The following is a 72,089-nucleotide window of genomic DNA, read 5'->3' as shown; positions in this document are numbered from 1 at the left end:
CCACAACGATTTTGCCAACCTTTGTGTGTTTAGAGTTTTTATTATTTTTATTATTTTTACTTATTCACTTTATATCCTGTTCACTCTGCCTCTCCCAATCACCCCTTCCTACAACCCTTTCCCTTCCCCGCTTCTCCTCTGAGTGGGTGGGGCCCCTTAAGGACTTCCCCACCCTGATATATCAAATCTCTTGAAATAAGAGTGGCACAGAGATGAAAATCATGTTTAGAATTGTGAAAGAGCAATCTAGGCAAGTTTGTCAGTTTTCACTATTCCATATCACTTAGAATGTTTTTAATTAATTATTTTTTATTTATATTCCAAATGTTGTCCCCTCCAGGTCTCCCCTCCTAGAGCTTCCCACCACTTCCCCCTGCCCTCTGAGACGGTGCCCCCCCTCCAGAACACCAAGTCTCTACAGGACTAGGCTCACCCACTGGGGCCAGACAGGGCAGTCAGTCCTCTGCAACCTCTGCTCTCCCTTGGTATAGAGTCCTCAAGTACACTCTGAGTTCTCAAAAGACAGAGGCTTGAGATTTACAGTGATATGCTAAGAGTTCCTCACATTGGGAATGAAGCACATTGGGTGTTCAACAAATATCTTTAGCAGTGTTGGTTTTTATATGAAAGTACTATTGCCATATAGCCAGTGTAATATATGATTAAGGTGAAAAGGTCTTTAAAAATTCAATGACCAATGAAGGGGAAATCAGTTGAACAGAGAGAAATGCAACAGTGAGCCCCCCCGAAGCATATCTCTGTGTGTCTCTGAGTAGCCAGGATGTAGACTCAACAATAGTCGTCGGTTCCTTTAAATAATTGGATTATTTTGGTTGATAATGAATCAATTTTTTCTCTCAATAGCAAAATGCTATGTCTCAAATATCAGCTGATTTGCCTGTTTCCCACAATCACTTAGGCTCAAGTTAACAGTAAAACTTCATTTACTCACTTCTTGCTGGTCTGAAGTAAGAGGTAAGGAACAGGAAGCAAATGAGACAATGGGTCGAGTGCAGGAGGACCTAGTCCATGCTAACCATGGTACCAGCTCTTTTATGTGAAGTGCCTTATATACAAATGAAACATCCCATCATTCATAAAAAACAAAAACTAGACACTAAATGATAAAGCAGACTCACTCTGAAGGGCAAAGAGAAAGGGATCCAACGTGTTGTTCAAATCCCAAATATGAATCATGAATTAAATTTTCTTTAAGTTTTTACATGTTCATTTAATGCCGTTATTAAAAGCCACAACAGCCAACACTTGCTTAGTGCTTATGAATGTGTGCTTGTGTGCCCAATTCCATTGTACGGCAAAACTGAATCACCCTTCAGAAAAATACAATGAATGAATCCAGAAAGTTTGTTCACCAAAACCTCCTGTAAACGATCCCAGCTCTGCTTTTCTCGGGGAAAGCTGCTCTCTGAGGATAAACAAAGTACTATTCTGTTTCCACACTCTGTCTTCTGTACTGTTCATGATTAAACTGGACTAACTGGTGCCTGTAGGAAGTGATAGTTTTTTGGTATATCATATATATATATATATATATACATGTATATATATACATGTAAATATATATGTATACACACACACACATTACCGTTCCAAAGTTAATGATTGCTAAATTTGCCATCTTTAGCAAAAAAAAACAAAAACAAAAACAAAACAAAAAACAAAAAAAACAAAAAAAACTGAAAATACGTGCAAATTCAGTCTTCTAAATTTTCAGCCCCATATGGATGTGCAACAGGTACTTCTAGTTATCCACTCTGCAGACCTGAACTACTAAAGGAGCTTCAAATGCCACATAGCATTTCCATATTGGATCTGTATTTGAAGCATATCGGTTTCTCCATGCGAGTGCCTAGCACATCATGCATCACGATGTCATCTTGGTTCTGAGGAACAACGGCTTCCAATTTAAAGAAGAAAACACTGTACAGCTGAAGAAAATTCTCACATTACAATATGTTTAAAAGAATCTATTCCAGTTGTGGTTGGTTGTCTATGAGAAATTTTTTTTCATAGTGGGGAGAAAAACTGAACATTCCCATGTGAAAGTCTTGCAAGAGGAAAAAAAAAAAGAAAAAAAAACCAATGCGTTGCAATTTATACAAACTAGGTGAATTCAAAATGATGGATCATTTCAGAAATATTCATTATACTATTTACTTACATAAATGCGGTTGTATAAAAAGCAAAAAAAAAAAAAAAGGAATGCATTCACAATTGGTTTAAGTAATTTTCTCTTGGCAAACCACCATATAAAACAGGGGCGTCATGGCGCCACAGAACTCTGAATTGTGGTGGGAGCATCATTGGTACACATGGCATTAATCTCTGTCTCGTTGCAGGAGACACCCTTGCTTGCATTAGCAGGCTGCCTCTTAAATATAAGATGGTGTAATGTAACTCAGGTTTAAATAACACAATAAATAAGACCTGGTCCTCTTCTGCCTTTCTCATATATCTCATCAAAACCCTCCATCCTAAAACTTCTTCATTTATACATTTTTAAAGTAAATAACAACAATTTATTGGGTGGGGGGGATTTTCAAAAGAGAATGTAAAGGAAGTGACATTCTGGGGACAAATACAAAATTTTTAGTTTGTAAATTAAACAATTGAAAGGCATTTATAAAAAAAAAATCCACCCTGTGAACACGGACCTAGAATAATGGCATATTCTACATTCCTTAATTGACTTTTACCAGTCTGACAGCCCGTAATCTACTGTTTTATATCACTTCATGCTACTCATGACAAGGAGGATACTTAGCTGCCTTTAATGTCTTCTAATTAAATACTCAAAGCATTTTAAAATTTTTTCTTTTTCCAAATATAGATATATTTTAAAATAACAGACTTTTTCAGATGCATTTTTTTTCTATTGAACTGAAAAGCTTTCAGAAGCTGTCCCCACAGAACATAATGACTATTTAAGGAAACAAGCTATTTATGTGGAAATATTAAGAGGGGTGATTTTGATAACCCACACTCAAGGCCAAAATAAGGATCATTGGGACTTCTACTGAAGAAGTTAATGGAGGCCAGGCCATTGGCAAATGACCTTGAAATCCCTCGATGTAGCCTCAAATTGGCTTCTGCACAAGCTTATTATTAATGCAGACAGCTAGTTTATGCCATAAAAAGCACATGGTATCTCTCTCTCTGAAACCAGAGCTGTCATTCAGACACCCCTAGAAACAAACAAAAGCATCAGTGGGACAGTGTTTTATACTCTTGCTTTAATAAACATCACGAGCTTGGTAATTAGTATTTTAGGTTGTCTGTGACAACAAGAATATGTCTGCTTAATGAAAGCTTTGTGTATATAAATATATACCAAATAATTATCATATAATTACTATATGTTATTAAAACAGCATATACAGTCTCCTGACACAGATGATTCAGATTTTAAATTCTATTTTCCTCTAGGATTAGTAATGCCCTTGTGACACACATCAATTTTTTTTTTTTTTTTTTGCTTTTAGGTGACTCAACGTGATAAACCACTCTCTCTGATATTTTTGAAGATTGTTATACTTTAGAACTTACACATTGGCATCTATAAATACCCACGCTAGCCGGACAGAGATATATTTCTGCTCACCTTGCACACACAAAATCATTAGGGACTTGGCTGCATTGGGGTTACACTTGAGTGCTTTGCGCTGTTTAAAGCAGGCTCAGGAAATCAAGCCTATGAAGTTAAAAGTTTTGTGTTTTGTTCTGATGGGTTTGGGGTTTTTTTTATTTATTTTTTTATTTTTATTTTTTAGAAATCGCATGCTTTCAAAATGAAAAAGAAAAAGAGAGAAAAAAATATTCCTAATGGTAAAGCATTAGCATACTTTTTCATATGAATGAAATCTGTAATCAGTTAGATAAGAGCGATGTGCCTTTTTTTGGCATTTAATCAAACAATGAAATCATACACATATTTCCTGACACAAAAGACAAATGGTGCAATAATCTGAAGGAGTTTCTCTATCTCTTTGGAACTTTGCATACTTGACTTGTTTTCCATATTTTGTGACTTTAAATGGTGGGAAAATTATATTAAAATGCTTGTAGCAGTTCCTCTAAAGTAGCATCCTCTTTGTTTTATTGTATTTAATATAAAAGCAGCAATTATTTGATTTCAAAGTTATGAAAATATGTACCTTATGAGAAAACAAGCAATTTAAGCTTTAATTGGTGTCATTTTTCACAGAACTGGCAAGATTCTCGCATCCCTGGCACGTTGTTTTTCTATAAAACTGCAGAGCTGCCTTCAATGAATGTTTTACGAACGCAAAAGTTGTTATATGAAGGTATATGCGTAGAGGCCCGGAATATAAGATTTCTGGTGGGAGTTATTTACCAAAGATGTATTTCATTTGTTACTGTGCATACAACAACTCCTATTATTCTAAATGTTTCTCTCTTCTCAATAAGATTGCTCTTAGCTCCAGTCTCGGAAACATGAGGGCTGGCGTCGAACGTGGAATGAGAAGCAATGCCTCGATGAAGTAAAAACAGAACTTGAGGAAAAAAAAATTAAAAGGAAATCTCAATCCTAACCGAAAGGAAGTTTTGGGGTGTAACATACTGAAAGGCTGATTCTGGTTTTAATTAAAAGGTAGTATAGAATACACAACGGGCAGCTTGCCGTATAGATGTTTATAAACCACCCAACTTTTCGTTTTATAAAACATTAACTTATGAAGGATACCTTCATTCATTCTGCTTAGACTGTGTACCAAAAAGAGGCTTTCTTTGGAGCACAGGAGTCTCATGTGTTTGTTAGAATAAATTTATAATTCTAAGGAGTTTGATGGCTTCCATACCTGGGTGTGGGGTAGGGTCTGTTGTTATTTCTCATGAGGTTGTGCATAGCTCTTCTCAATGCTTCTTACTCATAGGGGAGTGTGAGAGTAGAAGGTCTGCATCCTAAGACACTTAGAGGTGATTTTTATGACCAGTCAGATTTAGTGGACTTTGTGCTGAAAGTTCTTATTGGGGATAAATGGGGCTTCTGATAGGTAATATATAATGATCATGTATGTGATATTTCGTTCTTGCCCCTTCTAAGGACAAGGTTTGTTAATATCAATGACTGAGAGACACTAAGTGTGGCCACAGCCTTGCAAGCTCACCTCCCAAGAGTCCCATAAAATGGAGATCATTTGTTCTCTTCTCCTTAGAGAGAAAAGGAGCATTTAAAAATGATCACTTACTATGGACACGCAAGCAATGTGTCTGTAGGATATAAAAATCCAAGTCTCAGTGATTCAAAGGCCACTTTAGCCACACTACTCCACTAGGAAATTAAATAATAACAGTAGCCAGGAGTGTTTTTGAAAGTATGTTCATATTGGCTATCCAAATTAATATTAACAACTCCAACCCTGGAGTTGTGGCTGAACTGTGGATAGCCTTATCACTCGTTAGCACTATTAGTTTTACTCAGTTTCTCCCCAAAAGAAGCTCAGAAAGAAGCACATCTAAGCAATCTGCCCAGTGCTGTCATTTTCTATGAATGTCAATATTAAAGGTTTGTTTGTTTGTTTGTTTGTTTGTTTGTTTGTTAGTAGCCTAGTGGGAACAAAAGGATCTACAGGTATATGTGGACCACTCGCTAATTCACAGGTATGTTTAAAAAATAAAATTTAAAAGCCCTCTGCAAAACATGAGAAACATATGAGAGAGAAAGTTGTTTTTTTTTCCTGAGAATCCGTAAGTGTACTGTGATTTTTCAGAAATGTCTTTAGAGCCCAGATGTGTGGTAGGTTATTCCAGTTTGAGTTGTAACTCTCCTTTGTTTCGCTTTTTCTAACTTTTTAGAAATTATTTTTAACTGTGTGTCTGCGTGTGTGTGTGTGTGTGTGTGTGTGTGTGTGTGTGTGTGTGTGTGTGGTTTTTGAACATGAGGACAATGTCCACAGAGGTCAGAAAAGGACATCAGAACACCTATAATTGGAGAAACAGGTCATCGAAGACCTGCCCGTGCTAATACTAGGAATCAAACTCCGATGCTCTCTGAGAGCACTGTGTGCTGTGAATGACGGAGCCGTCTCTTCCGCCCTCTTTGTTTTCTTCTTGCACTTTTGTCCTTCCAGGGCAAGGTATCTGCCAGTGTCCTCTCTCTACCCAGCTACAAGAATACACTTCTCCTCATACTCAGGCCACAGAGCACACCTAGATAGTTTTCATCTATTAAGTGCAGATACTCAATACCTTAGATTTCTACAAGCCAAACGATTTCGTTGGCAACTAATAATTCTACTTTTTCCATGCAAATCAGTCACAGATGCCATTAAGAAAACTGGGTGTGACTGGTTTCAATACAGTTGTATTTAGTTACACTAGAACCTGTGTGTCAAACGATGGTGTGGTGAGAAGTCAGTCTGCGTTTAGATTAAACCCGCGATGATCCTACACATCTGATAAACGAAAGCCTGTGTCATGACATTCAATCTCCAATTTAGAAAGAGTTAGAAATGGCAGTAAAAGTCCTTCAGAGGCAGGAATTAGTAGACAACATCAAAATGACACGGGACCACATAATTAATATCAAACCAAAGTGCCTAGACTCAGAAAACATAAAAATATAGTATTTCATCCTTATCAACAGAAAGACTGCTGCGGCCTTTCAACTGATTCTGTAACACCTTATACTCCATCCTGTTTGATCTGTCTCTGGGTACCAGGGTGTACCAATTCCTGTACCTGGACCTCTCTATGCTCCCCAGTCGCACTCTAATTCATTAATTATTTAAACACAGTGGCTCCTGGGCTATCAAAACTACCACAGGGTGGCTCTGAACAAAATCCAGTGACTTTCTCACATAAATGGATTGCCCTGCGCTGGCAATTTTTATGTTGCGGTAAGAATTAAAGGTCACTTTTAGCTGGAGAGGAAGCATACCTTGCCCAACAAAGCTTCCCTTCAGGTAGAGCTTCTAATGCAAGGTGAGGCTGAGGGATGAAGGAACAGGGCAGTGAGAAAAGTGTCTCTTGCCCCTTAGCTTGCTTTTAAAGCTCAAACTTCAGAATAACAATTTATCTCTGGGCTCTGCCCAGCCACTGTAATAAACTAAGCAGTGAGATTTTTAACACCCTACACCACTTTCTCAATCAAATTTCTTCAAGTGGCTAATGCTGCCTGAGAAACACAGGATCATCATCCCTCCCACATCCACATGATGCATCAACTCCCACAGGGCAGACAAGTCCCGGGCCCTCCCCTGTCTCCAGAACAGACCACTACGACACCAGTTACACCACTCATCCTTCCAGGCAGTGTCACTCAAAACCAAGAGAACACAGAAGATTCACTTACTTTACATTTTAAGGAAAGAAGGTTTGGCTTATCTTGCTTTGTTTTGCTTTCGAGTTTTATGAACTTTATAAACCCGACTCTGTTCACAATCATTTTCTTTTCTTTCTGGCCCGAAACTTCTTAAGTCTGCATGAGAATGGTGAATGGCACTGAGGAAGAGGAGCACACAACAATACCATTGAACTTATATATGTTCACCTCACTGGGTCTGCCATTTCTGGCTACCTAGACTACCCGACAAGACTAGGGGGTATATCTATGTTTACAATAGTATGTTTACATGTCCTGGTATGCAGCAGGTAATCAAAATGAATTAAACAGACAAATGACAAACAAAAGTTCAAAAGCCAAATGGCAAATGATCATAGTTACTTGATTAGAACAGAAAATAATGAGACACCAACAAATAAGGCACTGCATGACACTATCTCATGTCAAGATCTTTTCGGTTCAAGCACTAGATGTTAACCTTGGCTCTAGATGTATTTTTGACCTTCTGCTCTGTCAGTCTCAGATCCAGCCTTTCTCACCAGAGTCTGCATCACCCCACTGGGTTACTTTCCCTTATCTCAGTTTTCAGATTTTACTTAAACTCCGCTGGAGCTAACAAGAACTACAACTTTATGCAATGTGACAGTCATAAGATGTTACTAATTGCCCTGTTATTTCCTTTGAGAAGTTAAAGACATCACAAAGTGTTACGGGATGAATCATTAGACGTCTAGTGATTGTGTTAGAAAAGCAGAATTAATAGAACACAAGTACAAGAAGGGGATTTGTTTGATTGGCCTACATGATAGGTGTTGGGTAGGTCAGCAGTAGTCATCTGTACTTAGAGGCAGAGAACATAGCAATTGACCAATGCAAGAAACTAGGTGTCTCAACAGTCCCTATTAAGGGACTAAAGTCATGGATATTGCCTGAGTGATCATGGGTGTTGAATCCACATTGAAAGGTTAAGGAAAGCATAGTCTGATATGATGACCAAACCCAGCGTCTGCGGCCTGCACACACTCACTCAGAAAGACAGAATTCAGGGTCGCACTCACTCTGCCTTCCTCTACCTTCCTTCCATTTAACTATCACCAGGCACCTACACAGAAGAGCTATCTACAACCATAAAGGGTTTTTCTCCTAAGGGCAGAGTTCCATGTATAAATCCTCTCGAGAAGTGCACACAAAAGAATGTTTTGCCATTCCTAAAATCTCTTAATCTAGTTAAATTGACAACAAATACCAGTCATTACACATGACATTCCCTATTCAGTTGTGAGTGGATATAAAATGTGATAAGAGATATTGGTTGGAGCTAAAAGAATTAAACAAATCTGGACATTTTTATCAAACCACAAGTTCAAACTAGACAACCCACATATATGATTTATTGGTTTCATATTTATGCAACAAAGTTCAGGTCCAAGCAAATATTACAAAACCCTATTGACTGCTATAAAAAAATTCTGTACAATACATTAAGGATTTCAAATGGAGGATAAGTTAATTTAGCTGGAATGTTGAGGCAGCATCATAAAAGAAGACTTAGTATATGAGTAGAAACTCATCAAGGACAAGAGTAGAGAAGACATATTCTAGCCAGATAATGCATCACAATTAGTAGTTCATGCTTTCCTAATTTGTCACTCTGGGAACCAGAAAAATGTCCAATTAAAGCCAGATATTGATTCACAAGTGTTGCTTCTTTATAAAAATAAAAAGATCATAGATAAATATGACTGACATGGCTACATGAAATCAGAGTGGAATATAGAATTCTTTGAGTCTTAATTCTATCCAGAAAGATGTGACAGTATAATCATCCTGTATTAATGCCCAAAGATTAATTCCTACCACAGGTTTGATATCTTTTCATCCATGTGTTCAGGGACTGAGGATCCTTAATCATGACTCTCTCCTATTTATACATACTATAGGAAGATATGCATAAATATAGACCTAAATGTATCTAGATATTGAATACAGGACCTCGAATGTAGGGCTTTTCATATGCCAAGCAAGTAAGTACTCTACTCCTGAGTCCTTCTTTGACTTGTTATTTTGAGATAGTCATTCACCAATGTCTTAAACTCAATGTAAGTAGACCTTAAATTTGTAATCTTACTGATCTAATCACTTAAGAAACTGTCCTGTGCCACCCTTCTGCTTCTCCACTATTCTTTTGTGTTGGCTTTTGTGTTGGCATCATGTTTTATTACATCTCAGAGAATTCCATACAATGTACTTACCCCCATTCTTCACCCTATCTCTTCCCACATCCACCTCCACCTCCTTAGTACCTTTTAACATTCCCCCCAAAAACAAAACAAAATAATAACAAAAAAACTAAATCCAATTTGGGCTGTCCATATACTCATGAGAGTGTGGCCATTCTCTGGATAGTGATCAATCTAACAGGGGCCACCTTATAGAAAGTCAACTCTCCTCCTAGAAGCTATCAAGTTTCAGTACCTTCTCAGCTAGTGGTAGTCTCCAGAGTCCAACTGCCTCTGTACAAGAATATTAACTGGCTTGATCTGGTACAGATCTTGTGCAGGTAACCACAGCTACTACTGTGAGTTCATAGGTGTAATAGTATATCATGTTGAGAAGACACTATTCCACTATGGTTCTCACCAATCTTTGGCTTTTACCATCTTCCTGGGTTTTCTTCCACAATGGTCACTAAGCCTTGGGAAGAGTAATGAGCCCTTTGTGTCTGAACGCTGTGGTGACACTTATTCTCTGTATATTGATCAACTGTGAGATTGTGCATCAACCACTGTCTTGCTACACAAAGCAACTTCTATGGAGAGAAATGAGAGAAGCATTAATTTTATATAAAGATATGGATTTGCAGGATTGATGCTATATCCACTTAGCAGAATAATAGTTGTAGGTTCAGCCCTAGAGACTGTAAGCTCAACAATGGGTTCTTGTTGAGATTTACAATTCCAGCCATTCCTTTCCCCCATAGAACAAGTCTTAGATGCCATCAGAATACAGTCGGTTGTTCCTCTAATACTAGTATCACTATTGCATCTATGGCATATGTTTGCATACCAGACATTATTGTAGGTCACAGAGTTCAAAGCTGGGTAAGATTGCTAATGATTATTTTCATTCACAGACTCTGTAGCACTGCCCAGTACTATAAATGCTTGCCAACAAGGAGGAAACTTCCTAATAACTCCATTGATTTCTCCACATCCTGTGGCAAAAGTATGGAGAATCTTCAACAATGGAGTCTTACCATCAAGTTTTAGTAGATAACCAAATTCAATGGCAACAGGCTGTATGGGCTCCTTAGGGCACAACTGAACAAAACCTTAAGGGAAGACATCCTATTCTTTGCACTGGGCTTTATATTTGACAACTTGTGGTTTTTGGCAAGAGCAATATCTTCTGTGTAGGATAACTCCAATTCTCTCTCTCTCTCTCTCTCTCTCTCTCTCTCTCTCTCTCTCTCTCTGTGTGTGTGTGTGTGTGTGTTTGTGTGTGTGTGTGTGTGTGCGCGCGCACTCGAGCACTCACATGCACACACTTATGTGGTCATAATTGTCCCAGGCATGTGTGCAGCAGTCATAGAAAAATTATTGGGAGTCATTTCTCTCGCAATTTTAGAATCACCATGGACGGAATCAAAGCATCAGGGCTATGTGCAAGCACCTCTGATGGTGAAGCCATGTTATTAGTCTCCTGCTTTGTCCTTGATCCTTACTGAACTAGTCTCGAGTATCATTTGTGGGTACACACAGGGAGTTTTTCTTTGTGGTAATGATATTTCAACAAATACAAAATCTGCCATGAAGGTCAGGCTTCTCAAACATACTCTAAAAATGATCTGAGCTGAAGAACAGTATACTTCCTTTCAGAGAGACCATCTGGAGTCCCAACTTACTCAGGTAAGAATAATCTGTATCCCGCTCTGAAAAGGAATATTTATTTCCTAATAAGTACTTCCCGTCCAACTCATGCTCCCATTAAACAGTAAAGAAGCTGTCACTACATTTCTGTAAATACTGTTTAAAATCCTTCCTGGATAAAACATTTCAGTTCATAAGCATATGCTGCCATCATATTATGTGCTGTCTTAAAATTATGTGTTCTACCTAAAGACAAGGGAATGTTCCCATAAACAACACACACACACACACACACACACACACACACACACACACACACACACACACACACTTGCATTTTGTGGCAAGTGAGCAATTATAACAGATACCTCAGCATCTGTGATAGGCAGTGTAAGGGAGAAGCTACCGCAGTAGCAATGGAGAAAAGGCTATAAATGATATGTGAAAATACCTGTCAGAGGTATGCTGATGTGCATCTTCAAACCAGCTTCAAACAGCTTAATACACGGACAACCAGAGTTAACTGAAGCTAAAAGGAGTCAAGAAAATATTGAGATAGCATAATGGCTATGTGAATTTGTCAAGGAAATTAAAAAAAAAAATCTCGGAGACTTTTCAAATGGATTTGGGAAAGGAACATCCTCATATCTCATCAGATTATCATCACAGTAGAGAGAAAAGTTTTAATTTTTCTTGTTTTGTTTATTTGTTTGTGTATGAGAATGAGGTATGTGCACGTGAGTGCATTTACCCAAGGAAGCAAGGGGCGTCCTATACCCTGGAGCTGGTATTACGGAGAAAGTAAAAACTGCTCAACTTGAATGCTAAAAATCAAAGTCGAGCCTCGGGAAGAACAGTGTGCACTCTTGACCACCGAGACATCTCTCCAGAGCTTACATTTTACATTGACACTGTAAAATAATTTGATGGGAAATAAAAAAAACTGGGGGTGGGTGGGGAATGATGCACTGCAATGTGAAAGAATAGGAAAGATTTAGGCTTGGTTCTCTTCAGTCTTGTTTTTCTTGGTGTTCCTTTTCGGTGATTATCATCACTGTGAGTCTTCAGCTTCTAGCCACGAAACACTGTAAAGTCAAACTCTGAAATATCTCAGATAGGCTCCAGCGGTGGAAACGATGCAATATTGTAAAAATATACACCTATAGGCACTCTGGGTCTATCACGTGATGAATACACACTATCAGCTATCTGTGCATTCCCATGTATAGGTAGAGTGGAGCAAGGCAAAGGCAGACTTATTTCTGCTAATGCCTAAAACTAGTTGGCAAATAGACCTCCTACAATATGAATACACTGCACAGGGCTTCTGGGAATCTGCCTTTCTGTATTGAATACACACACATAAACATAGAACTTGGAATGATCACATGTACACATGCATATATATTTTAAATAACATTTCAATGCAGTTTGAAAATGCATATGTATATACACACTCACACACATGCTGAAATGCCATCCTTCAACATAATTCATGATGTGTATTGAAATGTATCAAAGCAGAAACACAGTCCAAAAAGAAATACTCACTGGTGCAATTAAATCATAAAGAAGTTTAATTTGTTCACTTAGTAGTTAAATGTTTATTTTGACATTTTGGTCGGCTGATTCTTTGATGCGAATGAACCTGGAATGAATTAAACTTGGTTATAATTTAAGCTCAGCGAGTTAACGTGTTTCTTCAGGGGGCACACTTACAGTTTGATGATTTACGTGAACACATGGAAATACCCATTTCTACTGCTTTTAACTTGAAACCTGAACATATTGTGATGTTCATATTTAAGAAATGAATTCAAGTGTTTGTGGACTTAAAGAAGGGGAAGCCATTTTATATAGCATTTTATTGAGATATAATATTTTAGTATATTATTCCCTTTTGGAACATCCCAGTCCACAATTCAAAATTTTTAAGAATACTACAAAGAACATTAAATGAAATTTATTTGTATTTTGTATTTGCATAAATATTAACAGGTGTCATGCATTTCTTTATGCATGGCCACATATATTTAGATTTGCTTGGTTCCCTGTCTCTGTGTCACACACAAGAAACTATATGTTATTAAAACAATTGTCCCCACTTCTTCCCAATGAGCCCTATTCAATCTACACATCTGTGTATTCTAGAAATTATATATAAATGAGAACACGATCTCTTGTGAGTGGCATCTTATACATTTAGATGTGTTTATCCTCGTGGTGGTAGGTATCACTATTCATTCATCTACATTGCTGAGTTACACTCCAGCATATGAACTACCAGTCAGTGACTCATACATGGATTACATCTTGGGGCATTTTCAATACTACTTCTATGAGCATTTATGTAGAAAGTTTCACAAAGCTACATTTTTGTTTCTCATGGCATAAATTCAAGTGGGTAATATATACAATTGAACGTGCCAACTCCATATTTACTACTTTGGGAAACTAGCAGACTACTTGCCAAGGAGGCTTGCCCTCTTTACATTCCCACCGACAGAATACAGGGAGTCCAATTTCTGTGGTCAGCATTCCTCAGTCATCAAATTTGCATGTTTTCTGAACAACGGAGTTAAGGACTCCTGTGTCCTCTTGATGTGTGCTCACAAATACAGCCCCAGCAGATGAGACATGAATCACGATGCTATGTTAGACCATTCTTAATTAATTGGATAATTAATTTTATCTTTGATAGTTTCAAACATGTTGGTAATGAACGTTAGCAGATTTCTTCTCCCATCCCCCTGCCTTGCCCATCTCCCTCTTCCACTGGACACCTCCTTCTTACAGATGTGTGCCCCTCATATTTTCATGTCTCTTTTTGTATGTGACCAATTGGGTTTAATTAGAGTGGTTTATAGGATTGTGGTAAATGGTTAAAGAACACAGGAAACTAATCTCTGACTATACTACTAAAGAAAAAATCCATGTCCTCCCCACAATCATTAATTAGCAATTCATTGTCCCTCAAGAAGGGAGGGACATCATATACCCATTTCCCACCCACGATGAAATATTGACTGGAACATCCCTGCTTGGATCTTATACAGTTAACCAAAACTGCACTGAATTCATGCCTGATATGTCATGCTTAGATCTTAGACATCTATTTTCTTCACATCTCTCCATCCTCTGGTTCTTGCATCTATTCTGCCCTGCTGCCTTGAGCTGTGAGGAAGTGATATAGACTATCCATTTAGGACCAAGGATTTTACCTTCGCTTTCAGCATTATGAGTATCTGCATTAGCTGCTAACTGTTACATTAAGAAGCTTCTCTAACAAGACTGAACCAGCATGGATATAAACACAAGCAATTAGGAAGGACTTTGACAACACACACAGTTATTTAGCACACAAATTTCCCCCAGGGCCTATGATTCCTCAACCACTAGCCCTTGACCAGTTTTGCCGTACCAGGAGTGCATTTTTTTCCTGTGAAATTCTAATAAAAATAAAGATTGGTGAACTAGGCTCTACCAGTCATACCACTATTATTCCAGGGGTACATTTTGTCTGGCAAATGCTAGATTATGCTTAAAACATAAAACTCAAATCTTTTTAAGCAATTCTGTTAAAGCAATGTATCAAGGTCAATGTGGCAAATAAAATATTATAGATTATTTAATATATTTAAATATGTAATTCTGGGTTGGGATTTAGCTCGGTGGTAGAGCACTTACCTAGCAAGCACAAGGCCCTGGGTTCGGTCCCCAGCTCTGAAAAAAAGAAAAGAAAAATAAATAAATAAATAAATAAATAAATAAATCTAAATATTATGAGAAGAGCCTTGAGTCATTCACTAATGGATTAATTTTATATGCATTATCATTCTCTCCTAACCTACCAAATGCTACAGGCTTAAAAGTTCTTTGTAATAATTATAACTTACTGTATTAGGTGTATGCTGCACTTTGTTTCTTTTAAATACAAAGCAATACTGAAGATTGCATAAAAGAAATACCTGTAAAAATCAACCAATTTAACTTTCCAAATTATGTATTTTTCATATTTTACTACACAGAGATAAAATCTTAGTTAAAATGTATTACTAAACCCTACAGTTTAACTTTATAGTAGATTTTAAGTTGTAAATAAACACAAGAATACAATAATACTAATAATATATTTAAGCACATAATGTGGATCAAGAAATAGGCAAATTCAACCAACCAGAGCTTCCAGGACTAAGCCACTACCCAAAGACTATACATGGACTGACCCTGGGCTCCAACCTCATAGGTAGCAATGAATATCCTGTAAGAGCACCAGTGGAGGGGGAAGCTCTTGGTCCTGCCAAGGCTGGCCCCCCAGTGAACGTGACTGTTGGGAGGAGGGTGGTAATGGGGAAGGGGAACACAGGAATATAGAAGGGGAAGGGGAGGGGTTAGGGGGATGTTGGCCTGGAAACCTGGAAGGGGAATAACAATCAAAATGTAAATAAGAAATACTCAAGTTAAAAAAGATGGAAAAAAAAGAAAAGAAAAGAAATAGGCAAATTAGTGCACATATGTAATTTGGCAACATTCACAGCAACCTACTGAAGTAGGTATTGATTTTCCCAATTTACAAATGAAGAAATGAGACCCACAGTAGTTAAATCACTTGCCTTTATTATGCAGAGCACACATGATAACCCATGACAAGAAAGAAGGCTTGTCTGATTCCAGAGTAAAACTCCGTGCTAACAAAATGGCATCTGTCCAAATAAATGGCCATCAGTACAAATGAAAAAAATAACAAAACACTTCTGAAGTACATCCCCGTACAGGAGAGGTGCCCAGCATATGTACCCCCACTGGAAATTCTTTTGTTTCACTGGGCTATGGGGGATAAAGCACTTCAGATTTTAGAGATAGGGAATCTCTTATACATTCTTATTATTTTCAAATGTCTGTAGAATCTGTGACCTTTGGTGTATTGGTTCCTTCTGTGTAGCTGTAACCAAAACACCCAAGAGAACAACTAAAGGAGGAAAGATATATTTAGCTTTAGTTCTTGATTTCAGAGGGTTCAGTCTGTGGCAGAATTTTCATTGTTTCATTTTGGCCTTTGTCGTGTGTGTGTGTGTGTGTGTGTGTGTGTGTGTGTGTGTGTGCGCGCGCGCGCGCACACACACACACACACATGTGCTGTCCTACTTGGGCAGAGCATCATAGTGGTAGAAACATGATAGGGGCACTCTTTATCTAACTGACCAGGAAACAAAGAGTACGATAGGAAGAAGCCCTACCCACAATGACCCACGCCCTAAAGGCTTACTTCCTGACGGTAGGCCCCACATTCTAGATTTTCCATCAATGTCCCAAAAAACTCCACCAACTGCAGAACAAGCCCTCAACACACAAGCATTTAAAGTATATATCTTATATCCATATCATAACATTTGATTAAATACAAATTCATTACCAGGAACTTATGAAAGTGCTTTTTTCTACTTCATATAAATCAATAGATAATGAATGGAAAATTATCAAGCCGTTTATGTCTAGAGAATTGAACAATATTGGAAAAGGAGCAATATTTTTGAAAATGTAAATGCACACAGAAGTACAGAGTATTAATAGCCTTAACGAAGTAAATGTACTCACCATAAGGGAAATCACCATGATGCTTAGTAACAGAAAATTGTTAAGAGACAGCACCTGTAAAGTATGATATGGGCTAGAAAGTGGCCCACTTAGCTATTTCTATGTGTAAATCTAGGATTTAAAATACCAAAATACTATTTGTGTGTGTGTGTGAGTGTATGTGTGTGTGTATGTGTGTGTGTGTGTGCAAAACCCTAATCAAAACGGCAATCACAACTGGCTATTGGCTTCATCAGCTCCTGGAACACACACAGTTATTCAGAATCTGTAAATAGGCCTTCAGTTTGTAATCTACACTCTGAATCTTGCTTGATTTTTTTTTTATTTTAAATAAAACTCAGGTGTTTTTTATGGATACTAAATTTAGAAGCGTTTTAGTGTTGGCCTAAATTAAAATTTAATAAAATCTCTTCAGAATAATCATCCTCAAAACTTTTAATCAACTATGGATTCTGGACAAATGAAAATTTGATAAATTTACCCAACTGTGAGATAAAATCATCATACTGAAATGCGTGAAACACTCTACCTGCTTCGTCTAGTGGCCCGGACTCAGATCAGTGTCTTGGTCAGCCTCCATCAGAGACAGAAACTCTTGTAAAAGATGGGAACTGATACAATGACCCGTAACAGGACATGGCAAAGACTGAGAGACCTGGGAGCACTTAGTCCTAAATGCGATGTCTCCATCAGACCCCTCCCCTCAGATCTCAGGGAGCTATGGAGAAAAGGAGGTAGGAAGAGTTTAAGAGCCAGAGAGAACAAAAGACACCAAAGAAACATGGACATTCAGGCACACCAGGACCGACACACATAGGAGCTCACAGAGACTGTGGCAGCAAGCACAGGGCCTAGAGAGGTCGAAGCCAGGTGGGATCCCATGATTTCATATCCCTAACCAAGAAGCTATCTCCAAATGATAACTCCTTGCAAAGGAAAACTCAGTTTGTCTCAATGGAGTCTTACTTGATATCTAAACTACACTTAAGGCAGGCCCTGTGGCAGCAGTAGATGGTCAACATAAATAAACCATGGGGTTTTTGTAGATTCCTTTTTGTCTCATATTGCTTTGGGGGTAGGGAGGTAGGCTTTGTTTCTTTTGGCTTGAGGAGTGTGTGTGTGTGTGTGTGTGTGTGTGTGTGTGTGTGTGTGTGGACCTGTATGTGTATGTTTCTTGTTCTATTTTGCTGAGAAAGAATCCATGAAGTCGGCCGAGTGGAGCAGATCTGGAAAGGACTATGGGAATGGAAAGTACGATGAGAATATGTTGTCTGATTGAGCTCTTATTAAATAAATAAGTAAAAGGGAAAGCAGCGGACGGTTACCTTCAGAGTATCAAACTAAATGCTTGTATATACAGCTGGGTGTAACAAAATAACAGTTTTACCTCTAACAACTAAAAATCTACTTTTTTATGAGAATTCACAATCCTAAGGTACTAAATTAAGTTGCGAAATCTTCCAATGTCTTTTCATTCTATTATCTTTTCTGTAAAATTAAACTGTTCTGTGATTTACTAATTTGAAACTAAAATTACTCGATCTTGACAAAGTACAAACATTCAAGAGATTATGGAATAATTTTTCACCCTGCCTCTTTCTATCTCTGTCTCCATGTCTCTGTGTGTGTATGTCTCTCTCTCTGTCTCTCTCTGTCTCTCTCTGTCTCTCTCCGTCTCTCTCTGTCTCTCTCTGTCTCTCTCTGTCTGTCTCTCTGTCTCTCTCTCTCTGTCTCTCTCTGTCTCTCTCCGTCTCTCTCTGTCTCTCTCTGTCTCTCTCTCTCTCTGTGTCTCTCTGTCTCTCTGTCTCTCTCTCTCTCTCTCTCTCTCTCTCTCTCTCTCTCTCTCTCTCTCTGTCAATCTTTCTCCCCTCTCCTCTCTGTTCAGACTTGGTACCTTTCATCCTCCATCCTCCATGCTTTAATACACCCTCAAGACCCAGTCCAAATATTACCTTATAAAATGGAGGTTCAAATAACAAGAAATTAGAGTCCTCTAGAAAGTTGCTATGAGTTATGTAACATACACAATTGTCAACTATCAAGCAATTTATTTATCTATTCAACAACCTTAGTACTATGCTAAACAACTTAAGGATAAAAAAAAAACAACTCTTACTCAAAGGACACTTTTAATCATCACACATTACATCTTGAAATTAAGAACTAGCTACTGTCATGTGTAGATAAACATGAAAAGAGAACAAAAGTGCAGTTTCAAATATAGCTGTTTAGGAGAATTATGTGTGTATGAGAATAAAGCATAAATTGGAGCAGCACAAATTGTGAACAAATATTAACTTTAAGGATGGGTTACTTAAATGGGAAGATCAGGGACACTCAGTGGACACAGGCTAGTGGAGTTTCATGTGCATTTCTACACTCAGAGGTAACATTTCACGGAGAAAGCAGGCCCATAGGTTCAGAGTGCAGTAGAGAAAAAAGGCTGGAGAGTGGGAAAATATGACTTAAAGTGTAGACAATTGTGGAACCATTTGACTAGAGTAAGGAACTCTAATACGAATCATTAGCATATTTGTTTCTAAATAGAACAAAACTAACTTGTGGAAAGATTTTGAGTATCATATTAAGGACAGAGGCTTATGTGGTAAGGCTGTTGAAACTTTTAAGAATTATGATATCATAGATTGTAGGGAGGCTTTAAGAGAATATTAACTTGAGAAGTATCTGTAGAATGAATGAATTAAAGTGTGAAGAGGCTAAAGAAGAGAAAGGCCTACCACAGCAGAAAGAGGAAGTTGAGAAGGCCAACAAATTTCAGAAGGGCTTTACTTAGCTGTAAGAGGAGAAAAGAATGCTGCAGCGAGGAAGAATCAGTTTCCTCCAGAGAGAAGAGTCCTGACAGTTTATCTGATCCCAGGAAGTTCCCCTAAAACTTTGTACACATCAAGCAACGCTAAACTTGTTCTGTGGGAAGTAACATTCAATTAGTGGTGGAGGTAGAGTGTGTGTGTGTGTGTGTGTGTGTGTGTGTGTGTGTGTGTGTTTGTAAAACAATAATACTTGAAGAGATCATGAATTTAAGAGGGAGTCAATGGGATGAGAGAAATTGGAAAAAAGAGAGGCAGGGGTGGAAATGATGTAGATATATTTGTGTATGAAATTCTCAAATAAATAAATAAAGTAATGCTGCACAATGTTTTGAGACGGGATAAGGTATAGTAACCAACTGAATTTGGAGTTGAAAATTCTGTCTTTTGCACATGGAAAACTCTACTTAATGCTCACCGTATAGTTCTCCACATGAAAGCTATTGGTAGCAATGTGTGAAGGAAAGAAGAGGGGAGGCTGACACTGATGGACCATAAGCCCATCTTTTTAGAAACATTTATCAGGACAATAAATACTACAGTATCATGCACTTACCCTTCACCTTATTTTCCTCTCTATTCTGATTATGTTCTCCACCATATTCCTCCAGTCCTACAAACAGATCTGGTCATTGGAAGTTGTTCAGAATCCTCCAGAACTGGATCTAGCTGGGCTGAGGACAGAAAACAAAAAGACATTTTTGATAATTCCAGTAAGGAGTTAAATGACCAATGTTTATAGAGTACATCCTAAGCTGGATAAAATTAAAGACAATAAACAACTAAAACAAATGAAAGTCATCAGGTCAATGACATCAAAAGAAAAGGTCATGTGAGACCCTGAAAAAGGCAATACATCTGTATGGCTTTCAAATTAACTTCATTATATTAATGTATCTGTTCCTAGAGTATGTGTAATTTGTCACATTTTCTTCATTATTTCTTTTTACTGAAAGATTTCAAGATGATAATTTTTTCTTTCTTCCCTCTAAATACTCTATATATCCCTCCTCACTCTCCTTCATGACCTCTTTTTTTTACTGATTGTTATTGCATGCATATGTGTGTATGTATGTATGTATGTTTGTATGTACATATGTATGTATGTATCTGTATGTTTCATCTCAAGTGTTGTTCTTCTTTAACTCATTTTGGAATTCATAATGAATCATTTCAGCATCGTCTTAGGGAAGCTCAAACTTAACCAGTTTAGTCCATTTTACCTATTTTTAAGCTTCTCCTTGCTTCTTCCTCTTAATACTTTGTCTAATTCCTTATTTCAGATAGTTTTCTGTCACTTCCCTCCTAATCCAACTTCAAGTCTTCAGCCTTGAATGAAGCTGCCATAACTATTTTTGTGTTTGCTCACTCTTTCTCATTATACTTTCTCTTGCAAGTAATTCTTTCCGCATAGACCTCAGGACACTTGATCAAAACCTTAGCAGAGTCTTTCAGTGATACTATGGGTTGGTGTCCAGGGTGTCAACCATAGGGTTAGGGTTTGCTTAGTAGTGTGATGTCCATTGTTTGTAGGCTTGCATCCATACATTAGAGGACAAACTTTATTTCTTTTCTTGCTGTCATAGTTAGGGTTTCCATTGCTATGAAAGAATTGCTGTGAAGAGATACACCATGACGAAGGCAACTCTTGTAAATGACAACATTTAATTGTGGCTAGCTTGCGGGTTCAGTCCATTATTATCAAGGCAGGAAGCGTGGCAGCTTCCAGAGAGACATGGTGCTGGAGAAGGAGATGAGATTTCTACATCTTGATCCAAGTGCACACAGAAGACTTGTTCTTCTATGCAGCCAGGAGGAGGGTCTCAAAGCCCAACCCCACAGTGACACACTTCCTCCAATAAGGCCACACCTCCTAATAGCACCACTCCTTGGGCCATGCAAGTTTATGATACTTAATGATATCTTGGGGTAATGTCTAAAAGACACTAAAGGCATTCATCCATGCTAGGGACAATTAGTCATTCAAGTTGAAAAAAAAAACAAACAAAAATAGGTCTGAAAAATCCAAGAAAACACAGAGGACTAGAAGAGGATTGTGATGACCTTGGTAGACACAAGTACCTGTCAAACCTTTCCTTGGATCATGCAATTTGAGCAGAATTTAGAGGGCATATTTGTTCTAGACTCTCCCACTTTTAGAAGCAGTTTGCCCAGCAACATGACACACATGTTCCCAGTTACCATAATAAACTACATATGTAATGTTAACTACATCATTTCAGAGTTCCATTTGCAGATTCTTCATTTTATTCAACTCCTACTCCCCACCCCATAGGAGACAGGCTGTTAATCCCTGTCCTCTGTGGGAAGCTTATGCTACGGCTGGCAAAATGTAAGAAAGAAAGGGGGGGTGCTTTGTATTCCAGTTGCCATGTTAGCTGTGATCCACACACATATACATTTCATCTCAAGTGTTGTTCTTCTTTAACTCATTTTGGAATTCATAATGAATCATTTCAGCATCGTCTTAGGGAAGCTCAAAGCAGATTTTCCTGGATGTACGAGTCACCCCCTTACATTGGAAATGGCAGCTACAGTGAATAGAAACATCTAAATTTATTTTCTATAGTCTGACTCTTAAACTTTCGCTAAGCCTTGGTAAAATCATAGGCTTGGAACTTGTCACAAAAACAGACTCTATATATAATATACACACATATTTATATAATATACATATGTATATGTATAATATTAATGGGCAATGTAGCTATGAACCCTTATCATCTTAACATGTTTTCTTGGTTCTTAGAGGATTCGAAAATAAAGTCGTTGTTATATATTCAATCATGATTCTGAAACCTCGGGGAATATAATGGCCATTCACTATAAAACCTCGAATGTCATGGAAAGCCTTTTGTTTAAAAGTTTTAATAAGCAATATGTGGAAGGACTGAGAGAGCCTTAAAAACAATACTAAATGTAAGCAAAAATTAAATCCTAACTTCTCCCAAATAAAAGCTACAGTCGTGATCATAAAATAGTTTTAAAATCTAAAAGAGAGGACTAAAAAGTATTTGAAGCTTTATGTTGACTTTCAGGACGTGATTAGTTTTAATACAAACAAGAAGGGTGACAGGGATGTTTGTCCAGGCGCTACAGTTGCTGTTATCAGCCAGCTTTCTGCTTTCACTGTATACAACGCCTCACTTCCAATATCTGATCAAGACCAGAAAGAGACGTCTGCAACAGGGCTGGGAATACGGCCCCTGTGGAAAGCCTACGTGGAGATTGACAAGATTCTCTCCTGCACCGTATACCTCAGAACTATCACTCTCCTACCACTGCACTTCATATCAAATTGATTTTGACACATTACACTTGAATAAAACAGTGGTAGAAGATGCATGCTCATTTACACTTTGATATTAATTGTTACACGTTTATGCACTAAATAAATGTACATAATTGGTAAAATGCATGGGAATTAGGTCAAATTAGCCAAATATGCATTGTAAAATAAAAACCACTTCCCTGTATTATTCATTGCTTTATATCAACCTGTATAATAAAACGTATGCATAATAATTTACATCTGGGCGTAATATCACAAAGAAAATATTCTTTCTCGTCATCCAGTGCAGCAGAGTAAAGTTTCATTTAGACTGAAGTCCAGCCAACGTGATTTGTACTCATGAGTGAAAGAAAGATTTGCTCCTCGGCTAAACACCATCTATGCCTAGAGCTTCAGGAAATGTCATGCCTTAAACAGCCAAGAGTCCCTTGGGAGTAAGGGAGTTTAAGTTCCTAGGAAATCTATGGGAGAGAGAGGGGGAGGGGGAGGGAACGAGCAAGCCTATCGTCATTTCACATTCCTTTCCATGGCTGTCTTTTGAAATAGCAATGTCACCATAGACACTTCATTATATTAGTCAAAATCCTGTTTCCCGAAAGAATTTAGTTTTGAAAAAATAGGAAGGAGTGATTCCACTGGGTACAAATTCCCAGTACTGTCCAAATCATACCAGAAATATTTTATACAGCCTAAGCAGTCAGATGGCTAGTAGCATCCAAGTGATTGAAAATCTCCTAAGAACACAGTACATTACCTACAGCAGACCACTGTGCATGAGGCAATACTACTAAGCCAAGTAACTGTAGAAAAATAGAAATTTCGTCATGAAAGCTTTTATAAAAGACAGGGTTTCAGGTGTGCATGCATACAACAATGTAAGGCAAAAAGCATAACACCTCTCTCAGCTGAAAGTCTGGGAGAACAGGATTTGCTCCTTTGTGATTCTTATTTATCTACTCATCATGAAATGTCAGAGATTAAACCTATGTTCTCCGGTTTAAAACTCATGAACTCTCCAACACAACAACACATTCATTGCTCTCCCTTTGTTCTTAAGAAGCCAGTGAACAATGCTGGCCCTTAAACCTATCAATGAGCATAGAACATTATGCAATTTCTCAAAGAAAGAACAAATAAATGTTATACTTAAATTTTATTCACTTTTTTTTTATTCACAATTCTAGAGGGGTGTTACTCTAAAGGGACATTGCTACCAGATAATCTAAATATGTCTGTGTTGTGGAGACCTACCTTGTGTATTGTAAGAAGTTTAATCTAACCTTTGACTTTTATATACCCTAGATGTCAGTAGCATACACACACCCCTTCTCCAAATTGGGACCATTTAAATGTCTCATATGTGTTATAAATATAGTATAAATATAGCTAGGTTCAGCAGAGCAACACACATACAGAGAGAGAGAGAGAGAGAGAGAGAGAGAGAGAGAGAGAGAGAGAGATCAAGAATTTTCCAGGATGTGTAAAAATATCCTGATGTTAAGGACTGCTATTGGTAAAGATAAGGCTCACTGAGAAAATCAAGAGGCAATAGGTGTCAGCGTCATAGTGTGTGTCATTGAGACATCAGATATAAGAGCCAGCTGTGTGGCATCCTGAATCTTGTGATGTAGGGTCTAGTGTAGGATCTTCACCAGTACAAACAACATAAACAGCCTCAACTTAGAGATGATCAATATTAAACACATGCCTAAGACTATAATACTCTTGACCTTAAAAAATTGCTAAAAAAAGAGTTTGTTCAATTTACCCCATCGAAGAAGAGATAAATAATACAACAGAGTTAGGGAAAATTTTTCTACCAGTATTAAACTTCTCTAACTTCAAACTTTTGTAAGAAAAAAGGTTTGGTTTTTTTTGTTTGTTTGTTTGTTTTTTTGCCTGCGTGTGTGTTATGATTTTCCAGGGAATATGTATTAGGAGTAATCTCTTTCATTGACAGATATTTTGTGGTTCAAGAAAAAGTCTCTACTCATAAAGGAGATGGTTGGGGTATCTCGTGGTAAAATCCTACTGTGTCGGGAAGAAGCTTATACCCCAAACGGAGCAACAGAAAGAAAATGTATGGCAAGAGTCAGACTGCAGGAGGCCAAGGCCGGGAGGCTGTGTACAGCTCAGTCTCATTTTGCAAGAAGCTTTGGAAACTTGACCTAGAGAAATTAATAAGCAAACCCAACTCTAAAATTTGAGTGGCAGCCTAAAACAGGGTTGTGAGAAAGAGAACGGAGTTCACAGCTTTCTCATCATGATGTCTATAGACCTCACATACCCCTGAGGCTATGAGGAGAAGGCTGAGATAAGGGGATACCAGAAGGGGCTGCAAAAGGGATTGGAAGGAAGTCAATAATTATGTTCCCCATTCACTTGTGTTTTCGACATTAAAATCAATCAGCAAACACATATAGCAGCCGACTTCAGCATGGAACATGGCTCTGTAGCTTACTAGCTTTGTCATTTTGACAAATTAGTTAAATTCTCTGATCCTCGGTTCTCATATATGGAATAAACACACACACTAAGTGAAATCTTGGTAAAAACAAACATTCGCCATGGATCACATTCTTGCTGATGAGCTGCCAATCTTCACCCAACCTCCGCTCTGGAAAGGAAGGTGGGCGGGGCGCACGGGGCTTCCTTTGCCATGTGTTGGGATCACGCGGAACATTCTCAGGTTATTATGTTGTCGCTCATTCGTAATGTGTGCCTCAATATCTTACAGTTTGTGAGCTTCGCTTACACAACAGGCCCGCTACACATTTCCCCTAATTTTGTAGAGGCACAACTCTGAACTTTGAGGTTACATTTTCTGGATGAATCCACGGTGCTCAGCAGATGTGTTAGACGGTGTTTTTGAGATCATCAGCAAAGCACGTGGAGTTGTGCTGTGTGAGGCCTGTGCAATTGCAGGGGCTAGGATTGGGGGCCTAAAGAAAAACCATGTACATTTTTGCATGAAATGAAATATGGAAGCTAGATGTGCTATGAGTTTTTCATGAGACATTGAGAAGCAGAGACTGGGGGAAAGCCCGTCTAAATGAACTTCATCAACTTCAGGGTCCCTCTGTCTGTGGGACAAGGTGGGTATAAAGAAATACTTAATACCTGGTATTAGAAACGCATGTCTAGTAAATGCTAGAAATATTACTATTGTCAGAAGAGTGAAGAATATGACTATCTATCGTGCGCCGGGTTATATAACAGTGGAGACCTTGAGAGACTGGAGAGAGTGAAGTGATGGGCAGTATTTCATGAGGACGCTGTAGCCAGTTGCCCCGCAGGTATGGTGAATGGATATCATATGCTGAAGTTTCCAATAAGGAAAACGCTCCATTCCAGCCACCCTGGATAGGAGAGCCAACCTTGAGAAGTAAAGAGGCCCACTCTAGTCACGTTCTGAGACAAGAAGAACAGCTGGGAAGAAGAGTTGTTTTCCAGGAACAATATCCACACGCGTGATGACAATAATAGTGTAAGCATAGCCAAAGAAATGCAGATGATAGTATTTAAGATATTAATAAAAGTGGGCAATCTTTTTGTCCAGAGAAACCTTAAGACGGGCTTATAGAAATATATGAGTAAACACCAGGCATAAGAGTACTAAGCACAGTGAAGTCTGAGTGAACAGATGTAGGCTTCGTAGCCCTGGGGACTGACAAATGAAACCACAAGAGGACTGCTTTGGACTTCCTACCATGTTAAGAGGTTTGGCCTGATGTGCATGGAGAGCTTAACGGAGCACAGTGTGTTTGTTTGTTTGTTTGTTTGTTTGTTTGTTTGTTTGTTTGAAGTTTTACCTCAGCTTTGGTAACATTGTACAGTGGTCTCTGCTGAAGAACCATTAAGGAATGAGCTCTAAAGCATGAGGCTACACAAGCTGTACAACTCCAAGGCGGTACCTGCCATCCACCCGCCGGACTGTGAATGAGCCCTGAAGCCTCACGGTCTAGACTTGGAAGGAGATTATCCCAGAGGAGGGACATGGGATCTTACCCAAACTAATAAAAAGAAGGGATTTCTGAAAGAGTACCAAGCACGGCCATTCTCTTCAGCTTCTCTGAAGCTAATGCCTTAAAGGGGGAAAAAAAAATGGAGGCCGAAGTCCCATGAAAATGGAAGGGGATTCATTCTTAAGTATCACAGTAAAAGAATTTCTTTCTTTCTATGAGGTTGAAAACCCCTTCAGCTCCTACAGTCCTTGCCCTTACTTCTCCACTGGGTCAGCTCCCAGAGACTAAACCACCAACCGAAGAGTACACATGGGAGAACCCATGGCTCCAGCCGCATATGTAGCAGAGGATGGCCTTATCTGGCATCAGTGGGAGGGAGGACCTTGGTCCTATGGAGTCTGAATGACCCAGGGTAGGGGAATGCTAGGGCAGTGAGGCAGGAGTGGGTCAGTGGGTAGGGAAGCACCTTTATAGAGGCAGGGGGAAGGGATGGGGGTGTGTGGAGTGGGGCTGGGAAGGGGGTAACATTTGAAATGCAAATAAATAAAATAACCATTAAAAAATGAAAAAAATTTTCCTTGGGATTTCATGTTGGCCAGGTTTTAGTAAATAATTATCTAGAAAAGTTGGTGTCTCTCACATTAAATGATGAGAATCCTTTCACGTACACCCGAGCTTCTATTTTTTTTTTTAATAGATCAAAATGAAAAGACTGATTTTTATTTTCCTTTACAGGAGATTTTTAAGGAAAGCCTTGCACTAGTTTATCCACTATAAAGTTACTGCGTTCATGTTCCAGGTCGAAATAAATTCCCAGGTATAACAGAACGCCAAGACCCAGAAGGAAATGTCAGGTGTCAAAGCCACCAGTTGTGTGTGAGATCCAGTTGTGAGTTCCTGAGGACAGACCAGAATCCCCACACTTCCCATCTCTCTCACCTCAGTCCTCACCTTGCCCACATGTGGGTACTAACAAAACGTTCAGCACTAGCTTGAACTTTTGTGTGACATTTATATCAAAATGGAGTTTACTTGTCTCCCACCATATCGCTCAGATCCAAATAAGACTAATCTGCTTATCTGTAAATCCCCAACAAGTTCATGGTTCATGTTCCGTCATTTCTTCCTTATCAGATTAATTATCAGCAACCTGAAAATCAAGGCAACTGCCAACAAATATTGGTCTTCTCACCTCCCCTCTGGTCCTCTCCTACAGCCTTTATATCTCTGCCATCATTCCTTCTCCTCGGTATTTAAAAGACCACAAAAATAATGCTTTTGTTTTTCTTTTGAAATCTCCTGCCAGCTTTCTAGAGACACAGACTCCCGGGTTTCAGTCCCTAGACCTACTGAGTCTGAATCAGTAGCCATGCTTCCTAGACAAAGCCTGTGCTCAGAAATACCTAGAAAGCTCAGTTCAAATCTGCTTCATGGTAAATGAAGCCACATAGGTGCTGGGCAGACTGAACGAAACCACAGTAAACACACGTGTGTTGCCGTGAGTCAAACAGAGTTCCCAAGTTTTCCAAACAGGAGTAATTTAGCAAAAGAATGCAAATAGAAGGAAGAGACAAGACTGCAAAGATGATGGCGAGCTCCAACTTGAAGCTTTTCAGTTTCCAAACTTGCAGCCTGATCCCAATAATTCACCTCCTAAAGACTGCCCACAAAACCCAGAGAATTGAGGCTTTCCCCCTATTTGCATAAGAAAATACGTCTCAGTGCCGGCAAAACACACCCCTCACCGTATTTTAAGAACCGATTACAGCCAATCTCAGGTAGTTAAAGTAATTTAGCATTCATCGGAGTACCTCACACCCCACCTGAGGCATGCTGAGCGCCTCAGAAATGGACCGCCTATTGTTCCTCACTGCTTAATTAGTATATTAACGTAGTGAAGCTGCCTTTGAATTAGCTCTTCACCGTCAGTGTGCTCGTTCTATAGAAAAGCCCTTTGGTGATATGTGATGGAGGTAATTTTTCTTGTCAGCTTACTTCAAACATCCAATAAGTATAAATCCCACACTATTTGAGTTTTGCCAACACTTCGCTCCTATTTCCTTGGCTTTGTTTGCCTAGCATCTTTACCCCCAAGTATAAAGCTTCACTGCGGACTCTGAATGCAAAGCAGGCAACCACTTTTTCTCGGAATACACAGTGCTGTTTTGCGGCTCTGGCTCCTGGGACTCCGGGCACCTTTGTCCGTAGTAGGCAGAGTCTGGCCTCCCTGGGAACACAGCATGAGAGCACACAGTGAACTTTGGCCCACTTGGCAGAGCTTTGCACATTGACTAATTGGAAACTGGTGGACATCATATCCATACACATAAGCAAGGGAATAAACGCTTTCCTTTTAAAGCATTCCGTGAGCAGAACTAGCAACCCCAAATTTTACCTGTTCTGTAACTTTCACCTGCCGGGCAATGGCGAAGAGAGCATGGTCAGAAGAAGAAAATGAACGGGACATTCTACAGCGTTGTAAGTTAGAATTCGGCCCTGAAGAATCGAGGCCTGTTTCCAATTACTTCAGCCATACCCCTATACTGTGCCTGCCTCTTCGAAACCAGCACATGGCAAATAGTACGTCAAATAGTAAATACTGGTTTTATTCAAGTTACATGTATGAACTCTCGACTGCCTAAGGCAAGGGGAGAACTGCACTCTGGCACAGGTTTTGAGTCTATCTGGCTGAATTCACTAGCATGTCACCGAGCGCTGGTACCTGGTCCCATTCCCAGGAGCCCCATACTCTCAGTTTCTCTTCAGGATGCCCACGTTTCTTTTTTCTGTATCTGATCTGAGAACAAGAGAAAAATATGGCCGGAACGTTTCCTCACACCCTGGAGCTGTGGGTAGATGAGGGTCCGACTGCTGACATCCCTGCTTGCCTGTACTCACCACACGTCTAGAAAGTTAGCTCCCTTACCAACAGTATTTTTCCCCCCAGAAATCTCTCTGTGGAAAAAAAAAGAAAGTCTTCTAAATGAAATAAAATCCTAAGAAAACAACTTCTGTAGATTTTCCATTCCTTTGCCCTATGTTCCAAACCTAGCCCTGTGGTCCCTCACTTAGGTGAGAAAGCTCTGAAGATCCAGTATCTTTTTTTTTTTTTTAAGAAGGGCTGCTGTCAACTTCAATGCAATGACTGCTACAAAACCAGATCTCCCAGCAGGGAAACAGAAGACCAATGGGCAGTGGCTACAGAACCACAGCGCGACCTCAGTGTAATCTCCAGCTTTCAACCCTCCGTGTGAGCAGCCTGATAGACTCAGAATAGGTCGGTTCCAACCAAGTTCAAGTCGTGGTAGCTACCGATATGGCAGAAGAGTTCAGTGGTTACAAGCGCTGGCTTGAAACTCAGACAAGCCTGTGGTCCCTAGGTTGGTTATCTTGTGTGACATTGAGAATAAAACACAGATGGGGAAGACGAAGAACAGAATCCTGGGAGAGGGAACACCCATGCAGAGCTATGTAGGAGGTAGCATAGGGAACAGCAGTAGTAGAGTTCAACATCACCTTCATCATGAAACTTCAAGGATCGGTTCTCACTTATTCTTTATGCTAACTTCATAGCAGTCGAACAATAATCGAGCGCGTACTCTATGCTAAGTACTACGGTCTCTAGATGTCTGCTGCCTGACTGGGGAGAGAGGCACTAAACTGCATTGAATAAAAACAACTGCAAAACGTCTCTAAACTTTACAGCACGAATAGGACCGAAGTTGGAAGTGGTCCTTCAAATAGACATGGCTTGCTCAGCAAAGAAAGGAAAATGATTCTGAGTATAAAAATCTACAAATTATATATTATCATGCTATGCTCAGAACTGGGGGTGTGGGAGAGAAGGGGAGAATAGTCAGGTAAAAGTGGCTGAAGACTCACAGGAAACGCAAAGGGGTTTTGACTCTACTTTGAAGTGAAAAATACTGGATTAGAATAAAACAGACTTGATAAAGTAATGTTTTAAAAAATTGTGTTTTCTCCTAAGACAACGCCACACCACACTTTTTGTCTACCATAACTCTAGTATTACAGTAGTTCCTTTTGCATTGCCTGCGCATTCGTAGTACTCAGTCTGATACCGTGTATCTGAAGGTCTAATGTCTCCTTCCAACCAATCACATGATTCCTTATCTCAGCACTGAATCAGCCAGCACGGGAGCCAAGTGCAGCCAAATTTGAATGAATCCTACATCGCAAACTGTGTTGTTTTCTACAGGTGTGCGACTCTCCATAACATACACTTGTCCATAACAGCATGAACCACATATATAAACACACTTGCGTGTGTATATGTCACCTGGAGCTTCTAGATACATGTGCATAAGTGATGCAGTGTAAGAGGTACATGTGTGTGTCCATTAGCTCCTATGTGACACCCATGAAAATAGAGAGTGGGAGCAGAGCATGTATCTGTGTATGTTCTGCCAATGCTAAAAGACTAACTCTTCCTAACGGTGTCTGAAATTCCCACTGGGCAGGAAATAGTATTATCCTCTCAACAACTATTCTGACTTCTCCCCCAAAAGTCCTCAGTCACCCTTTGTGGATCTATCCCCTTCCTTTCATGCACTAGGAATATATCATAGTTCTAAGTCCTCCAAAGTACCTCAGCCTCATTGGTTTCTTATGTTTGCCAAACCTGCAAAAGTTTGGTTAAAAGCGCGTGCTTTAAACCTCAGCTACCACCTAACAAGAACTGGTTCCTTATGCAACCATCAAGATGTGACCCACTCGCAGAGAGTCACGTGCACTAGAAGTACTTAGAAAATCTCTCCCCTCACTTACTTTATTTGCCTTATCGTGATTGAAGCCTAGTCATTGGCAAGTACATGATAGCAGGTACTTTTTCTCATAATTAGGGTCCCAAGAAAATTTACTCGTAACATGTTTAAAAAGCAATGGAAGATTTATTAAATTCTATTAGAATTCTGGGCATGCATTATACTAGACATCGAATGCTGTATAACGAATTACCTCAAAACTCAGAGGCTCCAATCACAAGTACTTGTCTCAATTTCTGAAGCTCTAAGATGTGAGAGAGACGAAACTGGTGCTTCCCATTAGACTTTCATGAGAACTGTTGTCTGGACTAGAGTCATCTGAATTTGTGACTGGATGACTAGTAGGAGGCTGCTTCTTCACTCTCGGGTCTTCGCAAAGAAGCCCAGGATGTTCTGTGCCATGGTTATAGGCCTCAGTAACTTTCTATGTTATGTATCCTTCTACTTACCACTTCGATAGCAAAGGAAATTGCTAAATCCCAAAGTGAGTGATTCATTCGAGAAAACACAAGAAGAGGAGGAGGAGGAGCAGGAGGAAGAGGAGCAGGAGGAGGAGCAGGAGGAGGAGGAGGAGCAGGAGGAGGAGGAGCAGGAGGAGAAGAAATCAGGGCAAAATGTCAACATTCTTTATAAGCAAATGCCACCACTTCTCTTCTATTCCATTGAAAAGGTGGGAGATTAATACTGTCTTGGTATTCCCTTCATGTTTGTACAAGATTAGATTTCTGAGTACCATAGTGACTATTAATAAATTTATTTTTGGATATTATTTAACCTATAAAATATATCAACTGATGTATAACAAATTGTTCTATGATCAATTTTACCAAAGTGTAATGAAAAAAGGCTCTTTTTTTTTACTGTGTGTGTGTGTGTGTGTGTATGTGTGTGTGTGTGTGTGTGTGTGTGTGTGTGTGTGTTCACGATGTATGGGAAGGGAACTCATATGCCACATCAGGCAAATGAAAGTCAGAGGAAAACTTTGTGGAACTAGTTCTCTTTAGCAATGGGGTTTCCAGAAATAAAATTCTTCCTCCCATGCTTGTGTAGCAACTTTATGTGATGAGGCATATTTTCAGACAAGTATACAAATGTTTTTATCTCACCAAAGGAAACTTATTTTTAAGTAAATCTGAAAAGTCATAGGTGAATTATTTTTAGTATAATTTGAACATTGATAGAAATGTTCTGGGCTGCACTGTCTAAGAAGTAGCTAAAAGCAACATGAGGATGCTGCCTGCCACATCCTACACAGCGAGGTCCTGAACTGACTGGCAAGGCAAGGAAATGAATAAGTCAAACTATCACTATTTATAGATGACATGATATTATCCATTAGAGATTCTAAAAATTCTACCAAATGTTTTCCAGGGACAATAAAAACTAATTCAGCAATATAGCAAGATGGAGAATCAACTTGCATACACCAATAGCTTTTCTATACAGCAGCAACCAACACGCAGAGAATGAAATCATGGACACCTAATTTCCCATTCCCAATAGTCTGGAAAGAAATAAAATACCTAGGAATAAACTTGAGCAAAGAAGTGAAGGACATCTACAATCAAAATTCTCATGCATTGAAAAAAAAGACAGAGAAAGACACTAGAAAATGGAAAGAAATTCCATGCTCATGAATTGGCAGAATTCAAATGGGAAAACCATCGCTTTACCAAAAGCTACCTACAAATTCAATCTAATCACAATCAGAATCCCTATCTCATTATTTACAGAAATAGAAAATGAAAAAAAATCTATCCTAAAAATCATACAGAACCTCAAAAGACCCGAGATAACCTAAACAATCCTTAACAAAGAGAATGATGCTGGAGGGGTTATGATTCCAGATCTTAAGATACCTTGGAGAGCCATAGTAATAAAAACAATATGAACTGGCACAAAACCAGACATGTACATCAGTAGAACAGAACTAAAAAGCCAAACAAGCATACACAACTTCAGATACTTAATATTTGACAGAGATGATAAGAACAGAACTTGAAGGGAAGAAAGCATGTTGAACAAATGGTGCTAGGAAAATGGATGTCCGTATGTAGAACAATAAAATTAGACTCATATCTATCATCTTGCACAAAATCTAACTCCAAGTGGATCAAAGATATAAACTTGAAGCCTGAAAGGCTGAAACTGTTAGAAGGAGACAGAGGCCACACCCTTCATGTTATAGATGTAAGAAAAGACTTTCCAACTAGGACTCCATTTGCCCAAGAAGTAAAGCTAACGGTCAAGGGGTGGAACTTCATAAAAATAAGCAGCTTCTGCACAGCTCAAGAAAAAAATCAACCAGACGAGGAGGATGCCCACAGAATGAAAGAGACTCATTGCCAGCTCTACATTTGGCAGAGGATCAATATCTAAAATACATAACCCAGAACTCATAGCGTAGCCAAAGATGAAAACTCTCTAGGCAGGAGTGCCTTGCTCAGAAGCTTTGAGTGATCTAAAACTCACTAAAATACCCATGTACTGAAATTAAAGTTATAGACCTCTTTGAAGGGGTGACATCAGAAGAAGAGGGTAGGGGACAACTAAGAAACATCCCTCAAAATGCATCATCCTTACAATTAGGGAAATGCAATTGAAAACAACTTGGAGATTTTATCTCACCTCTACCATAATGGCAAAGATCAATAGAACAATACAAAGGTGGGAGGAGAGAGAAGCCTCCTTCAATGTTGGTTGAATGACGAAGTGGTGCAGCCACTGAGAAAATCATCGTGGAGAAATCTTAAAAGACTAAAAATAATTCTACCACGGGACCCACTTACACCACTCCGTGGCATACACCCAAAGGCACTACCTAATCTCCTACATTATATACTTATCAGACACCTTCATCACTGAAGAACATGAAAGGAGCCTAAAATCCCTTCAACTACCAGTGGATAACTTATACACTATTGAGTATGCTTCAACTGTGAAGAAGATGATATTATAAATTCTGCATGTAAATGGATGGAACTAGAAAAGATGATACTGTTATTTTGTCTTTTTTTTTTGTCAGAGCTAAGGACCAAACCCAGGTTGCTAGGCAAGTGCTCTACCACTGAGCTAAATCCCCAAACCCAAAAAGATGATACTGAATGGAGTATCCTAGACTCAGAAAGACAAACAGTATGTTCTCTCTCATCTGAGGCTCCTAGCTCCAAATCTTCAAATATGTGTACATATCCTTGAGTAAGTGCAGAAACCAGGAAAGTAAGAGCAGTTGTCAGAGTAGAGGGTGGATGGTCAACAGAAGGGAGAAAGAAAGTGGAGTACTGTGATCTGATCTGAGGAATGGGAAAGAAAGAGAGATATAAATATAGAAGAAGGAGGGAAAAATAACAGTTAAAATGTCTCTAAAAGTCATTAGGAAAGGGATCAGTACTACCTACAAAACCTATATTATATGTAAGTCTGTGTGTAAGTATACTGTTACAATTTAAATGAAAATTTCCCATCTAGGCTGGCAATGCTCTCTCCAAGAGACAAAGTCTGCCTAACAGAAACCTGACACCAAGTATAAGAAGCTATTTTTGAGATGTTGGCCTGAGTTTTCCAAGAGATTCCCAAAATATGACAGACTATTATTAATGCCCATGGTTACCTCCCCCTGCATGAAACAGAAGGTATATTTATACACTGAAGATACCATGCACTTCAAACACAGCAACAAGAGGTCCTAGAGCTGGAACTGACCAAATATCTCCTCCCTAAAGAATAATTTCATGTTTCCAGATAGCACCATTCAAATTTCCAAAGGAGGAAAGGTAACAAGAATGTATTGATACAGAGACAGACAAGTTGATCAATGGAATAGAATTGAAGACACAGAAATAAAACCACACACTTACAGACACTTGATCTTTGACAAAGAAGCCAAAAACATACAATGGGAAAAAAAAGAAACATCTTCAATAAATGGTGCTGGTCTAACTGGCAGTCATATGAAGAAAAATGAAAATAGAACCATATTTGTCACCTTGCACAAAGCTCAAGTCCAAGTGGATCAAGGACCTCAACATAAAACCAGATACACTGACTCTAACAAAAAAGAAAGTGGGAAAGAGCCTTGAACTCAATGGCACAGGGGGAATTTCCTCCAATGGCTCAAGCTCTAAAATCAAGAATTGACAAATGGGACTTCATGAAACCGAAAAGCTCCTATAAGACTAGGGAAATAGTCAGCAGGATAAATCAGCAACCTATAGATTTGGAAAAAAACATTCACTAACTCCACATCCAATAGAGGGCTGATTTCCAAAATATATAAAGAACTCAAGAATGAAACCACCAACAAAACCAAGCAACCCAATCAAAAATGAAGTACAGAACTAAACAGAGATTTCATAACAGAGGAATCTCTAATAGCTGAGAAGCATGTAAATGTTCGAAGTTCTTAGTCATCAGGGAACTGCAAATCAAAATGACCCTGAGATTCCACCCTGCACCAGTCAGAATGGCTAAGATCAAAACTCAGGTGAAAGTAGATGCTGGCAAGGATATGAGAAAGAGGAACACTCCTCCATTGCTGGTGGGATTGCACACTGGTACAACCACTCTGGAAATCAGTCTGGTGGTTCCTCAGAAAATTGGAAATAGATTACCTGAAGACCCAGCTATACCACTTTTGGGCATATACCCAAAAGATGCCACACCACACCACAGAGGCACTGCTCTACTATGTTCATAGTGTGCTTCTTTGTAATAGACAGAAGCTGAAAATAACTCAAATGCCCCACAAATAAAGAACAGATGCAGAAAATGTGGTTCATTTACACAATGGAATACCATTCAACTATTAAGAATGAGGACATCATGAGTTTTGCAGGCAAACGGATAGAACCAGAAAATATCATCAAGAGTGATATAACTCAGGCTGAAAAAGACATGCATAGTATATACTCACTAATAAGTGAATATTAGCAAAAAAAAAAATACAGAATACCCAGGATTACAGTCCAAAGAACTCAAGGGTAACAAGATGAAAGACGCAAGTGAGGACACCTCAATTCCACATGGGAAGGAGAAGAAAACAATTAGGGGAGAGGGGCAGAGGGAGAAAGTATCTGGGTGGGTCAGGGGACAGGGAGGGGAAAAGAAAAAGATAATCAGGCATTGGTGTGTGGGGGGGGGCAGGAGTGAAGCCCTGAGGGCCAGCATACAGAATGGAAAAAGGCAACCTCTGGAGGGAGGAGGTGAGGGGACCCTCTAGAATGGCAGGTGAGAGACACTCAGGAATCAAAGGGAGGGACTTTAGATGAAATGCCCAACAATGGGGAGAGGGAACTTATAGAGTCCATCTCCAGTAGAAAGACAGGGCATCAAATGGAGGGATGGGGTTGCCATCCCACAGTCAAAAGCTCTGGCCCAGAATTGTTCTTGTCTAAAAGAACTGCAGGGACAAAAATGGAGAAGAGACTGAGGGAAAGGAGCTTCAGTGACCAACCCAAACCGGGATCCATCTCAAGGGGAGGCTCCGAGGGTTAGCCCTATTACTGATGCTATGGCGTCCTTACAAAAAGGAGCCTAGCATGGCTGCCTTCCAAGAAGCCCAATAAGCAGCTGAAAGAGTCAGATGTAGATAATTATACCCAACCAATGAACAGAAGAAGGAGACTCCTGTGGTTGAATTAGGGAAAAGCTGGGAGAAGCTGAGGAGAAAGGTGACCCCATAGTTAGACCAGCAGTCTCAACAGACCTGGACCCCGGAGATCTCTCAGACACTGAGTCACCAACCAGGCAGCATACACCAGCTGATATGAGACCCCTGACAGATATACATCAGAGGACTCCCTGACCTGATCTCAGTGAGAGAGATGTACCTAACCTTAGAGAAACTTGAGACCTCAGGGTGTGGGGACATCCTCTTGGAGAAGTTGGGGGGAGGAGGAATGGGATGAGGAACAGTCAGAGGAACAGTCAGACTGGTAGGTGAATAATGCCTGGACTATAAAAAAAAAAAAAAAGATTAAAGAATTGAAAAAAAAGAAACCAACAAAAATCTATCTGTTGTCTACAAAAATAAACAAACAAAACCCTCAATGTAGTTTTAAGATAAGCACAACTTTTTTTTTCTTTTTTTTTTTTTTTATTAACGTGAGTATTTCTTATATACATTTCGAGTGTTATTCCCTTTCCCGGTTTCCGGGCAAACATCCCCCTCCCCCCTCCCCTTCCTTATGGGTGTTCCCCTCCCAACCCTCCCCCCATTGCCGCCCTCCCCCCATAGACTAGTTCACTGGGGGTTCAGTCTTAGCAGGACCCAGGGCTTCCCCTTCCACTGGTGCTCTTACTAGGATATTCATTGCTACCTATGGGGTCAGAGTCCAGGGTCAGTCCATGTATAGTCTTTAGGTAGTGGCTTAGTCCCTGGAAGCTCTGGTTGCTTGGCATTGTTGTACTTTTGGGGTCTCGAGCCCCTTCAAGCTCTTCCAGTTCTTTCTCTGATTCCTTCAATAGGGGACCTATTCTCAGTTCAGTGGTTTGCTGCTGGCATTCGCCTCTGTATTTGCTGTATTCTGGCTGTGTCTCTCAGGAGCGATCTACATCCGGCTCCTGTCGGTCTGCACTTCTTTGCTTCATCCATCTTGTCTAATTGGATGGCTGTATATGTATGGGCCACATGTGGGGCAGGCTCTGAATGGGTGTTCCTTCAGTCTCTGTTTTAATCTTTGCCTCTCCCTTCCCTGCCAAGGGTATTCTTTTTCCTCATTTAAAGAAGGAGTGAAGCATTCACATTTTGATCATCCGTCTTGAGTTTCGTTTGTTCTAGGGATCTAGGGTAATTCAAGCATTTGGGCTAATAGCCACTTATCAATGAGTGCATACCATGTATGTCTTTCTGTGATTGGGTTAGCTCACTCAGGATGATATTTTCCAGTTCCAACCATTTGCCTACGAATTTCATAAACTCGTTGTTTTTGATAGCTGAGTAATATTCCATTGTGTAGATGTACCACATTTTCTGTATCCATTCCTCTGTTGAAGGGCATCTGGGTTCTTTCCATTTTCTGGCTATTATAAATAAGGCTGCGATGAACATAGTGGAGCACGTGTCTCTTTTATATGTTGAGGCATCTTTTGGGTATATGCCCAAGAGAGGTATAGCTGGATCCTCAGGCAGTTCAATGTCCAATTTTCTGAGGAACCTCCAGACTGATTTCCAGAATGGTTTTACCAGTCTGCAATCCCACCAACAATGGAGGAGTGTTCCTCTTTCTCCACATCCTCGCCAGCATCTGCTGTCACCTGAGTTTTTGATCTTAGCCAATCACACTGGTGTGAGGTGAAATCTCAGGGTTGTTTTGATTTGCATTTCCCTTATGACTAAAGATGTTGAACATTTCTTTAGGTGTTTCTCAGCCATTCGGCATTCCTCAGCTGTGAATTCTTTGTTTAGCTCTGAACCCCATTTTTTAATAGGGTTATTTGTTTCCCTGCGGTCTAACTTCTTGAGTTCTTTGTATATTTTGGATATAAGGCCTCTATCTGTTGTAGGATTGGTAAAGATCTTTTCCCAATCTGTTGGTTGCCGTTTTGTCCTAACCACAGTGTCCTTTGCCTTACAGAAGCTTTGCAGTTTTATGAGATCCCATTTGTCGATTCTTGATCTTAGAGCATAAGCCATTGGTGTTTTGTTCAGGAAATTTTTTCCAGTGCCCATGTGTTCCAGATGCTTCCCTAGTTTTTCTTCTATTAGTTTGAGTGTGTCTGGTTTGATGTGGAGGTCCTTGATCCACTTGGACTTAAGCTTTGTACAGGGTGATAAGCATGGATCGATCTGCATTCTTCTACATGTTGCCCTCCAGTTGAACCAGCACCATTTGCTGAAAATGCTAAGATAAGCACAACTTTAAAGTCTTAAAGTGATACCTACAGAATATTACAGCCAAACACCAAACGATAAACATTCCCTATAGCACATAGGGACATCTTTAGGAGACCATGTATCGACACAAAGCATACCTTACACATAGAGAAAATTGAAATAATCTTCTGTAGCCCATCTGATACTTATGCAATAAAATCTAAGATGGAGATCAAACAAAACTCTGGTATATAGGTTCACGTAGATCAACAGCTCATTACTGAATGTGAATGGGTTAAAGAAGAAGTAAAATATTCCTGTATCTAAAGGAGGATGAAAACACAACGCATCTGGGACACTGGGAATGCAGTTCTAAGAAGAAATGGGAGGACCCTAAGTGGTGACATTTTTTTTTAAATCCTGAAGAACACAAATAAATGGATCAATGATGCAACTCAAGAATTTTGAAAACAAAACAAAACAAAACAAACAAACACCAAGATGAAGAACGTGGGCTTCAGACCCCTTGGCATTAGCAAAGCTTTCTCCCTGGGGGCGTGGTGAATTGTCGAGCGTGTGCAAAACTAGCCACGGATGCTTTCTCCTCCTGGAAGAGGAAAGAAAATTGGAAAGAAAATTGGCTGAGGAATACCTCAAAAGTGTTCATCAAACTTAGCTATCAGGTAAATGCAAATGAAAACCACTTTGAGAGTGCATCTTCCCCCTGTCGGAATGACTAAGATCAACAAAACAACCGACAATGAAAGCCAGTGAGGTTGTGTGGAAAGCGGAGCTATCATTTACTGCTAGCGGGGAAGCAAGCTGGCGCCATAATGCTCAAAATCAGCATGGAGGATACTCAAAAATCTAAAAGGTAGATCTACTAAGGGAGCCTATAGTGCTGTGCTTTTGCACATGCCCAAAGGACTTGATATCCTATTCGGAAGATACTTGCTGGCCCACAAACGTTAGGATATGGAAACCTAAACATCTTTCAACAAATACTGAAAGTCTGGGACATGTATATAATGGACATCATGTCCCCTTGTGCAGTAAAAAGGAAAAGCTGAAGAAAAACAAAAGCCCAGTAACCAGGAAGTCTGCTGTGAAAGAGTCTCTTCTAGAAATGAGATCATAAACAAGACCACAACAATAGTCATATCAACAAACAACCTGACACAGAAAGAGGGAAAATTCATCTTGAGATGTAAACCACTGTCCAGAGTGGAAAAATTAGCCTCTCCTCAGGATGAACTCCTCCATTAGTTATTAAGTACAAAGTAATCAGCCCTGAACACACACACACACACACACACACACACACACACACAGAGGGAGGGGCAGGGAGGAAGGGAAGGAAAGATGGAGGGAGGGAAGAGAGGGAAGGAGGGAGGGAAGGAGGGAGAAAGTCCATAGGTTGTATTTATAGATTTATGTGTACATATACATGTATAGGTATAAATTTTAAAAATCAAAGAAAAAAGGCTATCAGTTTAAAATGAGAGAAGTTGGAGAGATGGCATTTAAAAGGGGAGAAAGAAAGGAAAAGGGTGAATTATTGTAGCTATTGAACCATATATAAAATAATAAAAATTTTAGAACATGCTTGAAAAGAAATAAAAGCAAAAGCAAAGGTGTCTTTTTCTTTAATATAGACTAAAACATATATACAGATAGTATATATTGTGTAGGAATGGCTGCCTTTGTTATTAAACAAAACATGGGACTGTAGGTTTTCTGTATTTCTTCACATAAAAATGTTCTCTATCCGGGCATCTGTGGCCTGCCCTGTCCTTTCCCATGTATCTGGATCCACTCTCACAATAGTGCATCCTTCCTTATAAAAACTAAGACTCCTTTCAAATGTTCACGGCTATCATGTATGTGCCTTATACTATAGCATATTCTAATGATCAGCGGGTGGTGATGTCCCAATCTTTATTCTAAATACCCCCTTCCACATTCCATGATTCAGTTTAAAGAATCCTTCAAAAGATCATACTAAATAAATAACAAGTTAGCTTTCAGGCAAACAAATAAATTTGCATTGTTTTATATTCGTCATAAATATTTCACCTAATTACTGAGGTGCCTTGTTTAGAAACGCAAAACATTATAAATTAATTAGCACTGTCCCTGCTGATTTTTTAGAAGTTGTGTGGAATAGAAAAGCCACAAGTCAGAACAGGCTACAGAACCACTCAGAGCACACACCATATGCAAATCAAAGTCCACAAGCTTTGGAAAGCGTAATCTTTGGGCTTCATTCTGAGCCACCACCAGGGTCTCTTATTAGCTGCAACACAATTTGTTTTCAAATTCATGCTCAAAGAGGCTCTGCCTTCATTTTTTTTTATTTCTTTTGCTTTCTAAAGATCTAAAGAGACAAAAGCTCCCATTGTCATGACAATAATTAGAGGTGGCATTTTTTTTTCTCACTGCAAAGTAGAAAATTCTTACATTACTGAAACGTAAGCAAATATTTTGAAAGATGTGGAAGGTCATGGATGTAAAAACCAATGTAATTATGATGTAGAGTTGACATGTAAATCATGATTTCATATCAAAAGCAAAGGCAAAACATTTTTGTCTTAACTACAACATTTTATTGATTTCTTTTTCTGAACATAGTAGCAAATAACTGAAAATTTATGATATTTCTAACTGGTTGGTGACATTAGGCCAAAGAAAATATAAAAGTTTATAACCATTGAACTTAACGTGAAAACAGTAAGATATCTATATTGTATTGAAACAGCCATACAATTGTGTTAAAATGAGTTTTGATACAATTCCTCCAGAATAAGTGTTACAAATATCAAATTAGCTCCCAACTCTCAATGCTTCAGCCCATTTAAAATTTTAATTGTATCATTATAAAAGTATTAGTTGATTTTTCCAAATAGTCTTAATTATATATATCATTATAAAATACTTGAGGTTTTTTTTCACTATTAGACCTTAAAGTGTCTGCTGATCCTTTACTGAAATCTCTGCTCAAGCAAACTGTTTGTCCTTTCAGTAAAGTAGCAACAGCCTGAAGGAATTAGTCCTCACAAGAGGAAAAAAAAAACAGGAAAAACAAAAATATTTTTGTTCGACCAAGTAAAAAATACCAAAAATGGTTTGGTTTAAATGATACACTAAGTCTGAGTCTCCCTGACTTAAACAGCTTGGATTTTTCTTTGAGCGGTTGTGAAATCGACTTAGATCCTTTAATGCTGACATCTTATCTCTTACATGCCTTTTTTGGCAATATTGCTGGGTGTTTTGTCAAAAGGGCTATAATGGAGACCGAGCTAATTAACATGGAAAATATTTGATTTTTTTTTTTTTTTGTTACATGGGTACATGCATCACAGTCAACAAAACTGAGAAGCACAGTGGAGACTCTGCTTCCAGTCAAAGGATAAAAGTGTCCCCACTAATGCACAGGCTTCCCTCACTGACAGCCCTAATCCAACCTGCTAAGTAGATTCCAGACTGCAGTTTCGTGAAGGTCTTTTAACTTGGCCACTGCTTTTGACCATACTAACAGTTTAAAAGCCATCTTCCTTGGTCAGATATGGAGTGCCAAACTGAAAAGGTGGATGAGTCTGTTAACAAATCCCCAGAGTTTTCTGAGCAAGAACAGAACTATCCTCTGAAAAATATCCAACAACAACAACAACAAAATCTCATTGTCCATACCCCCCCCCCCAGAATTAATCCTTTTCCCTGTCCTGCTGCTGGTTATAGTGAGGGCCTGTGCCTGGTTCCTATATTATCCCAAATCACTCTTTTTTTTTTCTAACTTCACTTAATTTGATAGTGCTCTTAATCATCCGGTTGTTTGTGAAACATAAATTCTATGCTGAAAGCAAGAATGAAATTAAATGGCAGAGAAAAAGACAGAGATAGACAGAGACAAAGGCAGAGACAGAGACAGAGAGCTTACTAGACAGAACTAAGCCAGGCCTGGTGTCGCATGCCTGTGACACCAGCTCCTTGGAAGACTGAGACTAGACTATCCCAAGTGTAAGAGCCACCTGAACTACAGAGTAAACTCAAGGCCAGCCTAGACAACTTGGTGAGTTCCTGTCCTAAAATAAACAGTGAAAACAAGAGTTGGGCATATAGCTTAGTCTGTAGGATACCTGATCGGCATGTGCAATGTCCTAAGTTCTATGCCCAGTACTGATGCCCAGTACTTATTTAAAATGCATTTAAATAAGCTAAATATCATATTTATTTATACTACCAACGGAAAAATAGACATTTTTAGACTAACATTTTTTTCAATCAATTTATTTCCTTATTCATTTTACATCCCAATTGCAGTCCCCCTCCCCTCCTACTCACAAGCACTCACACAGCCCCTCTCTCCAACCCTCCCACTCCTTTTCCACTGAGAAGGGGGAGATCCCCCCTGGGTACCAACCCACCCTGGCAAATCAAGTCACTACAGAACTAAGCACATCCTGTCACACTGAGGCCAAGAATCACTACCCAGTAGCAATTGGATCCTTTGGAACAGGATCCAAAGCAGGTAACAGATTCAGGGTCAGTCTCTGGTTGTTGGGGTCCCCAGATGAAAAGCAAGCTGCCCATCTTCTACACACATATGGATGGCCTAGATTCAGCCTGTGTATATTCATTGGTTGGTGGTTTATGGACTAACGTATTTTTACATGAAAAATATACATGCATAAAAACGTATACATGCATGACACTGAAATCCACCAGAAAACTACTGCAGCTGATAAACATTTTCAGCAAAGTAGGCAGATACAAAACTAATTCACAAAAATGAGTAACCCTCCTATATATAAACAGCATGTACAGGAGACCATGTCTGGATCTGTGGTCCTATCTGAGGTCTATGTTAACCACCAAAGCCACGGGGACGTCCCTGGTCTGAGCTGCCATCTGAGGTCATGCTGATGTTTAAGCACCGTGTTGAGATATCTCTGCCCCTTTGCCTACACTGGCAGAGTTGGCCCTGTCCCTCACTGGCTACCATACTTAGGAGAGCTGTCCCTGGCTCTTGCATGAGAGAGCTAGCTCTTGTAGCATGGGTATGGTAGAGCAGCCCAGTGGAGTAAGTGAGACATGGTCCTACCCTTACCTGCTGTGGCATTCAGGACAGCTGGTCCTACTCCTCACCTGGGCAACAGAGTAGGCCAGGCATTGGTAGCATGGGTACAGGAGATCTGGCCCAGAGGCCATGACAGCATTAGAATAGGCCCTGCCCTGTAGTCCAGACTGGCCTTGAACTTACTGTGTAGCCAAGGATGATCTTGAACTCTTTATCCTTCTGCCTCCAGAAGCCTGAGTGCTGAGATCACAGGCATGCCCTGGCAGGCATGCACCAGCAAGTCTGGCTATGTGATGCTCAGGACGGTCCATAGGCTTCATGCATTCTTGGCAACTGACCTTGCTGGTATTTAAATGTATTATCTGTGCATATATAATATTCTAAATGTATTGATAACACTATGTATGTATGTACATGTTTATTCATGTGCTTACACACCCAAACCTCTAAAGGGTTAACAGAACTGGAAATCAGAAGACATGGAGATACTGTTTTAATAATTGTTTTATATTTTATTAAAGTAATGCACAAAGAAAAAAAAAGAATAGGCCCTGCCCCTGGGCAAAATGTTGGCCCTGATGATGCAGGCTCAGGAAACCTGGTAGGCTGCCCAAGTCACCTTCTACCCAGACCCAGATCCAGAGCTCTGAGTTGGCTCACCCCAACATCAACCCCATCTATGAACTGCTGGAGTGTAAAGTGGCCAGTCCTCCAGATTCAAAGCTGCAGGATCTCCATGACATAGGATAACAACTGGATATCCAAAAGGAGTCCCAGTGAGGATCCAAGATTGATAGTTCATCAGAAGCAAGAGATCTCAGGTCAAACCAAGTCTCATTGCAATAAACACTTGTAAGTAAAGCTGTTTGGTCAAATGGGTGTACTGTGCGGTGCCTGTTCAACCATGCTCACTGCTGCTCTATTCATCATTACCAGAAATTAGAAACAACCCAGATGTGCCTCGGCAGATGATAAATGAAGAATATGTTGTACATTTACAGAATGGAGTGTTTCTCAGCCATCAAAAAGGAAAAGAGTGAAATGAAATTTTCAGGTAAATGGAGGGAACTATTAAAAACAAATCATCCTTAGTGAAGTAACCCAGACCAAGAAAGATAAATATGGTACCCATTCATTTATTTGTTGATATTATCTTAGTCAAATCGATAACCAAGCTATAACCCAAAGATTGGCAGAGGTTCGGTATAGAATATAGGAACTCTATACTGATTTATGATCTCATGAACTGTTATATCTCCCTAAAACTGAAGTAGAATAGTTAAAAATTGGAGACAGGGCTGGAACAAACAGAAGGATCGAGTGGGAAAATGGGGGAAGATGGGGAGAGTTGAAGAAATATAGAGGGAAAACTGCTATAATCAAGGGACATTCATGGGGTGGTGTAGAAACCTATCCCATTGACCTTGGTGAGAACCAAATACAACAGTCCAAAAATATAGTCATGTATTCATAATATAAAAACATCCTTTTCGAACCAATAACCAAATACTAAAACTCCAGTTAAAGAATAACCAAAACACAAGAGGAAGAAAGTTCTACCCAGGCGATGAAAAGAACGCAGCAACTTTGCTAATTAACAAGGAAACGTAAGTAAATGTAAGACTGTTAATGAAATCACAGTGAACTAGAGTTAAGGTAATATTAGGATAGAGCACAGTAAAACCAGCACATCCCTGTGTGGAGCATTAGTTGGTATATTTTTATGTGCTTTTTATCCCATGTTTTCACCAATGTTTCACAAACATTTGTCTTTTGCAAAGAACTCTTTTGTATCGCTGCGAGGTTTGATTTTTTTTTTTTTTTACATTGCTTATCATTCTCAAATTGGGGGATTTCTTAGAGTGCTCACCATCATAAAGTAGGAGTTCGATGTTTTTATTTTTAGTGGTTATTTTATTTACGTTTCAAAGGTCATCATCCTTCCTAGTCTCCCCTTCACAACCCACCATCCCATCCCCCTTTCCCTCTGCTTCTATGAGGGTGCCCCTCCAGCCACCCAGCAACTCCCGCCTCACAGCTACAGCATCCTCTTCTGCTGGAGGTGAAGCCTCTACAGGACTAAGGGCCTCCCCTCCCACTGATGCCAGATAAGGCCATCCTCTGCTGCATATGCAGCTGGAGCCATGCCTGGGAGCTGGGGGGGGGGGGGTTAGGCTAGTTGATATTGTTGTTCTCCCTATGGGGTTGCAACCACCTTCAGCTCCTTCAGTCCTTCCTCTATCTCTTACACTGGTGTTGCCCCGCTCAGTCCAATGGTTGGCTGTGAGTATCTGCATTTGTATTAGTCAGGTGCTGGCAGAGCCTCTTAAGGGACCTCTATACTGGCCTCCTGTCATCAAGCACTTCTTGGCATCTGCAATAGTGTCTGGGTTTGGTGTCTGCAGATGGGAGACTGCTCCACCTAGGAGTTAGATTTTAAATGATCTTCATTTTCAAAATGGGGGGGGTGTACTTATAGTAATCACTGGCATAAAGGCCGAAGCAACGATGAGCAAAACAACTAGATCAGAAATTTTACCAAGGCATTAGTGACAGGCACACTGGACACAGAGCACTGAGGATTTAAGGATAACTAGAAGGGACCGAACGCTGCACACACTAGGAGCACAAGTTTGTGGTCCAAACGAAGCCAACTTTGCCCATGATGCCAAGAACTGACAGAGGCTATATCCATAGACTGAATCTTAAAGATTATTATTTTCCTTTTTATACTTTCCTTGTAACTATTTTTAATGCGGAGTGACAGAATTAATTGTATCAGGAGACTTTTTCTTTTTTAAATTCTTTTACTTTCTGAGATCATAATGCAACTATATACATTGCTCTCTTCCCTTCAGTCCCTCCATCCCCTCCCACATCCTTGCTCTCTTTCAAACTTATGGCCTTCTGTTTCATTACTGAGGAGGCTGTATTTGTGGACTTGAAAATATATGTGTATATACGCATACATTTACATATATGTATTATTCATTTTAAAATCCTATGGAATAACTGGAAAGAATTTTTTTTTTACCTCTGAAAACAGGCACGGTCTCAAAGGCAGCTTCTCACCTGGATATTTTGTCTGTTCTGCCAACGACGGAGCCGAGATCTCTTGGAAACTGTAGCAGGTGAGGGAGAAGTTGCCAAAGGTGAGCCAGTAGGGAGAGAGACATGGCCAGCAGTCAAAAAGAAACTTTCTTTGAAATGCCATAATTAACCTAGCATTGTGCATGTGATTTAAAAACTGATTTTAATGCATTTTTAAACAACATGTTCTGTTCTTGGAGCTAGCACGTACTTCCCCTCACCTGTAACTGCCAATTTTGTGGAAAGAAGAAATCTGTCAACCTTTCCCACCATTTGCCGTCCTTGTCACATTTCCAATAGCTCCCATCCCACTCCACTGACGGAAGAGCCCTGTTGCCATCACTGACTGGCCGTCCCTCCTCACTTCTTTGAAAATTCTTCCAGCTTCCATACCTTCAGGTGTTACCTCTGTCCTTCCGGACAGTCCCCAGTGCCCATATGTCATATCTCCTGGGAATCCTATTCTCCCATTTTTCATCATCTACAACCTAGAGAGCTTCTTAGAGATTATCCATACATGCCAAACTCAACTAAAATCAACGTATTAACTTTACTCTTAGCTTTTCTTTCCTGGTGGGACACTCCTTGTCCGATTTAGTTCCTCACAACTTCTATGCATGCCCAGTTCTGAGTTTTTGCCTCATTCCTATCCAAAGTCTATTTAACATTTCTTTTCATAGCGTTACACTTCCTGCCTCTTATCTCCAACTCCTATAGCCCCTTTGCCTTAGTAACTTAGGTGGATTCTATAAGAATAAAACCAAGATCTAACTTCTTCCAGCCCCAACCTGATAGTTAAAACAGGAACGAATTCATCTTGGAACATCCGGAGTATGATTTTATCACTCTCCCTTTGATGTTGCCCAAATACGCTTCAAATTAAGTAAATGCTCTTTCCCTACATATTAAAAAGTTCCCAGTTATTTTCTGCCCTTCTTTGTCCTTTGCTCTTATTCAAATGTACTATGAAGGCATGCATGACTTCTAGGTTTCCATTTCTGAAACACAGAAACCTTTTTAAAAACCACAAAACTGCTGTATTCATAGTTCTATTATATGTACTAGCATGTATATTAATATGTACTTACTATACTATACCCATGTATGCTATATTTGTATATGTAGTAGAGTATCCTCTCCTTCTGATTACCACACGCTCCTTGCCTTTATCGCAATTAACAGTTACTTAGTACCATTCACTGCCATAAGTGAAAAAATGCTATCTTAGAGGCTGTACTGCAGGGGTCTCAAAAACAAAGACTGTAACTTAAAATATGCCATTGTATCTTAAACATGGTGAATGCTTAGATGTTAGGGAATAACTCAATGGATTTCCAGGCATAAAACTAACACCTTGACCATTTTCATATTTATATATTTCATTTTACAAAATGATGTGTTGATCTCATGAGTGATATTTTTAAATCCTTAGAGCAGAGCTGGTCACCCCTCTTAGGCAGTAAGCCATCTTTTCTTTAAGAAAACTGCTTGTACAAGGCGATTTCTCTTTTAAAAGGAGGTGTCTAGAACAGAAAAAAAACTGGTTACTTTCTGTATGATTTATGAGTGACTAATCCATAATTAGATCTTAGTGATGGGGGTGAGCATCAGGGTTAAAGCTATTTCTTTATCCAATTAAGTCTTTGCAGGAAAACATAGGTGCATGCATACGTTCTTTAAAAATAGGCACAATTAGAGCTCCCAGTGGTATATGAATCAGGTAAGTCTGTTATTTGGCAGAGTTCTGAGGGGAAAAGGCATCAAATGATCAGTCATTTCCCTGAATCTCTCTCTTATTTTAATAACATTACTCTCAATCTATGCTCATCTCCCCTGAGGTTGCGTGTTGGTTTCTTTTCCTAAGTCTTTCAAAAACTAAAGATAAATAAAAGTCTCCGAATACCAACAACATTTCTCTCTGAGATGTTTCTTATCCATTAAACCCAAACAGGGATGACATTGGGACCCCATCTTACTTGGATCAGGTGAAACACTCCCTGGATAAATCTGTTACACAAGGCTGTCCCCCCAGCCCTGAGCCAAAAGCAACAACAGTAAAAGCACAATAATATGGTAATATCATTCCAAGATCCCAAACATATCTGTAAAACCTCAGCTGGAAGTTGACTTAACCTCTCTGGTATTGTCATGTGACCCCTGAGGTGGCACCTTCCTTCCCTAAGTGAGCAGCGTGATTACCATTACCCTGGAAGCCAGAGCTCCCTGGAGATTTGGGAGAGTCTTGAGAAGGGATAAAGTTTCATAGCTTATTGCAATTCTTCCAGCACTGAAATCTCCTGGAGCTGAAACTCATTCAGAAATGACGAGGCATTTGAAGCTGCCTGAAATGAGGCCTCTCTGCTGACTAGCTAGACCACAGCCCACCTGAGAACCTGTGAAATCAGGTTCATTAAAAAAACACAGCCATCCCTACAATGAAACAGAGGTCGTGGTTATTAAGCCGACTTTGACCCAGGTTTGATCAACTCTTTTGATTTCTAATAGCCCATCTTCACTTGATGTTTTCAGACTACGTCGATCTTTTAATCTCTCCCATCTGAATCCCGGGATGATTTCTCTCCCTGCGTCATTAAAAATGAGACAAATAAACTTTCACCTTTCCAATATCAGGGTAAATGCTTGACTCCAGATTCATCAGACCCGACAGAAATCCTCTCCTCCATACTGCAACCGCACCCTGGGATCTCTCTGGCCAGTTTCCCACACTGCAGACCACAGGAGAAGTTAGCTTGCGGGGACTTGACTGATAACTCACACATGGGCTGTCATCCCACAATAAGCAAAGCAAGAATGACAGGCCTCCTGTGCATTCACAAAATTCTTGTTCCCACATCTGAATGGATTTTCAGATACAACAAACCAGGAACCTTCCACCACCCCTGGATTCATGAGTCACGTACACACGTGTTTTAACACTGCCATCACTCAATCAAGCTGGTGTTAATGGCATCTTGTAAACCACACTTGGAGCTGACCACGGTATTAACGGGACAGAGGTGAACAGCAGAGGCTGCGTGTGCTGGGGGCCTACAGAGGTAGAAAGAGAGAGAGAGTATGCTTCAATGCTGGAAAAAGAAAACAGAGGCAGTCCCAGGGGAGGAAAATGAGCAACCGACTCACAGAAACATGGTAAATGAAAAACTTAACCGTCGTGAAGATGATTTAGAAAGCAATTTCAGACAGCTGAGGTTCGGCAAACGGGAAAAGGCTAAAAGAAAGACGTATTCTCTAAGAAGGCATGCGATTGCGTGTGTGGACCTCAGACTGGCTCTGGAGAGAGGGGCTTCTGATATTAGTTTGCTGGGCTGAAGGTAAAAGTATAAGAAAAAGCAGAGGCAGAAAACGGGTGTTTAAAACAACATGTAGGCATGTAGGGCCATGTAAGCCACTGTCCCTCTGGGACTGCCTACTGGCCTTTGACAGATCATTCTGGTATCAGAACAGGAGAGAGAGAGAGAGAGAGAGAGAGAGAGAGAGAGAGAGAGAGAGAGAGAGAATGAAGTAAAAGAGAGGAAGGAGAAAAAAAGAAAAGAAAAACAGACTGATCGAGTGTATTGCCGTTTTTGTTTTTGTTTTAAGGGTACAATTATAAAGGCCAAAATTAATGGGTCAGAGAGGCACATTCAACTTTTTCAGAACTGTGAAATTAGGAGCAGGGGGAGAGAGAACAGGAAAGAGAGAGGGAGGAAGAGTTACAGAGAAAGAGGAGAGCCTACTAAAGAACCGAGCCCCCCTGTACAGACAGCCTGACGCCAGATGGCTTCTTCTAATAAATATTCAACCTTAACTCTGTTCCCATGTAACTTTGTTGTAAGGCTGCCAGCACACCCACACAGATCTGGGCCAGCGAAATGATTACAGTAGTACAAACAAAGTGGTGCAGTAGAGGAAACAGACAGACAGGGTCCTGTCCACAGACAGGCAAGGCTGTAAGATGTGAGCTGATGGGCCTTTAGATTTAATGCTTTGGAACTCGTAATAATAAGTAGCCCTGGCGGGAAGGGCACCTCCAAAGGGAGCAAGCATTTAACTGTTATCTGAGCTTCACTGCACATTGCAGCATGGGAAAATTGCACAACTTTCCTTCACAGATTACAAACGAAAGACTCCATCTCAGATACAATTCTCCAGCATAATCTCTGTGTTAAGTACGTTTACAGTAATATCGACCAAACTAACTGAACCCCCACCACCACCTCCATGCACAAACTTACACGTCTTAAATTGGGGAAAATGTGAAACATTGTGTTTCAGAACCTTCATGCTAGTTGGATGAAGGATGATTCACCGAACTTTCCCACCCCCTCACCCTAGGAAACAGGAAACTCTTTTCAGTGTTTTCTAGTGGCTGTACGTGCGTGCGTGCGTGCGTGCGTGCGTGCCTGTGTATGTGTGTACGTGTGTGCATGTGTGCCTATGCGCCCGTGTGCGTGTGCATGTGTTTGTGTGCTTGTGTTTGTGTGCGCGCGCGCGTGTGTGTGTGTGTGAGCCTGCGTGCTTCTCCCCTCTATGAGCACAAAATGACTGGGTACTTAAATTCTATTTAAACATGATACATATTGGGTCTGGATTGGGGAGACAGGAGGCATTTTAATGTTCCCTTGGAAAATAATTTTAAAATAATTGTGACAATAGAAAATGTCTAATACATGAAATGATATACGGAGGTCTTGAACAAATAATGTCACACTCAGTTGAAGGAAAATGACAAAATAATAAAATGTTATGTTTAAAATGGGTTCTTTGGAATGCATTTTAAATGCGGTGTGTCGTCAGCCCAGAGAAAGCAAGAGAAGTCCACTGAGCATCCTCCTTCAAACACAAAGAGCAGGCCAGGCCAGCTAAGCCACGGAAGTGCAGCAATCTGAAAGAAAATATCTTGATACAAAAGTGAAGTTCTTCCTTTATTTTATTTTTTAATACTTGGTCTCATATCTAAAATCGTCCAGAAACAAGAAAAACTTCACAAAAGTCCACCCTAAAACCAAGTTTTCCTCTGCTCACAATGGAAGCCATATTTCATAGGGTTATCTCTGAGCACCAGCAGCTCCGTGGGAACAGAGATGTAAGAAAAACCAACCAAACACAGCATTAAATACTTACGAAGAAGAGCTAGATAAGTTTTAAGGACGTACTGTTGTTTTGACAGTTTGAGAATCTGCACAGATTTCACATTTTATTACACTGACATCAAAAGCTGTATTGATAGGAAAGGACCACACTTCTAACAAAGAGAGGCAGATAAAAATTAGCATTTATCTTCTGCTGATATTGAGCTTTCTAATGGTAGGCCATGGTGTTTTCTTCTTCGTGCAGAGAGCTCTCTCAGGGAACCGAAAATGCACTGGAAGGTTAAAGCTTCCCAGTGAAGAGTGTTGTGAGACAGCAATCTCTGCAAAGACTGTACAAAGTGCACACAAGAAATACAAACGACGCACATGCGTCTGTATACAAAATACGCAGTTGTGCATTCACAAAGTGTAATGGCACGCAATAATGGGAAATTATTGGAACATCTGCTTGCACATTAATCTGCATATTTTTGCACATGCGATCATCCATTTGCATCAGCATATTTTACTTGTCGCGTGCACACGTTAGACACCTGTTATTAAAAAAAACCAGGTCCATTATGTGCTGCCGGATTCATTTGAATATAATTCCATTTTCATAAGATTTATCAAAGTTCCAAGGCCAGAGCTTTGCAAATGAAAGTGACAAAACGCCCAGGATAAAATGTCTGTGGCTCTCGAGTGTCTAGGTGCAGTAACTTTTAGGACCAAGGCAGGAATAAATTGGTCAGGAGAGGAAGCAAAGCATTATGGGAGAGACAAATGACAACACGATCTACCACCTCTTTTCCAACAGAAAAAGAATGATCAACTACTGCTTCCCAAGCTTATCGACAATGCCAAGCACTACCTAGCACATATTACATGCTCAATAAATATTTGGTGATTCCTTGGTAAGGAGGGGAATGCATAACTGAGCAAAATGTCAAACGTAGCACGAATTTGCCAAACTGGTGTATAAGACTCTGTCTGAGTGCTTTTACAGTGCATGTCGCTTAATCCATTTGGAAAGAGCTTTGGGGAAATACTAAGCTAAAAAGACTGGGCACTTCTGCTAACTAGGAATGTAACGTTAGACTAACTTTTCTAATTTTGTAAAAGTGGGAGACTGTGTCGAGTCGGCAAGTACGTGGTACATATGGTACCGCTCTCTCTTTCGTCAACCGTGGTAGACGTGAAAGAAAAAATCTATCCCTGCACTTTTCCCCACTGAGTCTGGACTTCGCCATAAATTCCTTCTTAGCACAGCTCTCCAGGCAACCACCACCAACTGATCAAATTTGGCACACGAGATGAATCTATTTTCTATCCCTGGACTATATTATCTCTGAGGCCCCTTCTAAAAATTGAATCAAGAACTCTCACAGACCACTAAAATCCTACATTTTAAAGCAACTATCCTAACTATTTGGTTGCTTTCTAATTAGAGTGTATCAAATATGCTCTTAAGCTAGATGTCCATTGTCAGGATTTGAAAAATGTGCCCCTTGTATAGAATTTCACTGTAATAGAATTTTAATGCATTTAACCCATGAAATATGCCCAAGTAAAATAGTGTTCAATGCATCTCCCTCTTTTGGATTATCCACAGAAGTACTCTTTTCCAGGCAGTTATGCAAAGCAGATCAGAAAAGCAGCGTGAAGCGATACTTTGCACAGCACAGCCCTTCGATATGGAGGAAAGACAGCAGCGTGGTTCCAGTCTCTGCCAGACAGCGTTGGTGGTGTGAGAGAAAGCACAGAAAGCTGGAGGCACGCTGAAAGGACATATTCAGTCCCCTCAAGTGATATGGGAAGATGAGAAACAAGTGCAGCTCTCGGGATTGGGAGCTCAGAAAATTCCCTCCAAACCCTTCAGTGTGATAAGCATTCTGGGCAGCTGAAATGAATCCATCATTATGTACTTAGAGTTTGCTTTGAGTCCAACTCTATACAACATGCTTAGAAAAGTGAGTACGCTGGTACCTGCCTTGGGAGAGACTTGATTCTAACTAGGAAAAACAAAAACAAACAAAACAAAACAAAACAAAACAAAAAAACTAGTGAATCTAGTGTTACAAAATTACTCAGAAGTAAGGATACTCCTGTTTTGGTTTTTCTGCTACAGAGACCCACATAGCAACATGTCGATTCAATTATGATCAAAAGGCATGGCGTCAACAAAGAATGCCCCAAGTATTCTTCATGTGTAATAAAATGTCCCTTTGGGTGGCTTTGTCCCTTAAGTTCCTTTCCTAGCTCTTTATTATGTCATAATACTTCCATTCATAACAGTCACCACTGAAGGTGGATTCCTTCACCTGAATATCATACAATCCTTCTTCTTCTATCAGAAAATCTTCTCCCGTAAGGAACTTGCATTCTCACACCCCATCTTCTTGGAACGGGTGGAATTGTTGTATACTCTAGTTCTGTTCTAAGTCCCCGATCTGGCATACACAACAACAGCCCTAAGGGTTGCTGGGACTGTTAGAAAACAGAAGCTCAATGTATGCCCAGACTTGTGGGTCGCCACTGATCACCAAATACTAACAGTAAAGCAGATGTAGGAACCAGTAAGGAAGAGATGGACGCCACCAGTGCCTACTGATATGCTGTGAGCGCCGTGGGAGAACTGTGTTTGATTCTAGCTATATTTCTGGACTTGAAATTACCCAAGCCCATTTGTTTTTACTTCCCGCCCACCATGCAGCTTAAAGTAGTTTAAAATGAATTTCTATCGCAAACAATGAAAGCAAGCTCGCAAACTCACCGCTCGGTGGCAGACAGCGCAGCAGGCAGTAGGCCCCAGATAATGAAACCTAGACCCCAAGAATTCAGGCTCTTTCCTAAATCGTGTCCCAAGCATCCCTACGTGGGAGCACCGAGCAGATCCCGTTTCTCCTCTTAATGCAGAAGGCTCTAATATTCTTTTCTGGAAAATATTTGAAAATGAGACAACCACCATAATTATCCTTGACAATCTATAAAAAATTTTCCCTTGAGTGAGGACTTTTTTTTTCAAGTTACTAGTTAAAAAGTGCTTTGCGAGTACAATGTATCTAATTATTGGGGGCGGGAGGAACAGCACCGGAATAATTCATATTTAGTTGTATTCGTTAGACTACAGCGTTAATTCTCAGCGTAGGGCCCTCTAGTCTCTTGCTTGTTTCTCTTTAGAGTTTCATCAGGTCCCTTAGAAAGAAATGGCTAAGTAAATCCCACCTCAGTCTGCAGGGCATGCCCTAGGGACATTCTGGAGGGCATCTCAAGATACTGTCAGGGGACACCAGGTATCTGCCTAACTTCAAGATGTAATTTATGCAATGGAATGAACGAGCTGATGAAAATAAGTAATACGCAAACACCTTAAAAAAAAAAAAACAGGATTAAGTTTCTTCTGCAAAGTATCAGGCTGATCTGTAATGGCTACCTGCCTGAACGGAGGAGCCCCTTAGCACATTGTCTAACCTAAGAACTCATACTGCTGTTTTAATGAGATCCGCCTTTGGCGACATCTCCATTACAGCGTCCTCACCACCAATAACACTTTTGAACCAAACATTTGTTCCTCTGGACCTACTTCCTGTTTAGAAGGCCCTTCTATTTTGAGCACAGTGTTTCCTCGTTCACCTTGTTGTAAGAGGGCTTGCATTTTATTAGTGAGAATTCAAATACAGCTAAATGAGGAAAAACTCAATAAAAAGGTTGAAATTTTTCATCCAATAAATTTGCGGTAAAATGCCAAGTTTGTGGCTGTGCCTGCAGTCATGTTCGTTAGAAGACACATAGTAGGCAAACGTTTGGGCTTTTTTTTAAACCATTGGTTTATAAGCTGAAGAAGATAGATGTGTTCATTCATATGAAGTAATATAATTTTTCTTGGGAAAGTATAATATTATACAAATCCATTAGCATATTTACAAATTAATCTTCCCTTGGGAAAAAAAAAGAGAATTTACAGCAGGAGAAGCTTTATTACGCTTAAAACTGCATTTTTTTAAAAGGGAAAGAAAAAGAAGGAAAATCACATTGAACTATAAGTGCCTTGTTATGACTAATAGTTTTGAAATAATAAAATTTAGGAAAGGGCAAAGTCGAATTTTCTAGCAGCTCATAGATGGTGCAGTATCTATATTACAAACTACAAATTCCTGTGAAGTCAATCCTGCCTTTGCAAGCTAAATGACACTAAATCAATTAAATACTCAAGGCTATTAATGTGAACTTCTCCCGGATATTTTTGTCTCAATTCTCTAGCTACTTCTCATTTCGACCAGATAGAATTAAAACCTTCACAGTAACAACAACAACAATCCTGTTTTTCATTTCTTCCTTAAACACTCATCTAGTTGTTAAGGTTGAACTACAGACTACTGACATAACTAAGTCCTGACATTCCATTGCCACAGAGTACATGTTCTTATACCCACAGAGAAAAACTCAGAAGGCACAATGAGTGTCAATGGGCACACACGTACCACATGCATAATAGAGTTGAAACATGACTTGATTTTGCTCAGACTATTCTTTGATCTGCCTTACACTTACTTTGTGAACATCCTTTCCCTAAAGAAAGTTTAAGTCACACAGAATGTAACAAAATGTTAACAGGCCCGCCATATTCACACTGCAAGAGTACTTCAGTGAGACATTGTTTAATAATCGCTTTTGCAATATTTCGAGCTAGTGAAGGAAATCAAAGGAGTCTCTGTACTAGAGTGTTCTTTCAATGGTTTAAAAGCCTTCTGTGCCACTTGTAGAACACTACCACTATTCTCCAAGTTGAAAGTCATACAGTAATCACAATAATAGTAAACTCACCATTTCTTGATTACCTTTAATAATCGCAACCATCTTACCACGTAAACACGGCGATCATTTGTAATTTGTTGAAGAGACAATTAAGGCCAAGGTTGTTGAATATCAAAGACATCTAACCTGTGACAGATGAGCCCCAGAAAGAGCCCAGGTTCCTCTGGGTCTGAGGCTAGATGGAGGCTTCATATCTTGAAGCACGCATTCTAAACTTTACCTCGTACCTTCCAATCTGAGTTACCCTCACTCTTTCTGACACTGTTTTCTAACCTTTCAGTGATTGAGCCACTAAAGCATGCTCTGTCCACTTCAAGGATATGGACCTCAGTGCACAATTAATGAATGCACAATTATTTCACAGGGTTTTGTTTTCTCCTTTACGTTCAGCCAATCTTGGCCTCCTGCCACAAACATCTACTGTATCTAGAGTGTTTCTCATTTTATATTTTTCTAGGTCCTTTTGCTATACCTTCTGAGTGTGTGGGTCCGCTTCATGTGTCTGAAACAATGCACTGCAGCTAGGCTTAGTGACTCCTGGAAGGCATTCCCTCCCTTTAAACAGAAGCCCCTGGAAGCATGACAGAATCTTTCACTACTTTCCCTAGGCCTCCCAGTCATCCAAGAATTTGTTTTTAAAATGCAGAACACGCTGGATTTATGGCTGAATAGGAGAAATGCCCAACCTGTGACAGGCCCTCAGCTCAGCATCTCAAAAACAGCAACAACAACAACAACAACAAAATCATCTCAACCAGAAACAGCTCCTACCAATATTTGACCATTATGACCAGCAAACTTCCTCATTCATAGACCCATTCTCTTTACTTCAAAGTAATAAAATTATGGGTTAAAATGCCAATTGGTTTCTATAATTAAACTAAAACTTTCTCACTTCCCATACAGTATACAGGTAGTATCCTCTGGAAAACCTTGGATTTCCCCTCTTGTATGATTCAGTAATAACTTTGAACAAGGAAGAAAATGCAGGGCAAAAAAAAAAAAGTCTAGAGAAAAAGATCATTCCTTCCCATCCTTGACCCTTGAGTCATCCAGAGTTTTAAATTAGAAATAAAAAATAAAAAGTGGCACTTTCCAACAAATTTTGTCACAGTGGAAGTCCTCACTGGTCCAATGTACATGAAAAAGAACAGAACTGACCGAATGTTATTGGAAGGACTTGAAGAGCAGTCTAAGAAAAAAAAAACTCCAGAGAGCTTTTATCCCTAGACCAAAATATCCAAATCTTACGATAGCGACAGTGGAATCAGCATCTCTGGAAAAACTGGTGCCTGTCTCGTTTTCCCTAGATGCGTACAAGTTGGTGTGGCATTTCTATCTTCAGTATAATATGTCATATTAATAGAGGAAGTGTAAAGGGGACATCTGTCAATCCTCTTTAATCAAGAGAGAAACTAAGAGATGGAAGTGTTCCGTGGCAAGCTTTCATTCCATGCAGAAAATATCAGCACAGCAGAGAGATACAAGTTTGGCCTTCCTGGCTAATATGCCTTTCAGACTTCCTCTCTCAAAATGTTCTGCCGCCCAGCACACTTAACCTACACTTTCCACACCTCCAGATGGAGATACTCACGGATATACCTGTTTGTTTTGGCATGAACTCAAAGGAAGAAGATAGGAAAGCTGGATCATTTCTTCTGCACTGACTAATTTCCTCTTTCCCTGCATGAACATCAGGTAGATGCATTTACTCCCACCCCCGCATCCCACTGCTCCTCCTAGACTGACATACTAATTATGGAGCCTTTGAATTTTTCTCTTACACATGTAGGCTCAGACTTCAACACCTAAATGATTATATATATATATATATATATATATATATATATATATATATCATGCAAACCTCTTTGTTCCAAGTTTCTTAAAAAGGAAAAAAATGAATGCAATGTATTAATCATCACACTGATGTTCCTGATTGAAAAATAAATTATTTAAATAAGTAATGCTCTCTTTTTTTGTAAATATTTTCCAGAAATTTTTCTAGCATTCCAAGTTGAAAGATTGGGGGAAATGCTACAATATACTACTGATATGAAATGAGAACCAAATTAAAGCTGTATATAGGTCATGTGTAGCAGATTATTATCAGTTAGTTCTGCAATTATCCACCAATTTTATTGAATGGTAATCAAAAATCTATTAAAAGGTCTGCAAATCCAAACTGACTGTTGCAGATATAAATACATTTCTTCTCCTTCACACATAAAAATTGTTACTTCCAAAATGTACAGCATGAGGAAAGAAAACATATTAGACATAATCTGTACTTGTCCAGCCTGTCCCACTCACTGTGCTTAAACTTCTGAGAGAGCAATACTTTTGTTTCTCAGATTAATAAAATATATATTACACACACATCATGAATTCAGCTAAGAGTTCCAGAAAAGAAGCCACCAGAAATGCAAGAAGAAAGAAGCAAAACTCAAGATAGAATTCTCTCTACACCTTAAACAGTCAAAGAACTAAGTCCTTTATCTATAGAGTATATATGAATCGAAAAGGGAAAATGTATACTCAGAGATAAACATATAACCCACTCAGCAGATACAGGAGGAAATTCAATGTTGAGAATTATTTAAGTAAGGGGAGGCAATTTTTGAGGCCTAATACAGATAACCACACTACAGACCTGAAGAAACAAGGAAATAACAAGGAAGGCCCAAGGAAGGGCGGTTGAACCTCATTCAGAAGGGGAAAGAAAATAGTCGTCGGAGGTGGATGGAACAAAGTAGGTGGCAGAGGGATTAAGGAGTGTAACTGGGGTAGGGCCATCAAGTGTATAAATATCTATGGAGAGCTGTGGGAGTAATCAAAAATCCACAGCAGTGGGGGGAACCTCTAACCTCTAGGACATGTCAGAAACCGGGCATGGGGGAGGCTCCAGAGGGTCTTTAGGGGTCACTCTGGTGGAGACTCCTAGCAGGGGGATATGGAACCTAAAGTAGTCATATCCTATAACCAAGGGTGGGTCCCAGTAAAGAAATAAGTAACCCAACACACCCTCAAAGCCTTCAACTCAAAAGTTGCCAACCAATGACTGACCCAACTTGAGACCAATCAATCGATGGACAAAAGCCAATCCCTGACATTATTAATAATACTCAATTATCCTTGTAGACAGGAGCCTAGCATAACTGTCCTCTGAGAGATTCCACCTAGCAGCTGGCTAAAACAGATGCAGAGACCCACAGATCAATATTAGATATAGCTCAGGAGTCTTGTGGAAGAGCTGGGGGAAGGATTGCGGGACCCAGAGAAGATAGGAACGCCACAAGAAGACCAACAGGATCAACTAGCATAGACTTTTGGGGTTCCCAGAGGCTGAACCACCAACCAAAGAGCATACATGGGCTGGTCTCAGTGGAAGAGGATGTGCCTAGTCCTGAGTGACTTGATGTGCCACTGTGGATTGGTACCCAGGGACGGTATACCACCATCTTCATCAAACCCTAAAAAGGACTTAAAGTAAGTAAAAGAATGAACATCAAAACAAGGCCTCCCCCTTCTCAGAGAAGAAAGGAAGAGAAGGATGGGGGAAGGGCTGTGTGAGGGTAGCCTGGGAAAAGAGGAGAGGAGAGGATCTGGATGTAAAGTGAAAACATAATTCACTTTAGATAATTGATTAATTAACTAATTAATTAATTGGAAAAAGGATCCTGTAAAGCAGTAACTATTGATCTGTTGGAAAAGGTACATCTATTAAAATCTTAGACAGTTGTGGTATATATTTTCATTCAGTTACACCAGTCAGTGATCACAATTTAAAGATTGTGAGTTAAGCCTTTGGCATCTCATATTAAGTTTTTGTTATCTTATTTTTTCTGTTAATGCCCATGCCGTTTCTTCATCCTGATCTATCTACATGAAAGCAACTGAAGCAGTATGTCTAGGTGAGATGTTAGCACATGCATTTTTTTATATTAGCACCATTGATAGATGATTTATATGATTTTATAATTTAAATATATTATATTTATAATAGATAATTTATATACTTTTATAATTATATGATTTTTAATTTTTGTGTTTTTTTCAACAATCATCACAGCTAGTTTTGAACATTTTTACTACCTCACGGACAAATAGTGCACCTTACTTCCATCCTCTCAATTTTATATCAGCCTACTGTAAGCAATGTTGCTGGAAACATTCATGTGCAATATTTTCCTGTGACCATGTCTTTGCATTTCTCTAAGATGCGTACCAGGAAGTAAGGTCACCCCATCACAGGGTTACTCTGTAATTAAGCATTTGAAGAATTACCGGGGTGTTTTCATACCAGGATGAGGCTGCACTAATTTATAACCTCCTCCTAGTGTATGAGGATTCTGAGTTATACTCTCCCCCTCTTTCTCTTGCTATTATCTGACATTTTAATATGGCCCTCCGAGTTGGTTATGAAGTAGTGCCTTTTTTGCAATTGTTGTCTTATATTTCCCTGAAGGCTAATAAGACAGAATGTTGTTTGTGTGCTTGTTATCTATTTGTATATCTCTTTACTAGATGGTCTATTACATTTATTTGACCATTATTTGAAATTGGGTCTTTTTTATTATGTTGTTTTGAGACTTCTTTATGTATTCTAGATTCAACTCCCTTACCAGATAGACATTATTTGTCCACTATAGGTTACCTTTTCACTACCTTAAAGCCAGTTTTAAGTCACATTTATATGCTGGTTTTTTTTTTTACTTCTGTTGCTCATGTTTTTGGTTTTATAACTGAAAGTTCACTGTCAAGTCTAAGGCTCTGACACTTATGCCCATCTTCTGAGCGACTTAAGGTTTTAAAACTTAGGTTTGGACATTTGATAAGTCCTTGGTTGATTCTTTGATGCCCTGTGAAGTCAGCATGCAATTTCTTTATTTTGCACACATATTTTGTAACATCTATTGTCTCAGGATGATTTCTAAAAACAAATTTTTCCTTGTTGAATTAAGTAAACCATTGAAATGGGTTTATTTCTGAAAACTTAAGTGGACTCCATAGCTCTATGCTTATTCTAAAACCAGTATTGCAATTTGTTCATTATATTGTCCAACTTTGGTGTGTCTTTTCAAGGATATTTTCAATTTGATGCCTTAAAATTAATTTTGAGAGTTGATAAATAGATAAATAGATAGAATCCTTGCTTTATAAGATTAGAAACTCCCATATATGTCTTTCTACAGTTAGAAAGGCTCTAATCTATTAATAAAATAGTACAATTCTAAACATATACCCACTAAATATTAGTGTACCTAACTTTAAAAAATGGCCAGTTTTGGTGTAAAGTTATAGACTGGGATAAATACAATAATGAGAGATTTCAATAAATACCCAACTCTCACTCACAGACAAAATTTAAAAAAAGATATTAAAATTAAATGACAATATAGGTCAAACACATTTTACAAATATTTTACCCAAAACAACAGAAATATATTCTTCTTGGAAGTTCGCCGAACTTGCTGTAAATTAGGCCACCTTTTTAGAACACATACTGTGTCTTAACAGATATAAGAAAATTTGAAAGAATGTTTTCCATTTTATCCATTTTCAATTGAAAAACTATTAAGAGCAAAGAAACAATAAAAGATATACAAATTCAGGGACATTGAACAAATTATTAAGGGGCTTATTAAAGACATCATGTGAGAACTTAAAAATTCCTAAAATTGAGTGACGGTTAAAATGCCAGGTACCAGAAGCTGTGTGGCTCATTGAGAGAAGTTCTAAAAGGAAAATTTACAGCCATAAATACCTATATTTAAAAATAATAGAAAAGAAATGGTCATAAAATAAGAAGGGGGAAACAAGGAAGGACTAGGCTTTGGAAGGGATGAAATAACAGCAGAGAGAACATTAAGGTAAGGGGGGGCTAGGGATGGAAGGATACAAGAGAGGTCGGGGGGAGTTGGGGAAGATACCCAAGAAAGAGCATACTTTTGTGTATATGCTAGAAGGACCCCTGACATATTTCGAGGGCTTTTTAAATATAATTTTGGTTTTCACTGTTTGACACGGGTAACTGAAGAGTGTGTTATTTAGGTATTCACATGGTTTTGTTTATCAACTTACTTCAAACTCGTTTAATCATGGTCATAGAACATACGTCGTATTTTTAATCCTTGTAGATGAACTAAGCTTCCTTTTGTGTCTAATGTTGTAAGGAATGTTCCACGCGCACTTGAGAAAAAAAGCATCTTCTGCTGTCCTGGCGTCTTCTCCAGATATCTGCTATTCTGCGAGGTGGAGACCACAATGTTCTTCCAGCCTCTTGTTGAGCCTCTGACTGTTGCTCTAGCAATCGCGGAAGTGAGGTGATGAAGTTTCCATTGCTCCCTGATTATCTTTACTGCTATGGTTTCTGAAAATAAATTACCTTCTATTTCAGTACTTTATCCTGATGTGCTTGAACAATATGCTTTTCATATGTTTCTAACGTATTGAACCTGCATTGCCATTAAAGGACTCCGTATAAAGACTGTTTGCCCTAACATTAGTATAAACTTTACAGTTTTCTCATGATTACTATTTGCATAACAACCCCCTTTGCTCTTTCTGCTTACTTTTAACTTATTTGTGTCTTGGAATCTGAAATGAGCCTCTGGTAGCAATTAGTTGGATCTTAGTAGTTTTTATCTAATTATGCCAGCTTTACTTTTTTCTCATATTATTTATTTAATTAATATTGACTATATGATACCATAGTTTATGTCTGCCACTTCAATTTTTATATACATATTTATTTGTGTTTTGATACTTTCTCTCTCCTTTGCTTTTTGCTGTAGCTATGAGGGAATTTTTTTAATGTAACTTTTGGGTGTATTTAATAATTCTTACTATGTATTTTAGCAATTTCCTTAATAGTTACTTAAGGACCACATGCATCTTAACTTAAAATAAATAGCATCAGGCTTCCATTCTGACATCGAGTGTTAGAAGAAATGCTTCTCCTGTGTAGCCTTCTTGCCATGTGTTAGGTTTTGTATTATCGCCACACCTCCTACATACATAAATGGCAAAACTCAGCAAGCTCTGTTCTTTACATAACTTGACATTTTTTGAAGAAGCATAAAAAAGTAGCGAGCAAGCATGCATTTTTCCGTTTACTATACTAACTTCCCCGTTTATTATTTCTGCTTCATCAATAAACGTATCGATTTTATTATCACAACTGTTACTCCTTTAGAGAATGACCTTCGCCTTGAACTTTTCCGCACTCTATTACAAGTAGCATCAATCACTTCGAAACATATCTAAGGACAACTGTACTGCTTGCTCCTCTTCTCGTTTCCCCTGGCAGTACTCAGGCAACCAGCCCCAGGTCTCTTCTGCCTGACGTTCTCAGTGGAGAGCTCTCGGTATGGCCAAAGCCATAATGTGGCGGGATCTCCGGAGTTCTTGGCAGTACCCCATCACAGGTGGATCTCTATGACATCACTGGGAGATGCCCAGACGGGTGTCTTAGCCTCTTAGTCACATCAGCTCAGAATGCAGCTTCAAATGAAGCCAGTGCAAGAGGATGGGAAGTAACTCCCTGTCCTTTTTCCAGAAGAGGACAAGGAAAGAAGCCAGGGTCCGTGACTACATCACTCCCGAGTAGCGCAGGGGCCACAGGGAAGCTGCATTTCTTGGCTTACAGATCACAGATTTAGCTCTTTATTCAAATGTCGTTGGTTTTTAGAGAAATACTTTTAAATTTACATTATACCCTTAAGACGTTTGCACTGACCTTGGTTAGTTTTTTTTTTTTTTTTTTTCAGTTTTGAATTCTTTTGAAAGCTAGTTGACTGGGAGGAAGGCTTCAGAACATAACATCCTCTCATTCTAAAGGGATTGCGTGCCATTTAATTTCATCTTGTCAATTACACTGCGTCAACTTCATTGTGAAAAGTATTATGGAAACTTGGAGAGACAACAGTGGTTTGGGTTTTTTATTTTGTTTTGTTTTGTTTTGTCTTGTTTCGTTTTGTTTCCGTCTTCTTACTGAGGCTTTAGAGTCCAGAAGCAGTAGACTTTGCATCATTTGTAGCAATGCTAGTAATCAGCCTAGCTTTCCCCATGGTTATTTCTTCTTGCCATCTTGCTAAACGCAATGAAAAGAAACACAAACATTCTGGCTCTCTCTAAAGGCTTTTTTTTTCTAAATTGGCAGGCTCGGCGTATCTGCCTTCCAGGTTGTTATATACAATTTTACCAAATACATATCACTATATGATATAGATCTCCAGGGATTTTTCCATTCCCAATTTTTGTCTTCCTTATTTCAGATGATCAGCCAATATAAGCCTATGCCTCATATTCCAAGATTTTATATGGTAACAATATACTTCATGATACTAACTACTATGTTAATTTCTATGTAATACAAAAAATTAAAATTGAAATTAAATCAAAACAATGTTTTCTCCCTATGTATAGAATAGTACTGGGCCAATGAGCAAACCTGTGGGGCAATGTTCATAATTAATAAAGAGGCAGTTTTAGAAGTGAGACTTAACATATCCTTCAAGCAACAACCAATATAGAACATAATTTAGTCTCACTTAAAGCTAAGAAATTCTATGAAACATCATAATCCCAGCATGGAAAGCTTTGTGGTCATTTGTAGACGCACAATGCTATAAAGTTTATGAGAGAAAACATGTAGCAACGTTCAGGGGAGAAGTTATAGAAAACACTGGCATTAACCACCTTGTGAAATATCTCCATGTCATAGATCCATGGGAGACAACTTTTGAGGAGGACTGCTCTTCTCTCTCTCTCTCTCTCTCTCTCTCTCTCTCTCTCTCTCTCTCTCTCTCTCTCTCTATTTTTTTACAGAAGAGCTGAACCTCCACTCCAGTTGCTATTGTATTAGATACAATTAAATTATGACTTCCTAGAGTTCCTGTTGAAGCTCTTAGCCCCAGTACCCCTTACTGTAACTGGGTCTGGTGATAAACCCTTAAAGGAGTAGTTAAGGTAAAATGAGATCGTAGAGGTGAACACTAATCAATAGAAAGAAGAGAAGGCAGGACAGAACTATTCGGCCAGTGGGCAGCCAGGTGGGTACACAGTGAGAAAACTACAGCTGTAAGCCAAGACAAGCAGAATTAGACAAAACCAAACCCGCTATCTTCTGTAGGTCAGATTTCTGGCACCCAGAACAGGAGAAAATAAATTTGTTGTTTAAGTTGTCCTCTGTATGGTATTTTGTTATGGCAACCCAAGACCACAAATATACAAGAGAAGAGAGGGAGCCTCTAAGTGGTGTTTTAGAGGGGGGCAGCCAATAGTAATTTAGATATGGTCTATATATGGAAGAAATATATATAAAACAAAGAAAATGAAATATATATATGATCCCAGATAGATAGATAACATTATATATAGATGATGTGCTATATACATATATACATATATTCCATATACATACATATATACATATATTCCATATACATATATATATATATATATATGATTTCTAGGCATGATGGACAGTTGGGCATTCTGATTTCTCCCCATGAAGTGCTGAACTATATTGAATTGTATGGACTTGGAGGACGTTGGAAATGTAGGTCAAAGCAAATGCCACAGGGAAGTCCTATCAGATCCTTTGGCTCCTGTAGCACTGAGGCAGGCTAGACTTGGTGATTTACTTCGAACAGATGGAATAATGTTTGTATCTGAGCTATAGAGACAATTACTGGCTAAAGGTTTCACCAACTTTCTAATGAGGAATGTCTTTGAGCTATCCCTAGAACCATACGGGTTAATGAAGAGTACCGCAAACTCATAGAGCCAATTCAATAATGCGCGGGCCAAAGCCAACACAATTTAATAACTGCAATTGTGTTTTTTCATAGTTTGGGTACAGCAATGATATGGTTGCCAAGAGGAGCTTTGATCTCATGCTCACTGTCAACCAAACTGGGATGAGGAACACACATGAGGAGCCAGCTACTGAGAGACAATGAAGCAAAGAGAGAGATAAATGTGTCTTCACTGTTTGTGAACTTAAGCAGCTTATTTCATTCTTTCAAATCTGTCTTCTTAAATTTAATTCAGATCTTAATATTGACTTTTTGATCATTCTTCCAGGCTTTGTAACCCCATAGGAAGAACAACAATATCAACCAACCAGACACATCAGAGCTCCCAGGGACTAAACCACCAACCAAAGACTATACATGGAGGGACCCATGGCTCCAACTGCATATGTAGCAGAGGATGGCCTTGTCCTACATCAATAGGAGGAGAGGCCTTTGGTCCTGTGAAGCCTCAATGCCCCTGTGTAGGGGAATGCCAGGGTAGGGAGGCAGGAGGGAGTGGGTGAAGGAGCTCTCTCATAGAAGTGGGGGTGGGGAGGTGGTGGGGGGTTGCGGAGGGGAACCCAGGAAAGGGAATAACATTTAAAATGTAAATAAAAAATTCAATAAAAGAAAAGAAAAATTAACAATATTTAAGATCATGCTTCACAAATTACTCTGTGCTGGATTTTCTTTCTCTTACTTCAACCCACCTTTATTCTCTACAGAGCAACATTTGAGAAGAGTTCCTCTTCTCAATTCTGTTGAAGTTTATCAAACACCATAACTTTCATGCCAAAATTTTAGAGCAAGACTGCTAAGCAGGGCCACCTCTTTCTGGAATAAAACAGCTCTTGCATTATCCTGGGAGAAAGTTCCAGGACTGAGGGCTGTCATTACATTCTTCTTGAAGTTGTGTGTGTGTGTGTGTGTATGTGTGTGTGTGTGTGTGTGTGTGTGTGTGTGTATACACAACTCCCAACTTTGAATATATACTAGTAACCACAGAGTAGAAAAGCAAGATAATTTGTTGAAATAGACTACAAACAGGATACTATACAGAACACAGGAATCAAACAAAACAGGCCATTATCTTGAGATACTAAATGTTTCATAATATATATTTTAAATATTACTTTATATTTTTATTCATGGAATATACTGTGTTTTTTTTCCATGAGGTACCATTAGCTCTACTTTTGGGATGTAAAGAAAAGCAATGCAAATAAAGAATCCATCCCTTTTACCTTCAGACATGGTGGGGAGTAGGTAGATTGGGTAAAATATTGGTACTGCTACATTGACTGTGGTGTGGTGCAGGATTGCCAGTGTTCCTGCCTGTTTGGTTAAGCACTCTGAGAACATCCTCGCTTTTTCACAATGTCAGGCAGCTGTTTTAAGTCTGCAATATACAGCCTATATACTCATAGTTTCAAAAGTTTTGATAAGATGCAAATTATTCTTCAAATTACTTTCAAGTCCAATCTAAGCCAGCAACTTGTAGATTGTTTTTTTTTTCTCTTATTTCTGCCATCCTATCCCTTCATCCTTAGCATAGCAGACTTTATTGTAAGGTAGGATACTGATGTTCTTAATGTGACTTGCAGCTTTTACTTTAATCACAAAATCTCCCCCAAACAATTCTCCTAAATTTATTCCCTTTTTTTTTTACCATTGAAACCATTAAGTAATCCGTACTAATTGTCATCTTAATCAGTTTTTTTTTATTAACTTGAGTATTTCTTATTTACATTTTGAGTGTTATTCCCTTTCCCAGTTTCCAGGCAAACATCCCCCTTCCCCCTCCCCTTCTTTATGGGTATTCCCCTCCCCATCCTCCCCCCATTGCCGCCCTCCCCCCAACAATCTAGTTCACTGGGGGTTCAGTCTTAGCAGGACCCAGGGCTTCCCCTTCCACTGGTGCTCTTACTAGGATATTCCTTAATCAGTTTTTTTATTCGGAAAATACTGATTTTGCTCTTTACAGACTATAAAATTAAATTCCTTAGAAGTCCCAAGGAAATAGCTGGGGATTTTTGCACCCAGCTACAGAGCTACCCAATACAAATTTGTCCTGTACACTTCACTTTTGAACACAAATGTATAGTCATTTCCTTAAATGATGATGGTTTGTTATCAAATAAACAGTGATAAAGTATTTTTCGTCTATGCATTGGACTTGGCGTACAATACCACTGGTTGGAACATAGGATAAAACTATCTGCTGTTTAGTGATCCTCGTCGAATCTGTATGCAATGACATAATGATAAAGCAGGGATGAGGGCTCAGGTGGTAACATGCTTGATGCACAAGCACAAGGATCTGACATCAACCCCCAGAACCCATGTTAAAAATAAAACCACCCAGGCATGTTGGAACATGTCTAAGATCCCAGTACTGAGGAGGTAAATTTGAGGGATGACTGGGGTTGTCTAACAGCCAGTCTAGCTTAATTGGCAAACTCCTGATCAATGAGAGACCTCATTTCAAACAACAAGGTACATGGTAGCTCCTGAGGAGTGACACCCAAGATTGTTCTCTGACACGTGTATACATACCCATACATGCACCTGTACACACACACAAACACACACACACACACACACACACACACAGAATACAGAGTGTCAAGAATGCAGTGTGCCCAGAAGAAAGATAGAATACACACACACAGCTTGAACACATTGTAAGCAACATAATAAACAAAGCAAGCTTGGTAGTAAGAAAATGTAGACAGATTGATCTTACCAAAATATAGCAGGACAAGTTTTCATATTTTGTTTTAGGCACCAACAAGATAGTACAATAACTGAACTTGGCTGTAAATGCTGAGAGTCCCTGAAATAACACGAAGGCACTTCTCTTCATAATATACAACATCTGGGGTGTCAGAAAATATACCTGTGTACTACATTAAAGTTAAGAAACTAAATAGTTCGGTGGATAGAAGAGTTATCTTTATCGTGTTGTTTTGTCCTCTAGCTCTAATTACTGTCTCCTTCTGCAGGGGTCATTACCAATCCTTCATCTACTGTTCACCAAGAAGCTTAACCAATGGAAATACCTCAGGTAAAAGGAAGAGTAAGCCACCAACCCACTAGGAGTCCAAAACTCCACCCATGACCTTGAGGGTTTCTTCAGTCCCAACCAACACTGGCACAGTGGTCACTGAGATCATGAAGGTCCAAGGAGTAATAAGTTCATCATTCAAAAATCTACTGCCAGCAGGAACTCCCCAGACTAAAATGAGGGGTTAGTTAGACCACACCCAACAGGTTGTAATGTCTTGAAATTCAGCTTTCTAGTAGTCTGGTGACAAAAATAGGACAGGTCTTTTTCATTTTCAATCAGTTTGTCTACAAACAAACCATGTACAGATGTAGACTTACACCCAAAATACTAAAATCAACAGAGTGGGATAATTCATGCTGAATTTAAACTATTTAAAAATTTAAGAGACATTTCAGTATTTTGTTATGTGTAAAAGTCTTTGAGGTTTTTCTGTATATAAAATTGTGCATTTATGTATTGATATACCATTTCTTTGTTTATTCAATCATTCATCCCTCTATACTTTTAAGAAGGAAATAACAGAGATTTATCCTTTTGTAGCTTCAGCTCTTGGTAGAGACTTTCAAGTCTTTTCCAGCTTTTACTATGGACATTTGCTTGTCTTCTGTGGTCTTGATTCAGGATAGGAAATGAACCCTCTTTTCGCTTAATGATATCAATTTTACCATAAGAAATACGAACAACTCATGGCTTCATTATTTACTAAAACTAAAAACAGTAATAAAAAGTAGAAAAATAGATCAAATTCATTTAACCAGGTCATATTTATTGGAAGATTGCTTTCGTTAATGCCAAAATGTTTTAGAATACATATTCTGTTAGAGATATAGGACTTACCTTTATACAAATAAGTCTAAAAGTAATTTTAGAAGCAAGTTTGGCAAAATGAATACTTCAGCAATTGGACATGTATTTCTAAAACAATTGGTTATTTAAATGAAGTCTACTTTTTTGGAACACACAATTTATAGCACGCTTTTGTAGAATTAAAGGGCCAGATTATGGTGTCTGTCACATCGTGAGACACATACAGTTGAATATGGCAAAATTTTTGAAACATGGCTGGTCAGATATTTAACAGGAAGACAGCCATCTACACAGTGTAAACTGAGAATTGTGGGGGAGTATCCATTCCAGCAATATCTCTCCGGCCCCCACATTCTGATCACCATTTCTCCAGTAGCATTCAGACTCCTAATCACTAGTAATTATTTTTTCGCATCATTAAAAATCTTTACCAGAAAGCAAACATAGTATCTAAGAAGTCATTAATAAGTCATTAACACCTTGCCTTAAATTAAATCACTCAGACTATGTTAATAGTTTACTCAAGAGCCCAGAGGGAGTGTAGTATCAAGCAGGTAATTTTGATGAGGATAGCCATTTTAAAAAAAATACAACATTGGGTCGTTTCGAAAGAAAGGACCACAAACTACTGTTGGTTTGTCAAGAGAAGAATTGAGAGGGTCATCAATGCAAAGGTTGGAGAGGAATAACAGGAAAAGAAACAAAACTAAATCATTTCCCTCCAAAGCAAGAAATATAACACTTGTGTATGATTGACAACTTTCCAAACATAGTTATAGTACATGACTTATACTGCTAACCCATAAAATCTGGGGTTTAGTGACAGCTTTGACCTCTGCACTACTAATGACAAAACTGGCT

The 72,089-nt window shown here is 39.2% G+C and overlaps 1 long non-coding RNA gene across 1 annotated transcript; it reads right to left on the bottom strand.

Annotated features, from left to right (window-relative positions):
• Positions 1 to 49,021: 49,021 nt before the first annotated feature.
• On the bottom strand, positions 49,022 to 64,974 carry LOC108350369 (uncharacterized). The gene is made up of 5 exons (XR_015684326.1): positions 64,755 to 64,974; positions 63,633 to 63,921; positions 55,507 to 55,668; positions 50,279 to 50,387; positions 49,022 to 49,184 (listed from the first exon to the last, which is right to left on the bottom strand). It is a non-coding gene; the product is annotated as an uncharacterized LOC108350369 (long non-coding RNA).
• Between the last annotated feature and the right edge of the window lie 7,115 nt (positions 64,975 to 72,089).

This window comes from Rattus norvegicus, chromosome 3 (genome assembly GCF_021556685.1).
Source record: "Rattus norvegicus strain SHRSP/BbbUtx chromosome 3, alternate assembly SHRSP_T2T, whole genome shotgun sequence".
NCBI classification, from domain to species: domain Eukaryota; kingdom Metazoa; phylum Chordata; class Mammalia; order Rodentia; family Muridae; genus Rattus; species Rattus norvegicus.
The sequence above is the reverse complement of the archived record's forward strand: the minus strand, read 5'-3'. Positions and strand labels throughout refer to the sequence as shown.